At 47.4% G+C, this 71,877-nt stretch overlaps 1 protein-coding gene across 1 annotated transcript; it reads left to right on the forward strand.

Annotated features, from left to right (window-relative positions):
- The first annotated feature begins 6,430 nt into the window (after positions 1–6,430).
- Isx (intestine specific homeobox) lies at positions 6,431–39,283 on the forward strand. The gene is made up of 6 exons (XM_042693042.1): positions 6,431–6,541; positions 8,379–8,499; positions 22,391–22,702; positions 36,174–36,325; positions 38,434–38,550; positions 39,044–39,283. The coding sequence occupies exons 1-6, from the start codon at positions 6,431–6,433 to the stop codon at positions 39,281–39,283; spliced, it is 1,053 nt and encodes a 350-aa protein (XP_042548976.1).
- Positions 39,284–71,877: the final 32,594 nt, after the last annotated feature.

A 71,877-nucleotide genomic window follows, 5' to 3' on the forward strand; every position in this document is an offset into this window, starting at 1 on the left:
GACACAGAGTACTAAAATCAAAAACAGTAATAACAGGGGATATACCAGATTGGAGGGGGGGGGCGTGGAATGAAAGGAAAAAGAAATAACTTCACACAGTACATTAAAAAACAACATTTCAAATAAAAACCTCTTGTTTCCATATCTTGGAGTACATTTCAATTTGCACCATTTTATTTTTTTAATGAAACTTTTTTTTCATTGTGAAAATACTGTACAGAGGGGTTACAATTACATGGGCAAGATAATGAGTACATTTCTTATCAAGCTTTGTAGCCTCCTCCTTTGTTTTCCCTTCCCATCCCTTCCCATCCTCCCTGGCCCTCCCCTCCCCTCCCCACCCAACTTCTTCCCTTGCATCGTTTTATATGATAGAGCTGGTCCTTTTTGAACTCTTCCTTCTAGCTCCAGAATTCCTGGGCTCCAACAGGTTCTGGGAACAAGCCACCAGTGACGGGCACGTTGTTTCAGTAATAGAGAGCTTTACAATTGTTTAAAAATCATTTACATGCGAAGGCATCCCCACAGAGTTGTATGCTGAATTAAAAAAAAAAAACCTCAAGCATTTCTGACCCCACCCTCCCCAACCCCACCTTTGCATAAAAGAGTTCCCGGGCATCCTGCTGCCAATTGCATTTCCATTTCTCAAGAGGAGAAGGAAGAGGGCTAGCTCACACCATCAGCCACACCTGGACCAGAGGATGGTCTTGACCCCAGGTACCAGGGAAAACCAAAGGGGCCAAGGGAATCTCCCGGCCTGTGCAAGCTGACTATGCAGCACACGTGGCTCCGTTTCCAATGAGCCGAAGCCATGACCCACATCACAGCCTCCCAGTAACCAGGCCAGGAGGAGGCCATCCAGGCCTGGGCACTGCAGAGCATGCGTGGTGGGTGGGCAGATGCTCCTCCATTTATTTCCTGTTAGCCTTGTTATGCGATACACTGTGTGTAATTGGTACATGAATCAGGAAACACTCGTGCTATGTTCCATGGGCTCCTCTGCAAACCTTGCTCTATCCCTGGTGCTTCTCCTCCATCTGGCCGACCTGACATTTCTGAGGCCAGCAGAGAAGATATTATACCACAGTCCCTAAATTGGCGAATGACACATTCCTCAGGCGTGGGTAGATCGCAGCGATCCAATCAGCCAAAGACCATCCTCCTCCGTCATTCCAAAAGATCAAGTCTTCCCCCAAAATAAGAAACCACCTGGTGACCCACAGGACAGACAAAATTTCAAGCGTCTACTATGTTCCAGTCTCCATACTCAGCCATCCTCGTATGGATCACATGTAGTCTCAGTCCCTGCTCAGGAAGTACTCAGAGCTCCATTTCACAAACAAGTCTGAGGTTCCAGGGCTGAGGCACTGGACAAGTACTGGGGAGCTGAGTTCAAGTGTGCTCTCTCTCCCCGCTCCCTCCCAGGGGTTCTACCCCTCCCATCCTGGGCCACCCTCTGTGGCAGTGCACAATGCCCACCCACCCCAGCCAAAGTCACCTCAGGTTTCCCTTGGTCACTTCACTACCAACAAGCCCGGCTTCTCACACGCCACTCCCTGCGTAACTCGTCTTTCTGCCCTGAGTGAGGCGCTGCTGGACACTGCCAAAGACCTGGGTTTGTCTTTTAGGGATTGAGACATCGATCCCAAAATGCACACGGAAGCACAAAATACTCCAACGAGCAAAAGTAATCCCGAGCAGAAAGAGCAATGCCAGAGGCGTCACAATATCGGACTTCAAATTACACTACAGAGTCATGGTAACAAAAACAGCCTGGCACGGTTGCCAACATAGACACAAAAACCAGCCGAGCAGCACAGAAGACTCAGAAACAAACCCCCATGACTACAGTCACCAGATCGTTAACAAAGGAGTCAAAAGCACACGCTGAAGAATGGACAACGTCTTCAGCAAAAAGTGTCAGAAGACTGAAACTTGACCCCCTATCTCTCACCCTATATAAAAGTCAATGCCAAGTGGATCAAAGACCTTAATGAATGACATAAAGACTCTGAAAGATATAGGCATACATAATCATTTTCTCCATCAGACCCCAATGTCCCAGGAAATAAAAGCAAGAAGTGACAAAAGGGATCTGCATCAAATTTAAAAGTTTCTGTGCAGAAAAAATAAAATAAAATAAAAAATTAGCAAAATCAAGAGACAACCTATGGAATGGGAGGACATCTTTGCCAGCTCCCAAATGGATAAAAGATTTATATCTAAAATACACAAAGAGCTCAAAATGAAGCCTTGGGTTTGATTCCTCAGTACCACATAAACAGAAAAGGCCAGAAGTGGCGCTGTAGCTCAAGTGGTAGAGTGCTAGCCTTGAGCAAAAGAAGCTCAGGGTAGTGCCCAGGCCCTGAGTTCAAGCCCCAAGACTGGCAAAAAAAAAAAAAAAAAAAATTAAGCAGCAAAAGAACAAGTAATTCAATTAATAAATGAGCTAATAAACTGAGCAGACAGTTCTCAGAAGAGGAAACACAAATGGCTTAATAGATACATGAAGAAATGTTCAACATACTTAGACATGAAGTAAATCAAAACTACACTGAGATTTTCATCTCTTCCCAGTCAAAATGGTATTTGTCAAGTTAACAAACAAGAATAAACACTAGCAAGGATGCAAGAAAAAGGAAATATTATACCCTGCTATGGGAATGTAAATTAGTGCAAACGCTACAGAAATCAATATGAAGGTTCCTCAAAAGAACTGAAAATAGACTTAGCTATGAACTATGACGCCATTGTACCAGTCCTGGTCATAGATCCACTGGAAAGTCAATCAAAAAAAGAAAGAAGAGGGCTGGGAAGGTGGCTCAGTGGTAGAGTGCTTGCCTTGCATGCATGAGGCCCTGGGTTCGATTCCTCAGCATCACATAAGCAGGAAAAGCCGGAAGTGGCACTGTGGCTCAAGTGGTAGCGCACTAGCCTTGAAATGCTAAGGGACAATGCCCAGGCCCAGAGTTCAGGCCCCATGACCAACAAAAGAAAAAGAGAAAGAGAGAGACAGACAGAGAGAGACAGAGACAAAAAGAAAGAGAGAGAGAAAGGAAAGAAGGAAAGAAGGAAGGAAGGAAGGAAGGAAGGAAGGAAGGAAGGAAGGAAGGAAGGAAGGAAGGAAGGAAGGAAGGAAGGAAGGAAGGAAATACAAAAGAGGGGCTGGGAAGGTGGCTCAGTGGTAGAGCGCTTGCCTTGTATGCACGAGGTCCTGGGTTCAATTCCTCAGCACCACATAAGCAAAAAGAAAAAAGCCGGAAGTGGTGCTGTGGCTCAAGTGGTAGAGTGCTAGCCTTGAGCTGAAGAGCTGAGAGACAGCGTTCAGGCCCCACAACCAACCAAAAAAAAAAAAAAAAAGAAATACAAGAGAGACACCTGCATCCTTATGTTCAGCTCTGATCACTATATCCAAAGCCATGGAATCAACTAAAGTGCCCTACCACAAATGAATAGAAAAATAATTTAGATGTGCACATGTGTGTGCGTGTACACACACACACACACACACACACACACACACACTGGAATCATGAGATACTGATACTACTCAGTCATAAAAAATGAAATTATGTCATTTGCTGAAATAAGAGAAATGGAGATGGAATTAGGCCAGATTCCAAAAAGCCAAATATCGAATCTTTTTGCTCATTTGTGAAGTGTAGACTGAAAATGGAGGAGATGATAACGATGCATAAATGTAAGAGAGGGGATCAGTGGTGGGGGAAGGGAAGGGAAGGGCTTCGGAGGGGTGAACAGGATGGAAGGATGTTTCCGTCATATACATGAATAAAGCAGCATGAAATCACCGAAGGATGACTGCAAAAAGGCAGTGAGGAAGGAGGGAGGAAGTGGAACATGATAGAGGTGATACACTTATAAAAATTTAAATTCAAGAAGCCTTGTTTGAGAAACCCACATGTACCAACTCCAGTCCATCTCTAGGCGCCCTAGGCCGCATAACTCGCCCGCCCCATGCCGGGAACATGGGTACCAAACTATCTTGGCCTGTCCTTGAGACTGCTTACATCACACAAGAAGCCCATTCAGGGCTGACGGGCAGACAAGGCTAACTTGATGCCTCTCTCCCGCTCTTTCCCATCCACCCGAGCCCAGCCTGCCACATCCAGCTGTCATGGCTGAATTCCCAGCACGGGAGAAAGTGAATCCAAGCTCTTCACTTGAGCTCTTCACTCACATCACCACGAACTTACTTCTCCCTACAGGAGTTCTTGTGCGATTTCTTCCCTGTCCACACATAACAACTCCTCCACATTATCTAACACCAGTCTCTCCACAGCCTGAGGTTATTGTGTCAGTCATGAATCCATCCATCTGGGACATTCACATCCCAGAATACCATGCACCTGAAATGCAGATTCATTTCCCTTGGGAACACATATCTCACTGAGAATGCAGGATTTCTGAGACAGAGCAAAGCAATTTAAAGTGTGGCTCAAATCACACACAGAGACTTTGACACAGAAAGCTGGCTGTAGCACACTGCTGACCAGATGCACAGTCACAAACAAGTTACTTGATTTCTCTCTACCTCAGTTTCCCTACACCATACACATCTTAATATAACCTCCCAGTTGTAGTAAAGCTAAATCCATGAGTGTCCAGGCAGAGCCTGGCACATGGTAAGTTCTAAAAAAAGAAAAAAGAAAAATCTGCCAGGCACTAGTGGCTCACGCCTGTAATCCTAGCTGCTCAGGAGGCTGAGATCTCAGGATTGTGGTTCAAAGACAGCCTGGGCAGAAAAGTTCTCATGAGACTCTTATCTCCAATTAACCACCTAAAAACATAAAAATAAAAATAAAACACAAAAGTGGAGCTGTGGCTCAAAGTGTTAGAGCTCTAGCCTTGAGCAAAAAGAGGTCAGAGACAGTACCCAGGCCCTGAGTTCAAGCCCCATGACTGACAAACAAACAAACAAAAAAAGCTACTTATTAGTTGCTATGCAGAAGGATTTGACCCTTAACAATTAACAAAGAGAAAAATCAATGAGAATAATGAGTAAGTACCTCCACAGAGAATAATTTAAATATCAAAGTTCTAATAGAGGCCCTCAGGAAAATTTATGAAGCCCTCAAGCATTTTTAGCAAAAAAAAAAAAAAGACCTTCTTTCTAACTGGGCTGTGAAAACCAATCAGACATGACCCTGCTCTTAACAAAGCTTTATGCCATCATGTCAGAAAAATTCCCCACAAAAGGAAACATGTGGTTCATTCTTTGTTCTCTCAAAAACAACAACAGGGCTGGGAAGGTGGCTCAGTGGTAGAGCGCTTGCCTTGCATGCATGAAGCCCTGGGTTCGATTCCTCAGCACCACATAAACAAAAAGAAAAAAGACGGAAGTGGCGTTGTGGCTCAAGTGGTAGAGCGCTAGCCTTGAGCTGAAGAGCTGAGGAACAGTGCCCAGGCCCAGAGTTCAGGCCCCACTACCGGACCCAAGAAACAACAATAACAACAACAACAAAAAGCAATTGGTAGAGAATTTTAAATGTACCAAAATAGTGTTAAATATGGCACACAATGAACCTCCTTTCATCACAGTGTTGTCTGCTTCCGCGACAGGTCAGTCTGCATTTGGACAGATGGATCTGACCTTCACGCAGACCATTCGTGGCTTGTGACACAAATTTGTAGGTATTACGACTGGAAAGGTAGTGCAAACACTACGGGGGGGGGGGGATGGGGGGAGCAAAACTCAAAGCAGTGTCTTCACCTTCCTTCATTTGGATGAATGAATATTAGTTGGGATTGATATGTGTGTGTGGCACCAGGCTCTGTGTTTGAAATGCAAGGGCAAACTAAACCTCCCAAACATTCCAGCCCTCCGGACTTATAAAACAATTGGGGTGGGGAGGGCAGGAGGAAGGGCTCAGACCAGCTTTAGCCCACAGCTTGCTAACTGAGTGAGTGAGGATAGGGGCTTCAGGAAAAGAAAGAAGGAGGCCCGGGGTGGCAGGGACAAAGGTGTCAGAGCAGGTGGGCCTACTTGAAAATGTGGTACTTGAGAAGACTGGGAGGAATGAGCCTGAGATGGTGCAGGGAAAAGCATTCTGGGCAGAAGGAATGTCAAATGCAAAGGCTCCTGTGTGTCTCAGATGTTCCAAGAAACAGCCAGCCAGCGGGCATGTGCAGCGGGAACTGAGTCAGGGTCCAAGTCTGTGGGCCACTGTCCCTTACTTGGATTCATGGCAGGCGGGATAGGCCCTTTCGCAGAACAGCCAGCCTTGGTGGACTGAAATGGGAGAGAGGGAAGCAGGGGACTCGCCGATAATGGCCCATGTGGGACAGAAGTCACTCACTCCAGCAGCGCTAAGGCCCTGTATCAGGGGATTGGAGACCAGGCATAGGTCTGAGCAGCAGCGTTTGCCAGTGGTGGGTGTACAGTGTGAGGAGAGGGAGTCAGGGATCAAGCATGGGGTTGGGTGTGGACCCACTGGAGCCCAGCATGGAATTTGGTGTGAACCAATCAGAGCCCAGCATGAGGTTTGGTGTGGACCAATCAGGGCCCAAACTTGGTGCCCAGGTCAGTGCTGAAACCTAGCACTATAAGGAGGCTGCGACCCAGAAGCCATTGGTCCCTCTAAAGGGATGAGAACACTGAGTCTGCATAGTCACCAGACAGGACTCACACAGCCAGCCAGGGCTGGGACTGTCCTGCCTAGACAGGCCATGCCTTGGGCTGCACACTTGCCGGGCAGGTCATCTCCCCTCTGAATGTCCGCTGTTGGCACTGGGGGAGATGGCCCCAGAGTCCTTGGGCTCTGGCACATTCTAGCTGAGTCTCCAGCCTGGCTCTGCCCCACCACCGATCCTGTGCCCCTGGGGAAAATTGTTTCTCCTCAGGTTCACAGCTCGAACTTTTTCCTCAAAAATCTCTGGGTGACTACTGGTATTTCTAGAAAGTGCTAGCAGTCCCTACGTAAGGAAAGAATTGTATTCTCTTCTTTTTAAAGAAGCCTCCCAGAGAAACGCGGCAAAGCTGCTCTGGGTCCCCCCTGAGGCCCAGGTTCTGTCGTACCCCATTTTACAAAAGCAGTGACAGAAGCTCACAGTAAAACAGAACTTTCCCAAAGTTTCCTGCTCCTCTCCTCTCTGATTTTAGGCAAGTTTTTCTACTGCAAGCATGCCCTGGTTTCTTATTCTGGACAACGGACATTTCTGGCAGACCTGAATACTCCGAAACAGACAAGGTTTTATAGGATTTTTTTTTTTCAATCATCGTCTTCTCTACTACTTATACCATTACAGACTTTCCCAAAGAGGCAAGGCTCCTCGTTAAACATTCATCCAAGGAAGGAGGGTCGCTCTACAAGAAGAAAAAAATGAATGAGTGAGTGGATGAATGGGTGAATGAGTGAGTAAATGAGTAAACGAATAAGTAAATGAGTGAACAAATGAGCAAATGAGGGGATGCATGAATAGGAGAGCAAATGAGTAATTGGCTGAGAGGATGAGTGAGAATATAAGGAAATGAGTGAACAATGACCATATGAGTGAATGGATGAATGAGTGACCAGATGATGAGTGAGTGAATGAGAAAATGAGTGAGTGAATGAATGAATGAATGAATGAGAGTGAAACGTGAGTAGCAACTTAGTAAGTGAATGAGTGCATGCATCAGTGAACAAGTGAATAAGTGAATGAAAGCATGATTGAGGAGGGAGTGAACACAACATCCCCTCAGGGAAAGCTCTGGAAGGCAGAAGGGGCCCTACCAGCATGACATGGCTTTAAGTCCTAGACTTGGGAATGGGGAACCTGTGGGCACAGAAGAAGCTATGCTCAGGTTACCCTAACCACTGCACAGGGGGGCAGACATCTCTCTTCACCCCCAGAGCCATTTGCATCTCAATGGATGGTGATGCTGAGGGAAATGTCAATTGATCGTAATTGGTCCATAAATGGACCCTGTGGCACAAGTTATCTGTCTAAGACCCCAGGGATGCTTTATAATATTCCTAATTTACGGGCTCATTGGAGAAGTCATCATGGACAACAAACCTAATAAATCGTGGGTTAAAAGGACTCCAGACAGCAGCGCGTGGAGCCCTGCACCATGGGGGGGCAGCTGCTGAACTTCAGAGACACCCATAGCAACTGTCACCAGGGAGACGGCTGCAAAAGGGAGTCTGGAGTCAGTGGCGGTGACAGCTGGACACTGACGGGCCAGCAAGCACAGCTTCCCCTCCCCTACCCCGCCCCTAGCCCACGTGTGCTGACCTTACCATCCTCTAGCTCTGCCTGGGTTCAGCCTCCACGAGACATACCCAGGCAGCAGCCATGCTCAGCCCAGCTCACACACCAAGGGATGGAGAATCAGGAGGGTCCAACCTCCTGCTACTCACCCCTGCCCTCTCCAGCACCTTTCCTACAGGGGTGAAAACCAAGACGCAGGGATCTACACATCTGGGCAAGTCCAACAACCAAATTGGGCAGGGGATCCAAGCCTTGGCATCTACCTGCACTCCTGCGCCTGCTCAGGTGAGCACCTGCCCCTTACCTCCCTGGTCTGAGAGCATGCACTGCCCTCCTTGGAGTACTGCTTTCTGGAACCCTGAGGGTGCTCAACTCACCATAGATAGGCAGGGGATTTGAGCGGCCTCATTGCTCAGTGATTCATTCTAGATGGCGAAGCATACCTGTATTCCTGTGCAATTGATCTCACACACACACACACACACACACACACACACACACATCCCCAGGGCATGGTCTCTCCCCACCACAGAGCCACCACAATCAAAGTCCACGTACTCCAGTTGTCCCATGACCCAGGGCCTGACCCCAAGGATGGGGAAGAAGCATTTCCCACACTGACCCTTTTGAAGGCTTCCTTTTTATTATTATTTTTTTTAATGTCAGCCATGGGGCTTGAACTTGGGACCTAAGTGCTATGCTCAAGGCTAGCACTGTACTGCTTTGGGCCATAGCACCACTTCTGATTTTCTGGTGGTTACTTGAAGATAAAAGTCTTGTAGACTTTCCTGCCCACGCTGGCTTGGAGCCGTGATTCTCAGATCTCAGCCTTCTGAGTAGCTAGGATTACAGGTGTGAGCCACCAGCTCCAGACCCCTTTCCTGGGCTTTTCTTGGGCTGCAGTGGGTTCATCCCTTCCACCTGGACCCATCCTTCACTGCTGGCTGGTTTGGGGGCTCACTGTTGCCTTGTCAGTGAACAGAATACTCACACACACACTCACACACACACACACACACACACACACACACACGTGTGCATCACCGTTTTGTCTTAGCACGGGTTCCCAGGTGCCACCACTGCAGTTTGGAACGCTGCGCATGCAAAGCTCTGTGTCCCACATGGGCCCGAGCGGGAGCTTATTGCTTCCCCAACAGCGAAGCTGTTATTATGAAACCCTGGTGCCTAGTCCAGGGTCCAACAGGAAGCCACTGGCCAGGCCCAAGGGAGACCTGCTCCTGTCCCCACCCTCACTAGCTGTTCTGGGTGATACGTGAAGGCTTGAATTCCATATGTAGTATGTATTTGTAGCTCCGCTCATCCTGGAAAACGGTGAAGATGTCGATATAAACACATACAACTCAGCACTTTTTTTTTTAAGCAAGGAGTCTACAAAGACATCATGATGTGGAAAAGAGAAGGCAGCGGCAGTAAGACAAAGTCCAGCACATTCTAAGATCAGAGAAACCAGAATTTTTTTTTATGCTTCATTTCCTGCTAGCCACAGGAGGAGGAAGAGAGACACACAGCCACTTACAAGTGCTCAGTACAACATGAACGACAGAACATGGCTAGCTGACAGAACATGGCTTTTCCTACTTGGTGGTCTGAGGAGAATTTAACTGTGAGTTGTCACCAAAAGAAGCATCGCCAGAGCCTTAGGATGGCCCAAGCCCTTCCTATGAAGGCACTTTGGGGAATGCCTTTTCTCTCTATCTCTTTAAGGATGTGATGTGTTCAGAGAGTCCTTTGAAGTCCTTGCTGCAGTAAGAACTGGCCTGTGGCACAGACATTCCACCACACCAGCTGAGGGAAGCTCCCAGGGCCCTGACAATCAACCAAGCCCCCAACCCCAGTCAAAGAGAAGCCAGAGGCACCTGTGGGAATTCCTGTGTGCATGTCTTCAGGAACGCCTTTAGAAATGACTGTGTAATAATACCCGTGAGCATGTCTTTGGGGATATCGGTGAGGATATGGATGAGATTACTTGTGGGGATTCCTACAAGGGTATTTATGAGAAATCTGTGCAAATGCCTGAGGAGGGCTCTGTGGGACTGTCTAGGAAATACCTTGGGGAACAGCCATAAGAAAAATGGAGACATGTCCTCGACAATGCCCATAGGGATGTCTACCTGTGGGAATGGCTATGAGAATGTAATACCTGTGGGACTAAGTGGGGGACTGTCTGTGGGAATGTGAGGGGAAATGTCTGTGGAATGTACACATTGCTGTCTTGTAGGAATGTCTGGGGATCAAGGGGAGGAATGTCTGTGGGCATGTCTGTTGGAATACGTGTGGGAACACGTGTGGAATGCGTATGAGGATGTCCGTAATGATGTCTGTAGGAATACGTGTGGGATGTGGAATCCCTGGTGAAATACCCCGTGGGAATATCTCTGGAAATCTGTTTGCCTTGAGAAAATTACTAAGGACCAGAGTTTACACTGGGAAACCATGGGATCATTCATCAAGTTCTAAGCCTTAACATGTTTTAGCTTAAGTGCTTTTTGAAGTACAGGTAACTTGTCTCCCAAGAAAGATTTAAAAAACTAACACCTCACCCGTGAGATACCTAAAGTTCTAGATTTTAGCTTATAAACTTATATAAGTAATACATTGGTTGGTAGGCAAGTGCATACAAATGGATTAACTGAAATAGGGTACATGCAATAGGGAAAACTCAAATAGTGTAATTCCATAGAACAGGAAAGTCAAAATTCAGAAAAATGGACACCAGGAAGCAGGTACTAGAAAGGAGTGGGGTGGGGTCAAGGGGAAAGGAGTAGACAAATGAAGAAAAAAGGGGAAAGAATGCAGGCAAGAATCCAGTGTAGGGCTGGGAAGGTGGCTCAGTGGTAGAGCGCTTGCCTTGCAAGCATGAGGCCCTGGGTTCGATTCCTCAGCACCACATAAGCAGTAAAAGCCAGAAGTGGCGCTGTGGCTCAAGTGGTAGAGCGCTAGCCTTGAGCTGAAGAGCTGAGGGACAGCGCCCAGGCCCAGAGTTCAGGCCCCACAACCACCAAAAAAAAAAGAAAGACTCCAATGTATATCCTAGCAAATTAAGAGGGATGGGTGAAAATGTTGAAAGGTGACACAGATTATGATATATTATATTCGTAAACTGCTTTGTTAAATAGCAGCTCCTTTGGTTTTTTTTGGAGTTTTTTTGTTTTTGTTTTTGGATCCCGTCGTGGGGCCTGAACTCTGGGCCTGGGCAACGTCCCTCAGCTCTTCAGCTCAAGGCTAGCGCTCTACCTCTTGAGCCACAGCGCCACTTCCGGCTTTTTTCTTTTTGTTTATGTGGTGCTGAGGAATTGAACCCAGGGCCTCATGCATGCAAGGCAAGCGCTCTACCACTGAGCCACCTTCCCAGCCCCAGCAGCTCCTTTGTACAACTACTTAAAGATAATTTTGTTTAAAGAGGAGAAGAAAAAGAGTCTGAAAGTTAAATAAATACATTTCCAGTGAATCTCCAGATGTCTTGGTAGGAAAATATGGACCTAAGTGACTAAATGAGTAGTTCAATTCCAGGTTGAATAAAAGCCAACTCCATGTTAAAGGACGCTTGCCAAAAATGACAAGCTGTTCATCCTGGACCATTAAAAATAAAAATCCCAGTAATGAGGCCATTCCCAACTCATGACAATAAAACCATGCCATCTCCATAGAGAAGACTTCTAACCTCCTGTTCCCCAAACCAAAGGGCATTCATCTAGCTCATCCAAAAATCTTTCAAGTCATTAAATACCCGTTAAGAGAGCTGGGACTGAAGCACACTGCCCTTATGCTGCGGTTGGCATTGTCACCTGGTTCTTCAGGACAATAATCCTTTTTTTTCCCCAAAAATCATTATCTTTAAGTCATCGTACACATAAGTTGCCATTTAACAAAGCCGGTTATGAATACCATATACCTTGATCAACGTCTCCCCCTTTCCACATCCTCTCCCGTCCCTCCCTTGCCCACCCTTCCCTCACTCTTCTTAATTTTGTAGGATATTCATTGGATTCTTGATGGCATTGTCCCTGCTCTGTCTTCTTCATTTGTCCACCCCTTTCCCTTTGACCCCACCCACCCCTTTCTATTGACCGCTGGGCACTATTTCTTCTCAGCCCAGCCCCGTGCTGTGTTACAGTGCACATTCTGTCTAAGCACCTGTGGCTGGGTGGGGATTAATATCAAGCGCCTGTCGTTCAGACCATAATTGCTTTCTCTCCACGTAATTAGTTTCTCTCCATTGAGTCAAAGGCCAAACTCAGTCACGGCTGTTATAATTCTTCTACCATTCCTGACAGATTTTTGCACAAGTGATATGTCTAAAAAAGGTCAATAGGGTGGAATAAATTCTCTGGAAACCTAGGGGCTTCTCAAACAACACACCAACCTGAGGAGCCCAGACTTATTATTTTAAAAGGGAAAATTAGCAGGTTGTGTATTTTGAAAGTCAAGTAAACCAAGAGAATGGAGGATGGGCCTTTTTACATAGTGAGATCATCTATTCTGGGTCCATCCATGTAAAGTCACATATAGAGAGTCAAAGGAATATAAAATCTGGCTGCTGCTCATGTGAAATGTGGTGAGTCCAAGATGACAACTGTAAACTACACATCAGATCTCAAACAAAGCAAAAAGAGAATGCAAAACTGTCTCATTCATAATCTTATCTTGATTACATCTTAAAAATGGAACCAGGTGCTGGTGGCTCATGCCTGTAATCCTAGCTACTCAGGAGGCTAAGATCTTGGTTCAACGCCAGCCCAGGCAGGAAAGTCCATGAGAATCTTATCTCCAGTTAATCACCAGAAAACCGGAAGTGGTACTGTGGCTCAAAGTGGTAGAGCAGTAGCCTTGAGCAAAAGAGCTCAGGGATAATGCTGGGGCCCCAAGTTCAAGTCCCACAACTGACCAAAAAAAAAAAAGTAGCATTTGGATATTTTGTATATATCACTCAATGTCTCAGTTTATTGTGTGTTGCTGTTACAAAATCCCCAAAGCACAACCAGACACCAGTGGCTCATGCCTATAATCCTAACTATTCAGGAAGCTAAGATCTGAAGATGGCCAGGGCAGAAAATGTCTGTGAGACTCTTATCTTCAATAAACCACTCAGAAAACCAGAAGTGGTGCTGTGGCTCAAGTGGTAGAGCACTAGCCTTGAGCTGAAGGGCTGAGGGACAGTGCCCAGGCCCAGAGTTCAAGATCTGAATTCTGTAATAACAATTGTGCCACCCCCAAACTCTACCTCCCTCCAAGGCAGCTCAGTGCCAGGCACCAGGTAAGGATGGCTGTGCTTTCTGTTTTTCTTCTTGTTGCTTTCTGACATTGTTGATCAAACTAAGCTCCAAAAGGACATTGTCTACATTAACCTAAATCAAAATAAGCTAACAAAGCCAATTCACGTTGCCAGCAGCCCCACTGGGAACAAGTGAAGGAATGAAGGAATATACGCAAGGGGCCTCCTGGCATTTCAAGAGATGCTTATAAAGCTGGGTGTTGGTGACTCACATCTGCTGAGGATCACAGCTCAAAGCCAGCCAAGCACCCCATTCTTCCTGCTGCAACCATGAGTTCATGGTAATTTCTGGGGCTAAGGTAGGAAGGTCATTACCATCTTGTCCCTGGCTCAAAACCACCTTTCTAGGGCTGGGAAGGTGGCTCAGTGGCAGAGTGCTTGCCTAGCATGCATGAGGCCCTGGGTTCGATTCCTCAGCACCACATAGGCAGAAAAGGCCAGAAGTGGCGCTGTGGCTCAAGTGGTAGAATGCTAGTCTTGAGTTGAAGAGTTGAGGGACAGTGCCCAGGCCCAGAGTTCAGGTCCCATGACTGACAAAAAAAAAACACTTTTCTGAATATAATAATAACTAAGATATGCCAAAGTAGAATGCAATATTCAACCCAGATTCCTTCAGACTACTGGCTATAATTTAAAATATATTATCTACTTGTCTATTCTATTCCACAGCACTTCTAGTAGGACTTCAGTCCTGACACTCCAGCCAGCAGAGATTATTATAAACTAACTTGAAACATGCGGTGTAAATAGCACAAGCCAAAGTCTCAGCAGACCACACCCAACCCACCGGAGCGATGATAGTCAAGCCCAGATTCTGTTCACTAAGCCTCAAAACAGGGCTTGTTTCTCTGTTCTGTCTGTGTTCTGTCTCTCCCCCACCCCCAAATCCTGCTTGGAGAGACAAGATTCTATCCCCAAGGAAGGTGTTTACTTAAGGACCTGGCAGACTATAGGAGTACTTTGAGTGTACTCAACAGAATGCAGGATGCGAAAGAATCCACAGCAGCACATGATCTCAGAAAAGCAGCATCTTGGCTTCCCCCAGGAAACATATACAATGCAAGCTGCAAGCGAAAACAGCAAGGTGCCTGGGGGTCCATGGAGAACTCATGATCCTCTCACCAGACCATCGCTAGGTGGCTCACTGTCCCAGATCTCTGGGCCCATGGAACCGAGCTGACGGAACAACAGCCCCTTCCGTTCAGGAAGCCGCATATCAGTGTCCCAGATGCCCACAGAGGGATTGTCCCTGGAAAGTTATTCCAGAGGGAAATTAAAGGCAGAAGACCTTCCCTCTCTATAAACCTCAACTCTCCCCATCTCCAGCCAGCGGGATGATTGGACTGTGATGATGATGCCGGCCAGCAACCCTGGGTGGGCCACTTGTCTCCTGGGGCTCAGGAGACCAAGTCTAGTAGAAACCAGCACCTCCACTTCCTCTAGAGACTAAGCACTGATTGGTAGTGGGCTTAGGAAATAGCCCAGCTATAGATAAATGTGAGTGGGGAAAAAATGAAAGAGAAATCTACTAGGTGACATCTTGGAAATGTTTTCCTCCAGGAGAGAGAGGATGGCTGGGCGCCGGTGGCTCACACCTGTCATCCTAGCTGCTCAGGAGGCTGAGATCTGAGGATGGAGATTCCAAGCCAGCCTGGGCAGGAAAGTCTGTGAGACTATCTCCAATTAACCACCAGAAAACGGAAGTGGGCTATGGCTCAAGTGATAGATGGCTAGCCTTGAGCTGAAGAGCTGAGGGACAGCACCGGGTCCCAGAGTTCAAGCCCCAGAACCAACAACAAAAGATAAAAGATAAAAAGAAAAAGAAGAAAAAGAGATCCTTTCCCTCCAGCCTTCCAATAGGTGTGCATAAGAGCTGGAGCTACAGCAACCACCCAGCTGCCATGAGGAAACAGGCAGGAAAAGGGAACCAATGTGCTGTGTACAGCACTCAACACAGCAGCCCTGTGCTGGGCCCAGCCCAGGTGACTGTTCTCAGGCCTACAAAGAAATGTGGGATGTGAGGGCAATCTGACTGTCACCCACGGTTTGCCAGGGTTGGTTCAGCTGAGCCGGCTGGCTAGGTGGGTCCCCTTCTCCTGTCACCACACCATGTGTGTCCCTCCCAAAGCTGTGCTCAGTCAAAGAGGACGGCCATCCCCGATAGAGGAGTAGCTGTGATCCCCTGACAGGACCTCCAAACAAGCTCCCAAGAAATGTGGCACATCCACCCAGTAGAACCCTGTCACTCACAACCACACAGAGGAACATGGTGACATAGACCAAGCAAAGAAAAACACAGTAGCACGGGATCTCACTGACAGTGGGCTCTAGAACACAGTAACTCACAGGAGCAAAGAGACAGTGACGGTCAGAGGCTACAAGGGAGAGGGGCACTATATATATATATAAAACTATATTAGTAATAACCTATTCTATTCTTTTCTGTGTACATTAGCCAGGACGAAAGACCATGAACTCAGTGCCTTGTGCTCTTGTTCAACTTTTTTTTCCAGTCACTGTTGATGCTCTACCACTTAAGCCATTCCTCTACTTTTTTGCTGATTAATTGGAGATGAGTCTTTCTGATTTGTCCTCCACAGCTGCCTTCAATCCATGATGCTCAGATCTCATCCTCCTGGGTTAGTGCTCAGCTGAATTCTATTCTTCAAAAGCCCTAAGAGTAAGTTTTAAGGATTCTTACCACAAATTTTGGGAAGAAGAGAGGTTGAGGGAGGGAAAGGAGAGGTTGAGGGAAAGAGAGACAGGGAGGGAGAATATGAGGGGTTGGGGTGTGGCATTGTGGTAGAGTGCTTGCTTAGTATGCGCAAGACCCCAGATTCCTGCCCAGTGCTGGTGGCTCACACCTGTAATCCTAGCTACTCAGTAGGCTGAGATCTGAGGATCTCGGTTCAAAGCCAGCTTGGGCAGGAAAGTCCCTATGAGACTCCTATTTTTAATGAAAACCAGAAAACCAGAAGTAGAGCTGTGGCTTAAAGTGGTAGAGCACTAAAAAACATAGGTCCCATGGTTTCCCGTATTTGCAATATCTAGTATATGTATGAGTCAAGCAGAAAAGGCCAGATAAGGTGATGTTAGGAAAGTGAACCCTAAGATATGTATTTAAATGGTTTTTTTTCTTTCATGCATTTGTTTCTAATGCATTTATAAATTTCTTTGTTGCTTTGTATGTCCCTCCCCCACAGTATAACCCCTGCTTTCGCTGTATTTGATGTCAGTATAATTTGTGGAGGGGAAGGGGGAAAACAAGTCGTTTAAATAAGGATACAGGTGGACCCGTTGCAACAATGAGAAGTACAAGTTGTCATGTCGAAAACGAACTTTACAACTTTGTGGGGGGAGGGGAGGATTGGGTGAGGGGGGGGTGGAGGCTGGGAAGGGATGGGAAGGATAAACAAAGGAGGAGGCTACAATGCTTGATAAGAAATATACTCATTATCTTGCCCATGTAATTGTAACCTCTCTGTACAGTTTTTTCACAATTAAAAAAAAAAAAAAAAGTGGTAGAGCACTAACCTTGAGTAAATGAGCTCAAAGACAGTGCCCAGGCCCTGAATTCAAGCCCCACGACTGACAAAAAAAAAAAAAAAAGACCCAGATTCCATCCCTAGCACTGCAACATAAATAAAAGTATGTGAAGTAAAATAAATGTTAGTTAACCCAATATAACCACTCTCTAAGGAATGTATATTCTTTAATATCCTATTATGCACCATAGATATATACAATTTTACCTTAACTTTAAAAAGTAAATCTTAAAGAATATAATGAGCCAACAACCCTGAGGACTGCAAAGCAGCTAAAAAGCACTGGGCCTCAACCTTGATCTTGGATCCAACAACCTATCCCTGCCCCAGTGTAAGCCTCTGCAAGGTGGGAATTCCATCTCATACAGAGCTCAGGCCCAGAGTTCCTCCCACTCAGACCCCAGCACAAGTCACTCACCCCCGTCCTTCTGGGCTCTCCCAGGTTTCCTCTGCCTGCTGCTCAGTAGGTGGTAAGGCCGCTCCAGAGGCTCTACTTGCCTGGGAGTCAATTTCAAACCGCAAAAGCTAAAATACCTTTCCTCCCCAGGTTCTTTTCTCATCCTGCACCCAGCCTGAGTTACTGATGGCATTATGTCTGTTAAAGTAGATACAAATGGAGACCCGACCTAAGGAATCTCAAACAGACAAAACCACTTAGTCTTCATCAGCGGCCTTCTTCTTGTTTGATGGACAGACATAGCAAAACTAAATTTGAGCCATTTCTTGTAAAAAAACAAAAACAAAAACTGCCTGTATTAAAGACAGAACTTAAGCTCCACTGGAAGAAGCACTGAATATACTTATGATGCGAATAGATAAAAGAAGGCCACATGATCACTATAGCCAATCAAATACAGTGGTAAGCACATAAAATATTACTGTGTTAGAGCACTCCCTAAGAGCCTGTCCCTTATGCCCCCTCTCCTGAGCAGAGTCTTAGAACCCCTTCTGGTTTGGAGCTGCCCAGTTCATGAATCGCTCAAACTCTTCAAATTCAGTTGTGCCTCTGTTTATCTTCCAATACCGTGAAGGGAAGTTACATGAATTAAGGTACATTGCCAGTTTGTTATCTGCTTATAGTCAGTCTGGTCTCATGGCCAGCCTGCTCCTCTGGTTAGGGACCTTGTCAGTTTCGATGCAAATGTCTCTCCTGAGTGGGCTTCACTGTCTGACATGGTACTACAGTGGGTAGTTTAAAAGTATTCAGTGATGGAAATGGCGCTGTGGCTAAAGTGGTAGAGCGCTAGCCTTGAGCTGAACAGCTGAGGGACAGCGCCAAGGCCCAGAGTTCAAGACCCACAACCGACATAAAAAAAAGTATTCAGTGATGTAGCTGAGCGCTGGTGGCTCGTGCCTATAAACCTCACTACTCAGGAGACTGAGATCTGAGGATAGAGATTCAAAGCCAGCCTGGGTGGAAAAATCTATAAGATTCTTACCTCCAATGAACCACCAAAAGCTAGAAGTGAAGTTGTGGTTCAAGTAGAGCTCTAGCCTTGAGGAAAAATAAAAAACTAAGGGACCAATGCTCAGGCCCTGAGTTCAAATTTGAGGATTAGCACTAAAGAAAAAAAAGAAAGTATTTGGTAGGTGCATAAATAAGCAGATGGCTCTGTTCTACCTTTCCAGCATTTTCCAGTCAATCTCTAAAGATTGACTCCTGTCAATAAATCAGGAATAGTGCATGCATCTCATTCTTCACCACCCTATTTGAATCCTGCCTCTCAAGTATGCAACAGAAAGAGCTAGACATTTAGAACTCAGCTCTTCTCGTTCCCACCTGTGGAGCTTAAAAACCTCAGCTTAAGCTGGCGCCAGTGGCTCACACCTGTCATCCTAGCTACTCAGGAGGCTGAGATCTGAGGGTCGCGGTTCAAAGCCAGCCCGGGCAAGAAAGTCCGTGAAATTCTTATCTCCAATAAACCACCAGAAAACCGGAAATGGCGCTGTAGCTCAAGTGGAAGAGCACTAGCCTTGAGCTGAAGAGCTGAGGGAGAGCACCCACGCCCAGAGTTAAGGCCCCATGATGGACAAAAAAAAAACCTCAGCTTAAGCTTGTACACTTTAACTACAAATAAATATGCTACATTTAGAAAAACTTAGATACAGTGGTATTGTATATGCTTTTAGTCACAGACATCTATTGCACTGTCTTCAAATTACATTTCCAAATAGACAAATATTTAACTGAATCTTGATTCATTACAATTCAGTTTATAATACAAATCATTCTGATCAAATACATTGCTAACATTCTTATCCATTGTGTCTGATCTTCAGTGCAGAGAAACAATCAATACAACTGTTGTCGTTCTAAAGAAATAATAACAGCAATGAAATAAAAAGGGAAATCATTGAAAATAAATATTCAAAATTATTAACATCTTTTTAAAAAAAAATCTCAGCTTAGTGACTTCCTATGAAATGGGCAAAGATACCTACTTTCACAGGGTTTGTGTGCTTGTGTTTAGATTGGATTTGATGAGACAGCTCAAGAGCAAGTTTGTAAGTGATGATGCCCACCCTCACTGACTCCTTTTCTCAAAGGTTTCATTTACATACACACACACACACACACACACACACACACACACACGTGAAAAGGAGCTTCTCCAATGACAACATTTATTGGGTTCCACTCATCCCTAGTATTGAAATACCTGTGGAATGAACACCTGCATGAATGATAAAAGGCCAGAAAGTCAGAAAGTCAGGGCTGTGGTTCGCCTGGGAAAGACAGCTTGGGAAGAGAGCTAGGATCTGGGTCCGTGCGCACAGCTGAGCTGTTTTCTTTACCTGCGCAGGGACGGGGCTCACCCCCAAGAGGCAAAAAGCAAAGGAAATCAAACAAGATGATGAAAACGGCTGGCGGGACTCAAACACTACTCCACCTCTGCTATTCAGCCCTGCAACAGGTGAGGGCTGGATGCGAGTACTCCAAGTGGGAGGAACATGGCGTTTAGAGTTAGGCTTGGTCTAGAACTTTCTACTAGTCAGCTGCGTAGCCTCATACCCACCCCTCCAGCTCTCTGGTTTCATCTCAATTATAGAATAGTGTTGATGACACTTTAGTGATGTCTTTGGCCTCCCAGTGGGGATTCAAGGGGACAGTGAGGGCTCAGCCACTGCACAACAACCAGCAGGTGAAAAGCACTCTGTTTTCTTTTCTTTTTTCTTTTTAATGTCTGTCATTGAACTCTGGGCCTGGGCACTGTCCCTGAGCTCTTCAGCTCAAGGCTAATGCTCTACCACTTGAGCCACTGTGCCACTTCCAATTTTGTAGTGGTTAATTGGAGATAAGAGTCTCACAGACTTTTCTGCCTGGACTGGCCTTAAACCGCGATCCTCAGATCTCAGCCTCCTGAGTATCTAGGATGACAGATGTGAGCCACCAGTGCCCAGCTTGAAAAAGCATTCCTCATCTCTCTCTGCTGCTGCCTGGGCTCCTGCTGCACTGGAAGTTCCTGTCCTTCTTGGCTACCCACCACACAGGTGAAGCCCTTCTCCACAGCAAACCCTTTGGCTGCCCACCGTTGGAACTGGCTTCTGTGGGGCTCTGGCCCTGACCATGAAGATCACCATGCTGCTTCCACCTGGCCGCCTTTTCTCCTGGCACAGAGGAGAGCCCCACAACCCTGGCATCTGGACAGCACCAAGGGAGTCCCCTGGCCCCAGAATCTGAGCAGAAGTTCTACTGCCCACTTCCTCTCTGACTCACTACAATCCTCTCCTTTGACTGGGGAAGGTTCTTGAACAAAGGCCCTGCTATGTCAGACTGTTGCCCCTGAAATTGTAGAGGCCACTGCAAGTCCTCCTCTCCCAGAGCTAGACCCCAGAGAGCCGGATACAGCCAAAGGCCTCAGCAAACAAAAGCAGGCCTGAGTCCCACCTTCCCCTAGCTCTCCCTGCTGAGGGAGTGGGGACCAGCCTCTCCACCACCTCCCACTCCCACCTCTGTGAGGAAGTCTAGACTTGAACCCACGTTCACATGCAGTCTCTACCAGGACATCTACCCTCACTTTCATATAAACTGGCTCTTTGGTGACAAGTTCCTTGGGAACTGTTTGGGTCCAACATGACATACCATCCCCTGGACTCTGCTAGCCTGGGCCTCAATTTCCCCACCTATACCACAAGGGCTGATACTTACAAGATGAAGAAAAGCATGTAACACTCTCCCATGGCACCCCTGGCTCAGCCTCCAGCCTCTACCTGCCCCATAAATTCACTTAGCTGCAGTAAACACATTTTATTGGGGCTGGCCATTCTGTCCCGCCTTTTCTTCTCCTGTTTCAACCTGGCCAGTTCCCCAGCACCACACCTATCCCCGGCATCCAATGTCCATCTTGAAATCCCTGCTGCCTCCCGCCCCCTGTCTATCCCAACACCTGCATCCCAGGCCTCTGGGAGGAGGGAGTTTTTCTCTTATCACCCATTTACTACCCCCTTGCTCTTTGGTTACACAGTAATTTGGAGCAGAATTCCTGGTAGGACAGACCAATGCCTGTCCACCCCCTCAGCCTGTAGTTTATTGGACAGAGAGAAGGGCTTTCTCTAGTACTGTCTCAGAGACAAGTAAGAGGGAGAGCAAGCAAAAGAGAAGCGGACAGACCTTGGAGGGAAATTTTTAAAAAGACACCCTCAGGCAGGAGGAGAGAGCACTCGACATGTGATCTGAGCCAGAAGAAAGCCAGCGCCAGCCCAGAGACACCAGGGAAAGGCTTGGCAGGACCCAGCCACCCTTCCTCAACCTCCACCTCCAGAAGAGCAGACGCTCAGACACCCTAGAAGAAACTCTCCAGAAACCTGAAGCAGCAGAACTGAAGGAAGTGGGGAAGACAACTTGAACAACCTCTCAAGTCATAGTGCAGCCCAGGACCTGGCTGGGCCCCTCGGACCCACAAGAACAACTTCAGCCTCTGGGAGGTTTGCCAGAGCCAGGAGAAAAGAGCCTCACACCAGAGGGAAGGCTAAGGTAGACCCTCCGGAGGTCCAACTTGATCTTGCCTACTGTGTGCTTTCTTGTCTTCTCCTCTTTCCCCCCCAGGGAGTGACCTAGGAGATCCTGACCTGGGCTGGTTATTTTGACAGCCATGGACCCTGCTCTGGTACACTGAACCCCAGCATGGAGCCTCCTTGGACCTTGGCTGGTGAAGGCTGTGAACAAGAGGCACAAACACAGGACTCAGCAACTCTCCGCCCTGCTTCTGGGAGCTGCTTCCTTGGTCCTATTAGTGTTTTGGAAGTCCATGGAAGTCCCGGCGTCCATAGGATTATGCCTGGATAAGCCAGCAGGGGGCTCTCTAGTCTCCTTCTCCGCGTGCCCTTTGGGTCCCAGGAGCCTCTGGGGAGGGAGCAAGCCACCCTCTGCTGGTGTCACCCCGGGCACACACAGAGACCCGCTCCTTGAAGCAGCCCATGGAGTGTGCCACGGCAGGCCCGGCCCTCCACGGGGCCACGGAGAGAAAGAGCTCAGGCCTCTGTGAGGACCCAAAGAAGCTAGGCCTGTCCTTCTCTATTGAGGCAATCCTCAGAAGGCCTCCGAAGAGGAGGGATACAGTCAGGCCACCAGGAGAAGACGGAGAGGATCCTGGGCACAAGGCAGCCACCAGCTCCGGCCTGGTGAGTCCTCCACAGGACCAGCCCCAAGGTAAGCAACTTCACGCCATTTGTCTTCATCCTGTGGGGCTCAAGCAGAGAGAAGGTGGCTCAGTTCACAGCAACAGAACTGAGAGTGGTAGCAGTCAGATGGATTCTGGGTTCAGGGCTAGCTGTCTGATCAACCTTCCAGTAGGTTGCAAAATGCAGGAACACAAGCCTTGTTCTTGTAACCAGGCCAGGGGTTGCGAATGTGACTTACTGTTCATAAAGATGGCTGCAATGGTGGGCATCATCTTTTCTTTGTAGAACAAATGCTCACAACCACGCCAATAAGAAAATTCATCTACGGGGCTGGGAATGTGGTTCATGCTTACCCAGCATGCACGAAACCCTGGGTTTGATTCCTCAGCAGCACATAAGCAGAAAATGCCAGAAATGGAGCTGTAGCTCAAGTGGTAGAGTGCTAGGCTTGAGCAAAAGAAACTCAGAGACAGTGCTCTGGCCCTGAGTTCAAGCCCCAGGACTGGACAAAAAAAAACAGAAAGAAAAAAGAAAATTCATCTGTGACAGAGAGGTAGAATGTGCTCCAAGATACACGGTGAATAGCCTCACATTCAGGGCCTGGCTCTGGCTATCTCCAAACCCTGCAGTGCTCAGCACATTCTTGGTTGGCACAGTTGTTACTTGATGCCCGCAGTCTAATCTTCTCCCCCAAACCAGTGGCCACCCCAAGCCAAATCCCTAAGTAACAATGGCGAGATACATTTCAGGCCCTGTAGAGCTGACTCTAAAAGACAGGAAAGCCGGCACAGGGCCAGTGAGGTGGGCTGCTGTGGGAGCCTGGGTATGGGTCTCCATTCTGCTCTGATCTGCTGTGTGACCTCAGGAAAGTTCCAGTCCACTCTGGGTTCATCATCAATCCCAGTAAAACATCTGGAGCAAAGGAAGAAAAAATGTTGGTGCTGGTGATAGCTCAAGGGCCACTGAGTTGAGGAGTCCATGAGCCTACAGCAGCTCGTGTGAGGTTCCAGTTCTCTTTCCCCTTCACCCTGGAAAGGAAGTTCAGGGAGCCCAGATAATATTGTCTACCTTACAACAGAGCCCCAGCCTAGCCCAGTCTCCTCCAGAGGGCCTGATATGGCTTGGCTACAGGCCAGGGGCAGACCCAGGAAGGATATCTGTCCCAAAGCTGGGGATCTGAACCTGTCAATGAGAAAGGGCCCCAGCTGAACTTCCACAAGTTCATTAATATCTTCCAGTCAATCGAGGATTCACAGAGCCAATTTCATTGGGTCTCTAGTCTGGGGCTCTCTTGCTATAGCTATGTAAAATCCATGATACCTCCCCTCTGAGCCACAGTACAGGACAGAAAGGGAGAGGACTGGCCTGGTCTCTCCCAGGAAGCACAGCTTCCCATCCTCCAGCCTGATGAGACCCATGGCCAAAAGGAAGCCAGGCTTCCTAGGCCTGTACTGAATATTCTGGTACATCCCATGTGCACTCCTGCCGGCCTCAAATTGGACCCCAGAAAGTGCTGGCCAAATTAGCAGTCGTAATATTGGAGATGCCCTATGGCCCTTATGGCAAGCTAAGTCACACCCATGCTCCTCACTCTCTAAATGAAACACAGGAGAGAAGAGAAATCACCTGCCCAAACTCCCTGAGCCATCCACTCTGGGTTATTCCTGAATGTAGTCTAAGTCTCCATCTCCCACTCTGCTGGAATTCAGCATCCCTGAAGCATGGAGAAGATCCCCATTTATACTTTCAAGATGTCTGGAGGGCAGGAGAGGTAGCAATACACACAAAGCATTACATCACTAGTTCGGTGATTATTTCTGCACTGGTGCTCCATGATGACCAATAGTGCTGGTTATTATCCAGTGGTGGTCATACATTTATTTTAAACTAAATGTATTTGAGCAAAATGAACAAAAAGAAGTCTATCCTGGAAAAATACTAAGCAAATAATAATGGAGACGAAGTACCAAATGTGTCAGCAAGTACAAAGGTGACGACCTGCGGAAATCACAAACAGGCTGGAGTTTGTGTGACTTTCTGGGTGAGGAGTTTGAAGACTCTGTCTCTCTGTCTCTGTCTGTCTCTGTCTCTCTGTATGTCTCTCTGTCTCTCTGTCTCTGTCTCTGTCTCTGTCTGTCTCTGTCTCTGTCTCTCTGTCTCTCTCTCTCGCTCTCTGCCCAGATTGGGCACCGTTGCACAGGAAGACCTCAAGCAGGTCACTTCCCTCTCTGGACCTCAGTTTCCTCATCTGTAACATGAAAGAGCAGAATGAGAACTTCCATAAGGCCCCTTGTAGACCTGACACCCTTCACAGATTCACCTGCAGAGTAATTGTTGTTGGAGGGAGAGCTCCCTGGAGGTCATTGTGCTTGGCAGGGCTTTTCTCCATGCACAAGGGCAGTCGCAATGCCAGGTAGACCGGAGTGCGTCACTGGCATCCCCATCCCTTTCTGCCCCCACAGAAGACCCCATGCATGTTGCTGTTGGCTGATGTCTGCCCCCCTTCCCCATTTTCTATCCCCTTCTCCTGTGCAAAGGCTCTCAGCAACGGTGACGGGACTAGAAATAGCAATATCTTCTACATTCCAATAGTGGCAAAGGAGGAATGAATTCTCATTGGTCTCACTTAACATTGGCAGAAGGTTCCACAAGGGGGCATTGCTTCCTGTCCACCGTCATGCAGGGTGCTTCTAAAAATGCCGCATTTGGCATCTCGCATGCAAGACTGTGACATGAGCTCAAAGACAAGGACAGGAACCTATGCTCTCAAAAGCCTCAACTGGTGATGTTGGCAGTCCAAGGTCACTCTTTGAGGAGGCTGAGGCTCAGTGAAGCCAAGCCACAGAGCCAGCATGCACCAGAGCTGGGGCCAGGCCAAGTATCCAGGCTCCAAGGTTCTTGTAGTATTCCAAGATTGCCTTGTGTCTCACAGTGAGGGGCTGGGCCTCCTCTTCACATCTGCTCATTCCCGTGGAGCATGAGTTGAACCCTCCCAGACTATGGAAGAAGCTCCTCCTAACTGTAAAGGTGAGATCCTGGCTTTCCATCCTTCCTTCCTGAGAGGAGCAAGCTCCCCAAAGCCAGGGGACCCTCCACAGTCAAGGAAGACACAGTCAAAAGGAAGCGTCTATCCTGCAGAGCCAGTCCCTGAAAAGAAAGGAGTCATCTCCTCACCTTTCCCACTGGCGACCCTCTGAAATCATGACCCCAGGGAGAAAGGGGGAAGAAAGGTTGACAGGGACCACCTGTCCATCAGGACCACCTGGCCTGATCTATATAGATTGCCCACCCCCCACATGTCCATAGGCCAGGCATTTGTTTGCCCAATGAAGAGCTGCTGAGGGCTTACACTGGGCCAGGCTGGAGAATGTAGGGGAATAAAACCAGAATCAGTGTCTGACTACCACCACAGCAGGCCTGGCAGTGTCACCTGGGGGCAGTGCTGGCTTCTGTCCAACTTCTCTAGTGCAGTTGGCCAGGGTACAGTGGCATTGTGGGTATTTGGGTGATATCCTATAGCAGAGGTTGGCAAAGTTTTTTTCTACAAAATTCAGAAAGTAGCTGCAAGCTTTGATGGCCAGATGGTCTCTGTCACAATTATCTGACTCTATCATTGGAATCTTAAAAGGCCCCGGTGACTGGGGGGGCCACACCTGTACTCCTAGCTACTCAGGAGGCAAGATCTGAGGATGCCAGTTCAAAGCCACCTGAAGCAGACAAATCCAAGAGTTCTCGTCTCCAAGTACCCAGCATACAGCTGGCTCAAGAGGTAGAGCACCAGCCTTGAGCAGAAAAAGTTAAGCAAAAAAAGTGAAGTCCTACCTTTAAGCCCCACTACTAGCACAAAACAAAAGCATCTATAGACGATTCGATGTGTAAAGCGATAGATGTGTTTGTGTTCCAATAAAGCTTTAGGTTAAAAAAAAAAAATAACAGATACTAGGTTGGACTTGTCCCTCACATGGCAGCTCATCCATTTCCTCCCTAATCCATTGATGGGGCACTCACAGTCCTTCTGTTAGAGGTCCTAGTGGTGCCCAGGCTCATCTCCAGCCCTGAGCCCATATTCTACCTCATGGGGAGTGGAGCTACTCTGGGACCCCCACAGCTTTCCTCCCTTCAAATTCTCCCAGCTTCACCCTTTAGAAGATTTAGCTCTTCCACCCACATTCTCCTTTCCCTCCTCTCTGCCTTCTTCCTCCCCTTCTGTGTTAATTTCTGTGCCTGTCATGACAAGCAAATGTCTTAAAACACAGACACATATTCCCTCAAGGTCTGGAGGCTGGACGTCTGAGATGAAGGCATGGGCAGCATAGGTTCCAGGAAGATTCCAACAGGAACCCTATCCATGCCTTTCTTCAGAATTGCACTGGCTCCTACAAGCCTTGGCCTTCTTTGATCCAGCTCTGCCTCTGTCTTGCACACACAGTCTTTCCCCCTTTACTGGTGTGTGTATGTGTGTGTGTGTGTGTGTTAAAATATTTGGGCTGCAGTCAATAGACTGGCAGGGATAAAGGATGTGCTCCCACAGTGGTTCATGCGCTCGGCTTTTATGGGGTACCAGCTCTTGGTGGAAGCTGAGTTCCTCTGCATGGAACGGCCTCCACATGCTACTTGAGTATCCTCACAATATGGCAGACGGCTTCTCACAAAGTAGACAAGCAAATAGAAAGAGAGAGAGAGCCAGGTGGAAGGTGGATGTCATCTTTTTTATGACCTCACCTCAGAAGTGATAGAGTATCACTTCTACTGCACTGTAGTCATTAGAAAGGAGTTGCCAAGTTGGGTAAAGAATCTAAAGGGAGGGCTGGGAAGGTGGCTCAATGGTAGAGTGCTTACCTTGCATGCATGAGACCCCTGGTTTGATTCCTCAGCACCACATAAGCAGGAAAAAAAAAGCTGGAAGTGGCACTGTGGCTCAAGTGGTAGAACGCTAGCCTTGAGCTGAAGAGCTGAGGGACAGCACCCAGGCCCAGAGTTCAGGCCCAGAACTGGACCAAAAAAAAAAAAAAAGAATCTAAAGGGAGCGATGTAAAACAATTTGCAAATCTATCTTGCAGTTACAACTTAGCAGTACTGAGTCAGGAGCAAGGGGTGGTAAGGAGAACAAAAGATATGTACAACCAGTCTCCTATCTCAAGTTGAGACAAGATAACCATCAAATTAATCTCAAGTGCTAGGCTTGCAGTAACATGATGACATGGTACCCTAAGAGCCTGTTCAAGGAGAGATTTGATCTGTCAGGAAGTTAGTTCAGGGAGAAGGAAGCCACATCTCACACTATAACAAATGCCTGAGACGATCAATTTATTGAGAGAAGCTTTGTTTGGCTCATGGTTTCAGAGGTTTCAGAGTTAGCCCATTGCTTTGGGCCTGTAATGCTACCTCCTGGTCAAGGAAGTGGCATTATCCCCTCTCAGTGACCTGAAGACCTCTCTCTCTCTTCAAAGTTCTACAGCTTCCCTATAACCCTACCATTAAGGGATCAAGTTCCTAACAAATTAGCCTTTGAGGGGCATTCTAGATCTGAAGTATAACAGAAAGCTTTCCAGAGGAGATAAGAATTGATCTACAATCGGTAGGCTGACAAAGGAGAGAGGAGGAAGGCATGACAAGGACCTAGTGGTGGACAAGATGTTCAAGGATACGGGATGAAGCCTGGCACTAACCAAAACCAGGACCAACCCACAGTGGATCTTACCAGAGACATTTTCATTCTGTTTTATATTGAATGAAGAACCACTATGTAGGTTTCAGGTGGGGAAATGTACAATGCGATATTGGTATGAATTCTTTGATTCTTGTTGGTGGAAAAAAATGTCTTAGGTAAACTAAAATGGAGAGGGAAATGAACTACCTTGGAGAAAACCAAGAAGCCGTTTTCCAAACTCACCCATGAAAGGGTACAACCAGAAACAGATTTTAATTGTGCCCTGGTGGCTCATGCCTGTAATCCAAGCTACTCAGGAGGCTGAGATCTCAGAATCTCAGAATCTTGGTTCTAAGCTAGCCCAAGCAAGAAAATCCCTGGGACTCATATCTCCAGTTAATTACCAAAAGTCATAAGTGGAGATGTAGCTCAAGTGGTACAGCACTAGCCTTGAGAAAAAACAAAATGCTCAGGGACAGTGCCCAAGGCCCTGAGTTCAAGCCCCAGTACTGGCATGCGCGCGCGCACACACACACACACACACACACACACACACACACACACACAGGTTTAGAGAACCATGAGAGAGTTGATAACTCCTTCTAGTCTGTCCTGCTCTTTCCCTCTACCTGTGGGCTCAGCTTTCTCACGGCCAGTCAGCATCCTCTAAGTGGCTTCCAATAGCTCTAAGAATGACATCAGTCTCAGCGTCTATCATCAAACACTCTAAAGTCTGAAGTCCAAAAGTCCCAGAAAAGGGACCTATTGGCCAAACTTGAGATATCTGCCTCTAAACCAGTCAGCTGAGGCCAGAGGATTTGACTGGTGACATAGGTGTGTTTGGACACGGTCTGAAGTCTTCTGTTGACTGTCAGGAGGAGAGCACTTTTCCCTTGCAGGGCCCTCACAAGTCTTCATAGGTCATTTGTAGTCTTCCTTTATGGAACGCTCCCATTTCTCTATTAATGCTCCCAAAGAGGTTTTCTCCTTCTAATACTCCTTGTAAAAAGGCAGTTGTTAGTAATTCTTTGCAAGAAAACTTTCTTCCTTCTGTTTTTGGGACAGAGAATGATTTTTGTCCATCCCTAATCTTGGCACCTAGCATGGTCAGAGCTGGCCTTCCTTATTTAGTTTAGTAGAGAGAACAGTTAAACTCATCCTCAGTTTTTGACAGGAAGGGGTAACTAAAAATGGATTCCCCCCACAGAATAAGAACAAGTTCTCTGGCACTTCCTGTGTCATGCCCTGAAATCAACCTGCAGCTCCACCCTCTGCATTGTCCAGTTGTTCCACTGCATTGTTATAGCACAGATTGGAAAGGACCCAAGGTGTATTCAGAGGCGAGGGAACATACATGCACACACATGAACACACAGCAATTGAAATGAGAGCATTATCAAAGCATGTGAAACCAACCTGTGGTTCCCCAACACCATAAGCTACACCCCACCTCACCCCACTGCGTTGGGCCTGGGATGGTACATTATGATTGACCCTCTTCCCAGACCAGAGAACACTGTCCTGGGAGTCATGTTGCCGTGATATAAACACAGCAATCAACCTCAGCCAAGTTAGAACACAGAAGAAATAATAAGCTCCATTGTAAGGCCACCCAGAGAGCTTCAAAGAGTAGGTGCCATTGGAGACATGGTCCCAAGCCAAGAGAGGAACACCAGGCAGCAAGAGTCCTGTGCAGTAGCCACAAGGAACAGAAAAGTATATTACTTTAAAGAAACAACAAAATTGTCTGAGCACCAGTGGCTCACTCCTGTAATCCTAGCTACTCAGGAGGCTGAAGGAGGCTGAGATCTGAGGATCACAGTTCAAAGCCAGCCCAGACAGGAAAGTCTGTGAGACTCTTATCTCCAGTTAACTACCTGAAAACCAATAGTGGTGCTGTGGCTCAAGTGGTAGAGTGCTAGCCTTGACTGAAAAGCTCAGGGACAGTGCCCAGGCCCAGAGTTCAAGCCCCATGATTGACCAAAAAAGTAAAAAAGAAAAAAAAGAAACAACAAAATTCAGTATAGTTAGAGTCTAAGTATCATAAAGCAGAGAAGCCAAAAGACTGAAGCCGATAGACTGAAGGTCGAATGTGCCAAGCTGAGAACTTTGGCCTTTACTTGTATATATCAGCAGTTTTTAAACCATGTTTGGTGTTGATTATCTGTTTGCCAGTTGATAGACATTTGGGTCATTTCTATATTTAGCTGCTGTGAATGGAACTGCTACGAACATTTTTGTACAAGTCTTTATTTGGTGTAAATTCCTAGGAAGGGAATGGTTGAGTGATATGATAAATTTATGTTAAGCGTCTTTCAGGAAAGTTTTCCAAAGTGGCTATGCCTTCTTTCATTCTCTCCAGAAATGTATGAGGGTTACGGTTTTCCTACAACCTTATCCACACTTACTATTATCTCTCTTTTTTTATTATAGCCAATGAGAGGTATCTCATTATGGTTTTGATTTGCAATTTCCCTTATGACTAATGATGTTTCTGTGTGGTTTTTTTGCCTGTTTGTACATGCTATGAATAAGTGCTTTTTGAAAAACCTAAAAATAAATAAATAAATAAAACCATGTCTGTGGAATTTCAGGCTTCTATTGAGATACATGAGCAGAGCTATCCTGGAAGAGGGGTCCTGGGGGTCCCTGACATAAGTCAGAAAAATGCTCTTTTGCCAAAAATAAAAAAGGAACAAGTGGGGAAAGGACCAATACAAGTGAGTGAAGGTGGGGGAGTGTGTGTATTGTATGGAATCCTACATACAACATGTTTGAATGGGAACGATACACAGGGCAGACATGAGCTGCGCCCCAGGTGCTAAGCCTGTGACTGTTGGGAGCAGGATCAGAACACACTGTATTCTAGGAAGATGCTGAACTCTGAGGGAAAGCCACGCACTTTCCCCTCCAACCTCACCCAATGCTGGTGGATCTTCTCTCAGCTCTTCCCTCCATTATTTCACAATGTGACTCCTATCTCCTCTTCTCTTTCCTCCCTATGTGTAAATTTACTTTTTCTTGTTTGCTTACATTAAGGTATGCCTGTTTTGTACCAAAAAACAAAAACAAAACAAAACCCAGAAAATACAGATTTTTTAAAGTACAAGAAAATGTACCACTATTAATAATTCTGATACATGATCAAAATAGATAAAAAATTTTAAGATACTGGCTGGTTTGTTGTAAGCTGAAACACAGCACTTAGATTTATTTTTTTTATTTAAAAGAAAGCCATTCTTTTTGTATTCTCACTATATAAACCACAACAGATCTTGGCGAGAAGGAAACATTTGATTGGTGTGAGCTTTGATCGATCAGTAGTAGATCACCAGACAAAGAACAACAGGGGATTGCAGATTCAGGGGGCTGGGGACCAGGATCTAGGGAATGAAAGGCCACGGGCAGTTTGAGAGAATCTAGAAATGGCCAAGTGGGATTGAAATCACAGAACTGAAGGTTAGGGAAAAGGCTGGTGTTCGAAAGCCGAATGGGAAAAGCCTTGAACACCATGCTAAGATGCTGACTTTCTTCCCGATGGGCATAAGTGAGCTATAGCAAGTGCATGACCTGACTTGAGAGAGCAGGCCAGTACAGGTCAGTCCTGGGGAGACTCTTAGCTTATACCCCACCTTCAATACCTGAGGCATTGTCTCCAACATGCAGGAAGACTGCAAATGTGCTGTGGATCTCCACAGTAAACCCTCTGCCTTCGGAGACAAGGACAGACCCATTTCCAAAGATATCACCCAGTGGCAAAGCCCCCCCTGGAGCCTTGAGCTGAGCAGCCAGGGCCAATTAGCAGACCACAGAGAAGGAGCAATCAGGGGAAGGAGCCGAGCGCAGAGAAACATCGGTTTATAATTAGGTGGCCTAATCACCTGTGTAAATTGTGTATTTCTTATGATCGATGTGCTAAACAGCTCAGGTTTAATTAAGTTCTGCTGACTTGTTCTCTTTGAAGACCCACTGAAGTGTGATTCACAGCTCTCACAATTAACAATGTCGAGAGAAGCAACTGGAAAGGGGTGGCAGCTCCCTGCCACCTTCATCCCCCTCTCCCTGCTCCCTTGGTGCATTGGGTAGGCTGGGTTGGAGGAACCTGCTTCTTGGTTTCTCTGCCAAGAACCTGGTGAGTAGATACTGAGCCTAAAGAAAAGCTAATGGGTTTTCTCAGTCTCAATCCAATACCCACCTTGTCCTCTGTGAGCAGGGGTCTAGAACATCCTGATTCTCCCTGAGGATAGAAAAATCCCACCTTATGCCTAGGACATCTCCATCCAAGAGCTCGTATTTCCAACCTCTTGATGAATGAGCTTCCTCTGGTCCAAAAGTCTACAGCTGAACTGTACCAAAAAAGAAAAAGGGGAAAAAATTGAGAAGGTAGGTTATCTTTTTCAGTTGTCCAAATCACTACCATTTTCTAGAGTATCTTCTCCAGTTTGTGGTTTGGAATGATCCAACCTCTTCTTTCAGTAGAACCCAAGGAGAGTCGATTGGGTAGGAGGAAAGAGGCTCCAGCTGGAGCACAGGCTCCCGCCCTCTTGTAGTCAGCTTCCGCTCTTGACTTATCCTGTCTGACTTGTGACATCTGACAACATGTTAGACCAATGATGTGGAGCTATCTTCTCTGTCCCACAGGCTTGGACTAGACTTGAATTTCATGTTTATTCATTTAGAGCAAACATCAATTAATCACCCCCTCCCCCGTGTCCCCTAATCTAATCCTCACTCCTACCCCACCAGGGGTACTTGGTGCAGTGAGACAGCAGAAGACAAGTCTAGGCTTGCTCATTCGAGAATTCCATAGCCTCCCACCGTGAGTGCCGCATGCCCTGGGAAGAGGCGCTCCCTCATTTTCAGAGAGCATATTTTTGTTATAGGAATGACAAAGAAATCAGGAGAGGCAGCGTTGCCATTTCGAATGCTGGGGGGGGGGGGGGGAGGGGGGGGAATCCCCTGGCCTTCACAAGTGAAGGTGATTTAGGCAGAAGCTTGGTGCCTTTTCTGTTGCTTTTACAATACTATCATGTGGCCTTTGTTCTAGAGCTAGAATTGCATCCTACCTTCATAAATCCGAGGTCAGATAAACAAAGCAAATATTTCTGGATTTGGTCCTACTTCCAACATCCAATGTCATTTGGTTCCAGCCGGAATCTATGAACAACACTGGCTGATTCCTCTATTTGAAAGCTGTCCCTGGGAGGGACAAGTTCAAGGCTCACTTTTCTGTCCTCATCATAGTTAGTCTATCTGACACATAGGCCTAGCCTGAGTGTGCTCGCTCCCTCATTTTCCTCAAGTTTCTCCTTCTCAGCACCTTATTAGCTTCTGCTATTGGACCTCTATCTAGCAGAGGGGGTCCTGGGTTTGTTCCTAGATCCTCTGCTCTTTCTCCCCTACCCCTTTTGTTGTTTGTTTGTTTGTTTTGCCAGTCCTGGGGCTTGAACTCAGGGCCTGGGCACTGTCCCTGAGCTTCTCTTTTGCTTAAGGCTAGCACTCTACTACTTGAGCCACAGCACCACGTTGGCTTTTTCTGTGTATGTGATACTGAGGAGTCGAACCCAGGGCTTCATGCATGCTAGAGAAGCACTCTACCACTAAGCCAAATCCCCAGCCTCCACCTACACTTTCTAAGAGACCTCCTCCATTCCTGTGGCTTCAAAGGCACAAGGCTTTCTCACTACGGCCTCCTCACTGGAATGTATCCCCAAGCTCCCCCTCTGAACTCCAAACTTACAAATGCACTTGCCTGTTCTTTACACTTAAATAGATCATAGGCATCTCAACCTTAACATGTCCAATTAAAACTAATTTCCCCATCTGTCTCTCTCTCATCTCTCTCCTTCCTCTTCCCTCTCTCTCTTTCCTTTCTCGCTCTCATATTCAAGCCAAAGCTGAAGAGTTGCCCCTGATTTCTGTGAGCCAATAGTTAATCCATCAACACAGCCTGGCAGCCTCCCTGCAGAATGAATCACACAACCAACAACCAGAGCCATAGCTTCTCCCAGCAAGCAACTTCAGCAGCAGGACAAGGGAGGTGGTGGCTGATGACTCAAGATTCACATCATTCCACTCCTGCCACCATCAGAGAGATTTAAGTCTCCTTCCTATTCCATTACTAAAAATATAATCAGGGATGGTTTCTGATAGGTCCAGTTCAGGCCAGAACCCTGGAACCAAATCCATTCGCTACATGTTTTGTTATGAGAATACTTTTCAGAAGGAGAGGACTTACTTGTTCACCTTTCCCTCTACCCACCCTCCCAAAAAAAAGAAGGTTCTGGACAGGTGAGTCAAGATATAAGCCTTCCTCACTCAGTTGGGGTAATGACCGCCATGTCCTCTGAGTCACATGCAGACCTGTTTATATCTCTCATACATTCAGCCACAGCTGGAAAGGTCAGGAAAGAGTGTTTGGAGATGGATTACAAGAATGAATTTAGGAGTTGAAGAACCAGTCAAAAATGGAATTTCGGGAAAAAGAGATGATCAATCCGAGATACATGGAGGAGTAGAGGAAAATCAGGGAGACAAGTAAACAGACACACCTGTGGTGTTATGGGCTGCAGAGGTGGGAAGTACCTCAACTTGAATGAGGCCAGGTGCCACGCTGGAAGAGTAGTGAAGGTCAGTCCATCTCCATGGATGCAGAGGCCCAACATGGCACACAGGGTCCTGCTCCCAGAGGAAAACTCCATGAGTGAAACCTTGAAATTCGTAATCATTTTATGTTTGAGTCTGTGTTTTATCAATGAAATCTGATGGCACAACAAACCATATTCCAGGGGCTCAGAATTTGGAGCCTCTCCTCCCAGTCAGGGTGTTCCCCTCACTTCAGCCGCCCTAGAATGGGCCCTTGGCCCTGGTGTTCACAGAGACTGCAGCCCCATTGCAGCTTGGAAAGAGCCAGGCATGGATTCCATGAGGATCGAGATCAGGATAGAGCCAAGGGTCTTCGCTGGGCACCCCTGTCTCAGGGTGGTCAACAAGCCCAGGGGTGGGTCAGTACTTCCTCAGGGATGCTCTCCGTTTTCTCTGAGGGGACCTCAACATTAAATGGCAAATTAAAGACTTCCATGAAGATGGGGAGAGAAAGCGAGAGACAGACAGACAGACAGACAGACAGACAGACAGAGACAGAGAGACAGAGAGAGACAGAGAGACAGAGAGACAGACAGAGAGAGGCAAAAGCTTAGCTTCTTTTTGAACCGGGGGAGGGAGGGAGTGTCTCATGTTTTCCTTTGGCACTGGACAGCCAGCCCTGAGTAGAATTGAGGCTGGACAGGCAGGTTGGAGACAAACTGTCAAGGGCCTGACTGCTGCAGAGCTCAGCCTGCATTGTGTAGGCCAAGGTTTTATTTGCAAAGGGCCAGCTGGTAATTATTTTAGTCTTTATAGCCATATGGTCTCTGTTACAATGACTGAATGCTGCTTTTATCATGCAAAAGAAATCAGAGACAATCCATAAGCCAATGGCTGGAGCCGTGTTCTGATAAAACTTTATTTAAAACAGACAGTGGGTGGGATTGGCCTGCAGACCCTAGTTTGCCATCTCGTACTGTAGCCAAGGAACAAGTTGCCGACACTGGAGAAGCAACAAGGCATAAAGTCAGAGAGAACTTTCTAGAAAGTGAATGGTTCCACTGTCCAGAGTAGATGAGACAGGATCAGCCTAGAGATTGTTTGTTGGGAGAGAGAATAACACAAAGCTCCAAGCCCGGAGAACCAGAAGCCAAGTCTCAGTAGTGGCATTGTGGGCTGGAGAGAGAAAACAAGGTAATATAAGAGTCTCACCAAGGGGCTGACACCAAAGCCACTGAGCCAGCTCAGACCCTATCTCGTGCAGAAGAGAGGAAGAGCAAACGCAGGGTCCGGACCACCTTCACTTCGGAGCAGCTGCAGGAGCTGGAGAAGCTCTTCCACTTCACCCACTACCCCGACATCCACGTCCGCACCCAGCTGGCTGCCAGGATCAATCTGCCAGAAGCTCGTGTCCAGGTACAGAGCCCTCTGCCCAGCCCCAGGACTCCGGGGCCTTGTTAGGTGCTTGTCCCAGGCCTTCTGGGGCAGACAGTGTCCAGCCGCTTTATCTCATGAGTACAGTCATCATGGCCAAATAGTACTTTCCAAGAAATGAGCTCAGGTTATTATAAAATGATTCTGTCGCCAGGCACCCGTGGCTCACGCCTATAATCCTAGCTACCCAAGAGGCTCATGGTTCAAAGCCAGCCTGAGCATAATAGTTCATTAGACTTTTAAAAAAAATTTTATCGTGAAGGTGATGTATAGAGGGGTGACAGTTACATGAATCTGGTAGTGAGCACATTTCCTTTTGAACATGAGACTCTTATCTCCAACCAATCACAAAAAATAATAATAATCCAGAAGTAGCACTGTAGCTCACGTGGTAGAGTGCTAGCCTTGAGTAAAAGAAGCTTGGAGACAGTGCCCAACCCCAGAGTTCAAGCCCATGACTGACAACAACAACAACAAAAAAATCATTCTGTCTCCTTTGGGGTGGAAATGGAATGAGGGAAACATCATCCATTTCCAGCCATCTTTGCCTTTACCCCTTCCCCTCCCCCGCCCATTTACATACAGTCACATTCACAAAACAGGTCATGACCCTCTAGGCCAGGGTCAACAAACTTTTTCTATAAAGAGTCACGTGGTAACGAATTTAAGTTTTATAGTCATGCAGTCACTGGCAAAGCAGCCAATTTCCATTGCCACAGTATCTAAGAGTGGCACAGACAACATGAACATGATGTGTGCCAATAAAACTTTATTTGGGAATGCTGAAATTTGAATTCTGCACAATTTGTATATATTACAAAATATTCATCTTCTTTTGATTCCCCCCCCACACCCCACAACCATTTAAAAATGTAGAAACTACTCAGCTCATAGGTCATTCAAAAAAGATGTGGAAGGGAAGATTTTTTTTCCTAAATGTTGCTACTGGTGACCCTCAAAGTAGACCACATAGACATTCTTGGAAGAAGCTGAGAGTTGGACAGACCCAGGCTCCATGGATACGACCTGGTTTGAATACCAACAGCCTACTTTATTGCTTGTAATGTCTTCACCCCAGAGTGTCTATTGCTTGGTCCATGATTAAAAACACTGAAATACACTGGATGCTGGTAGCTCACATCTGTAATCCTAGCAACTCAGGAGGCTGAGCTCAGAGGGTCACAATTCAAGACAGGAAAGTCTGTGAGATTCTTATTTCCAATTATCCACCAAAAAGCTGGAAAATGGAGCTGTGGCTGAAGTAGTAGAGCACTAGTCTTAAGTAAAAAAGTTTTAGAACAGTACCCACACCATTGAGTTCAAGTCCCAGAACCAGCAAAAAATAAAATAAAGCAATAATCTGTTTTAATAAAAAATCTAAACCATGGCCTAAGTCAACACTCCACTGTTTATATCATTCCAATCTTCTTTCCTTCTGGATGAGGCCCAGCCCTGTCCTAAGACATCTCCTCTTTCCCTCCCTTTGGAATCAGGCCCCAGCTGAGTGTTTAGCACCTGTGTCTATGGTAAAGCCTTGAATTCAACACTGCCTCCATAGAATTACCAAATAGAAATGGCCTCGTGTCAGGGACCACCAGGGCGCTCATGAATGCAGGGAACTGCCAATGTTCTTCCTATAGATGCCAAGTGGCCCACGGGGGTTGCAAATGCATGGCCTGCTGACAGAAAACAGCCCGCAGATGGGCTTTATGTGGTCTGTACCAGATTTTCAAACTTAGACATGAGCAACGATTTTTAAAAGTCCAAGATTTCCACACTGGAAACCGGATGAATCCAAAACACTGGCTTCACATTTCCAGGAGATGCCTGTCAGCTTGAGATTTAGAAGCTGTCCCTTTTCGATCGTGCTCACCCCAGGCCCTCCCCTACCCAAGTATCGCGTGCCCTCCCCCCCAGACCCCGAAGGCACTAAAGGTTGTGACTCTGGGCTTCTCTCCAGATCCCAACAAATCCTACACAAATGTAGCTTTATAAACTATCAAGTGCTTGTAATCTAGGAGGTACCTGGCGGGCGCCTAGAGGAGGAACACCTCTTTTATATGTCTCTGTTCTGCTTCCCCTAACCACAGATCTGGTTCCAGAATCAACGAGCAAAGTGGCGGAAGCAGGAAAAAACCGGCAGCCTTGGTGCTCCACAGCCACTGGGGGAAGGCAGTTTGGCCCTGCCCTCACCGCTGGACATGGCTGCGGTCAGCAAGGTGGGGGATGAAGGGACCTTTGTCTGTAACCGTGCCAAACAGACCCAGATGGGACAAAGACCCCGGGGCTGTGTGTACAGTACCAAAAGCAAGGAAAATCCTCCCCAACTATTAGCTGTCCTGTGGAGCCCTCACGGGCCTTGGGTGGGCACCAGGTAGAGACCGGAGCAGTGAACCAGCCAGATGACCCTGCCCCTCCCTGGGTTTCCCTACCTGCACTGGGGTGGGATTTCTCATTCACCCATTTGTTTGCTACTTCAGAAACAGGGTTTTGAAGAACAAGATGACCACTTCCTATGTGACCATCTGTTCAGATGGGCCTGGGCCACACAGGACAGTCATTATCAAACCCACAACGTCCCAGCAAGGCAAAACAAGCCGGTCCCGCCGGTCACTCTGCATGTCTGAGCCGTGGCGACCGCTGGGAGGCGCCGGGTAAAGCTAGGGTCTCACCTCTCCCCCTGGCTTCTTCTTGTGACAGGACCCCATGCTGACGTCCTCGGCTCTGCCCAGGCTGGCTCCTCCCATTGGGTGTTATCCACCAGCTCAAAGTAGACTGACCTCCACCTGGTTCCCTTCGCGGATCACCCTGGTCCCCCAGCACCCATGGGAGCTGCAGCCCTTCCTGGGCCCTCGGGTCTCACAGACGTGCATTCCTGACCTCTGTGTCCTGCCGCCTTCACACCCCAAGTGGAGCAGTGTCTGTGCCACTTTAACATAGGGACCAGGCACCCTCTCTCCACGTGAGCTGCTCTTCCTCTCCCAGTGACGGCAGGTGGCAGATGATGCCCTGGGCATCAGAAAAAATCACTCCCGCCATCCGGAGATGGTCACGGCCCAGAAAGCTGCCATCAACAGGTCATTGAAAACCAGGGCCACAGGGTGAATCACAACAGAGACAGCACTATCTCTACCAGCAGAAGTGGCCCTCCTGGTCCAGGAGACTATCTGCATGCCGGGCATGGTGGCTCACATCTGTAATTCAAGCTATGCAGGAGGCAGGGGTAGGAGGATCACAGTTTGAGGCCAGCTCTAGACAAGAAGTCAGACTCTATCTGGACAATTAATTAAAGGCAAAAGGGCTGGGTGTGTGGTTCAAGCCGTAAAGCAACTGCTGAAAAAGCAGAAGAACCTGATTACAAAGCCCCAGTACCACCAAAAAGACTGGCTAATGACAGCTCAGGATGGGCTCCAGGATGGGATTCTGTCTTCCTTGAGCTTCCTTTAGCTTGCTGCACGACCTCCAGCTGGTCACTCGCCCCTCTGGACCTCATCTATTATACAAAGTAGTTGCATGGTTGACTTCTGATAACACCTCTCTCCCCGGATCTGAGAGGATGATCTATGGGAAATACTGAGGCAACAAGGAGACTCATGCATTCCTATCAGCATGCATTTAGTGTGCATTTATTGAGCACCTACTGAACACTCCACCCATGGAACTAGATATGAAGCCAAACAACTCAGAGTCTGTCCAGGTTGGTTGGAGGGTGATATTGACCATCACCTGCAAGCCGAATTCAGTGGCTTTGCACTTCACTCATGTCTAACACATTCTTTAAGGCTTTGATCTGACTGGACACTGGTGGCTCACGCCTATAATCCTAGCTACTCAGGATGCTGAGATCTGAGGATTGAAATTCAAAGCCAGCCAGGGCAGGAAAGTCTATGAGACTCTTATTTCCACTAAACTAACAAAAAGGCCAAAAGTGGAGCTGTGGCTCAAGTGGTAGAGTGCTAGCCTTGAGCAAAAGGAGCTCAGAGACAGCACCCAAGCCCTGAGTTCAAAGCCCCAGGACCTACAATAAATAAAGAAATAAAGAAATAGAGTTTTGATGTGAATATCCCAGAGTGGGAGGGGGTGGAATTTTTTTCTTTTAATTTAAAACAATTTACTTGCTGGGCTCTGGTAGCTCCTGCCTATAATCTTAGTTACTTAGGAGGCTGAGATGGGAAGGTAACAGTTCAAAGCCAGCCTATGCTGAAAAGTCTGTGAAATTCTTATCTTTAATTAACCACCCCCCCCCAAAAAAAAAAAAAAACAGAAGCAAAGTGTGGCTCAAAGTGCTAGAGTACTAGCCTTGAGCAGAAAAGCTCAGGGACAGCATCCAGGCCCTGAGTTCAAGCCCCACGACCGACAATAACAACAAAAGAATTCACTATCTAGTTATTCTGGGTTGGGAAGGGATGGTGCCATAGCTGGTAATCAGGAAGAGGAAGATAAGGCTCTTCGTAGGGTCTCTTCCCAGGACATGTGCCAGGGCCCAGCCAGAATGCCAGCCTCTCTCTTCCCTAGAAAGCCATTCAACTCTGAGAGAGTCTGGTGACAAGAACAAGTCTGTGCAAACCGCACACTGAGCCTCCCTCACCCAGCAGGGAAATCAGGAGCCCCTGAGAGGTGAGTGGGTTTTGCAGGACACAAGGCTGGACCCACTACAGAGCACTTGCTTGCTGAACTACCCCTAAGCTAGGCAGTCAAGCTCAGCCTCCATGTCCAAGTCCTCAGTGAGTTCTAGGAATTTTTCTGAACCTCTGCAACCTGCTCGGGGCCCTTGGCCCACCCTGAAGTTGGACCAGGAATTGAGAGGCCAAGCTCTTATTTCTGCATGTCCTCTTATTTGCTATGTGACCTTACTGTTTAAATCTCTGGACCTCAGTCTGCCTGTCCATGAGTTGAAAGCGGTAACATCAGCTCTGCCTTCACAACATACCGCAGAAGCAGACTGCAGTTCAAAGGATGTGGATTTGCTCCTCCAACTTAGAAGTGTGCCGTCTCTCAAAGCCTGTGAGAGCTGTGATTGACAACTTGGATAAAAGGAAAAGGTGAGGCTGAGGGAAGAAAAGCCAGCTAACATCACAGGCGAGTAGCTCAAACTCTGGGCAGAGGGTGTTGTCAGCATTGTGTCGCTGACAATGCCTGAGACAATCAACTTAAAAGAAAGAAAGTTTATTCATTTAGTGCTTTCTGAGCTTTCCATCCAATGTTGCTGGGCCTTGTTGCTTTGGGCCTGTGGTGGCACTGTACATTATGGTTGGAGCATGTGATGGAAGAGGCCTCTTCACCTCATGGTAGCCAGGAAACAAAGCAGAGAAAGACAGGAAGGGGCAGAGCCCCGATGTTCCCTTCAAAGGACCACCCTCAGTGGTCTAACTTCCCTTTCCTGCAGCTTCCTCCACCCCACAATGGCACCCTGGGCCGGCCACCAAACCTTTAACACTTGGCCTTGGAAAACATTTACAATCCAAGCCATGGCACAGGTTCCCATTTTATGGCCCTAGATACCAATGTGCAAAATATAACTTTTAATTGCTGCGTATAACTACACTTACTTTCTACGTTGTTGGCAGAGAATCTGTCCTAGTAGCTTCTAGGTTACTGATTCTTCAGACGCTAACATGGCAATTTGGGGGGAAAAATAAAATTTCAAATGTCACTTTCCAGCCCAGTCTAGCCCAGTCCTCAGTCAGGATTCACTGAGGTGTGCCTCATCCCCAGGACTCGGATCTGCCTTGAACTCCCCACCCTGCCCACGCACTGCCTCCCTCAATCCCTGTTGGTGGGTCACCATCATCCCTCTGCAGCAGCCTCCCCATCCTGGGCATGCGAGCTCCCTAGTTCCTATCTCCCAGGAACAGAGCTAAAGCCAATATATTGCTCTCTAATCTATGGCCACCTTGCCACTCTCCCCACCCCACGCCAAGGCCAGGGAAGTCTGGGGCCCAGCGCAGATCTCACCCACTCCCACTGCTGCCCTCTCAGGGCTGCTCCTCACACCCTGGTGTGCAGCAGAATCAGAGATGAGACAATACATCTTCATCCTCCCAAGGAGAATGGGAGAAGTACAGAGCCCCCTGCCGCGGGGTCCTCACCCTCTTCTCCTGCCGTGTATCCCTCCTCTTGCTCAGAGGCTCCAGTGAGCAAGTATCTTAGCTTGGCTTCTTCAGAGGCTGTTGATTTTGCTGCAGCATTTCTTCCTCCCTAAGGATACTCACCCAAGAACTGTCTTATCCCCTTTACCTTACATCTGTGGGACAGACGAAGCACTGTAGAATGCTTTTCATGACTTTGGGCAAGTGACTGTTAACTTCTCTGGATGACAATAGCGCCTTGCTTCTTGGGGCTAAATAAGTTGGCTCATAAAGGCACTTAATATATGTTAAGAAAGAAGTCGTTTTCCCCAATACCCCTTTTCTGACCCTCCTACCATATTTAAGCAGCTCCTCTGACCCCAAAGTCTTTGTAAAAGGCCAAAGAACTCTCAAGAGAGACTGGGCAAAGTCATGGGTGGCTGTGTTTAACTTTCCCAGGGAAAGGAGTTCATTGCTTTCATTTGCTATTCAAAGAGTTCCGAGGCGAAGCCTTAGGAATCATAAAGAACCCCTGTGAGACCTGGCAGGTTTCCACTCCAGCTGTGAGGACTGGAGATTTCAGAGAAGGACAAGGATAACTTTTGCTTAAGTTGAAATCAAATAAATCTTGTTAGAGTTTCCATATCCCCCTCCCCCCAAAAAAGTGTTGGAGATGTGGCTATCTATCGTCATGACAGTACTAAGAGGTAGAATCTTGAAGAGGAGGCCAGGCTGTGTCTGTTCTCATGATTCAAGGTTGCTCACATGTCATGGCCCACTCTCCCTGGCAGACCTCCCCAAAATTCTCCTGCCCAGAATCTTAATCTAAATGTGAAAGTCCGGTCTCCTCCCCTTCCCTCACCTCAGGTGACAAGCACGGGAATACCTGGAAGCAGGCTACACCTGGCTGAACTTTAACCTGCACAATAGGTTCCCAGAACCAGGCCATTACCATAAACTCTAAAGGCCTCTCCTACTCCTTGCCCACCTAGGGCCCTACTTAGATCCTTCCACCTCTGCTCCCATTGTACCTCGTGCCTCCTGACTCTTCTCAGATCACCGTGGGGTCCCTCTTCAACTTTCCATTAAAGTTGTTCTGGTCTGTTGAGTTTGCTTTCTGCTCTTTCTTTATTCTAATACCCTCATAACTCAGTTTCCTACCTGCATCATGAGCAAACCCATCCCATTACTCATTACCATTCAAGTCTAGCTCTCCCCATCTCTATCCTGTAATGGCACAGCAAGAAGGCCCTCTGCAGATTCCAGGCCCTTCATCGTGGACTTCCTGGCCTCCAGAATTATAACACTGTGCCATGAATTTCTGTGCAATAGAAATTACCCAGTTTGTGGTCTTCTGATATAGCCAAACGGTCTGAGCTTTCCACCCAGAGTTGCTGGGCTCTGTTGCTTTGGCCTTGTGGTGGCACCGTACATCATGGCGGGAGTATGTGATAGAAGAAGGCTGTTCACTCCGTGGTAGCCAGAAAACAAAATGGAGAAAGACAGGAAGTGGTGGTGTCCCAATATCCTTTTCAATAGGCTCCCTGTGATCTAACGTCCCCATCTAACTACTGATATGACTGAACAAACTAAGATAAATATAAAATGAATACGCGGGAAAGTTTTATGTAATTCACTAACAAATGGGTCCTAGGAAGCTGTAACCAACTTCCAAAATAATACACTTATTCAAAGAAGGCCAATGTAATGGTACTGTCCTATAAATCCTAGCACACAGGAGGCTGAGGCAGGAAGATCATGAGTTTGAAGCCAATGTGGGTTACGTAGCAAACCCTATTTCAAAAAAAAACACACACAAAAATAATAAGCAGAAAGGACAGGCAAGTCTGTATACTGAAATAAATTACACATAGAGACAAAGAGAAAGCAACCACCAGGAATTATTGATTTCATCTCCACCGGCTGTGGTACATTTGCATGGCAATGGACAAGAATCATTTGCACTGGTAACAGTTTTCTATTTGCCTGAGTTGAAAAATAGTTCAATGACAATGAAAGAGGAAAATAGCCTAGACAAATGGGCTGATCCCAACTCCTGGTAAAGTGCCAATCCTGGGGATAGAACTGAACGTCTGGACACTATCCCTGGGTTTTTGTGCTCAAGGCTGGCTCTCTCCCACTTTGAGAAATGGCTCCACATCTGCCTTTTTGGTGGTTAATTGCAAATGAGTCTCATAGACTTTCCTGCCCAGCTAGCTTTGAACCTCCATCCTCACATCTCAGGCTCCTGAGTAGCTATGATTACAGGCATGAACCACCAGCTCCCAGCTTACTGCTGGTGATTTTTATCTGCCCATTTCAAATGTCTTTCCAAATTTTTTCAACACAGTAGCTTTTCTCTCTCTGGCTTTGACTTTCCTCATCCATGAATGGGGTGAGAGCAGCCTCAGGAGATGGCGGTGAGGATCATATTAGGTGACAGCTGCTAAGGCTTTGTACTTATTTAAAAAAAACTGGATGGATACAGAAAACTATTATTTATTGCTTTTCAAGGTCCTCTAGAACTTCACTTAAAATCCATATCTGCAAAGTGTTTAAAATATCATAACATTTCTTTCATATCCATTGACATTTTAGAGTTGTTTTTAGAAATGTACAAATGGATATCAAACAAAGGAAAGTATTCTCAATTTCATAGATGATTAAAAACACAGATAAGCCAGGCACTGGTGGCTCACTCTTCTAATCTTAGATATTCAAGAGGCTGAGATCTGAGGGTAAGATTCACAGACAACCCAGGAGACAAATTTGTGTGAGTCTTTTCTCCAACTAACCAGCAAAAATGCAACAACTGGAAATGTGGCTCAAGTGATAGAGTTCTACCCTCAAGCAAGGGGTAGGGTGTTAAAGAGTGTCAAGCAAGAGTCAAAGCCCTGAGTTCTAGCCCTAGTACCTGCATACACACACACACACACACACACACACACACACACACATACACACACACACACACACACACACACTAATGCAATACGTAGTTTTCTACCTTTGAGATTGGCAGATATAATGGTGTGGGTTGAATGAAGCAGGTATTCCCACATAAGAAAGTCTGAATTGGGAAGTCATCTTGGAAGCCATTTATCACTAGCTATTAATATTCTAATGCATGACTCTAATTCTATTTGGGAGAACTTGCCTGATTAATGCCTGTGTGCAGTCTTGTGCCACATAAGGACATTTTGGTCAGCGGCAGATCACATGTACAACATTGGTGCCTTAGCAGTGCTCCTCCTAGTGACATCACAGCTGTCATCTGGCTGAGCCCACTCTGTGGTGTTGACATAGCAACAGAACCACCTGGCAGATTTCTCAGCATGCCTGACTGTTGTAAAGCAACATATGACCATAAATACAACTGTAGATAAGAATGTTCAGCAGAATGGCAGCAGAAACCAGGAACTACCTAATATGGTACCTGGTTGAGCCTACAGTGATGAATTCATCCCACAGGTTTAAAAAAAAAAAAAAAAAAAAGAGGAAAATTGAGACAGCCAGGTACCAGAGGCTCATCCCTGTAATCCCAGCTACCCTGGAGGCTGAATTTGGAAGGAGACCAGTCGGAGCAGAAAAATTCATGATTCTCAGTGAAGGACTGGACAAGGTAGTGCATGCCTATGGTCCTGGCTAGACAGGAAACCTAACAGAGAGAGTGTGAGCCCAGGCTCACACCAATGCACACACACTTCAATCAAGACCTATCTCTAAAAACAACTAGAAGGATCGGGATTAAAGATGTGACTCAAACATGCCACAAGCTTTGGGTTCAAACCTCAGTATGTGAGAGCAGACAGTGACAGAGAGAGAGAGAGAGAGAGAGAGAATTTGAAATCTGTGTCATGGGAGATTTCCACTAGCTATGCTCTTAAATAGAAAGTTGCATAGTATGATTCTATTCAAGTAAGGAAAGTATCAAGGTACATTCCTGTATAAAAACCTCATCCAGCCAGGGAGCCACTGGCTCACTTTTTCATTTTGTCCCATTGCCACTCAAAGATCTCTGCCCTCAGTCCACTGACCTCTGGTAGCACACATGCATACATCCTGTCTGAGATTGAGGGGACACTACTCAGCTCTGAGCAGCTCTTCCTAGGCCTGATATGGTGCCTGCTTGCCAGGCCTGGTTATATTTAAAAGAAGAAGCAGTCACCATTCTATCTATCTATCTATCTATCTATCTATCTATCTATCTATCTATCTATCTATCTGTCTGTCTGTCTGTCTGTCTGTCTGTCTGTCTGTCTGTCTGTCTGTCTGTCTGTCTATTAGTGTGCCTATCTATCTACCTTTGACAGGTACATAACCCTGCTAGCAGGAATCTCCCCTAAAACTAGTTTCCCTCATCTCCAATACACCAGTCAGTCACTTACAAAGCTACCCGACCCTGGGGCCATTCATGGTTGCCCATTCTGGGCAACTGTCCCTTCCAGAGGCTGTCACTGCCATAGATTTGGAAGGACAGAAGGCAGTGTGGTCTCCCCTCAGGTCCAGGACCTAATATTTGGAAGAAATTGCTGGATGAAGGGAAAAGTACACTTTGCACATACATAGGCAAACCTGTGGCATGTGATGGACTGGTGTGAGGATGCATGACTCACACACAGTATCCCTATGTCCAAAGACTCCATCCCTGAGCCCACCCAGCCTCCATGTAGGGCTGTGCCATCAGCTTCCTGTGCCCTCTACTCACTCCAAGTCCTCACTCACTGCCTTCCTCCCTTCCCGGTGCCCTGTGCTGGCACATAGGGCCAGCTGGGATCCAGGACCCCTGGAGTTCTGGCTGTGTCCCTGTCTTGTGTGGTGGTGGCTAATTTGCCCCTTCTCAATGAGTCCATTTTCTCATTGGTAGAAACACACTGACCTCAGGCGGCCTCTGAGATCTTGTCCAGCTCTGAGATTCTAGAACCATCAAGCTGTGGGAAGCCAGGGTTGGTCAGGTTCCCAGGAAACATGGAGCTACAGGACCCTGGTGAGAAATTGGCTCAGGTAGTGACTCCCCATTCCCCAGAAAGAGGGAGAGAATGGATTCCAGAGTAAGGTTTGCCCGGCCCAGGGCATTTGTACAGAGAGGTTACAAATGGAAGTTGTTCTGATCTTTCTCTGGGGTCGTGGCCTGCATAGAGTCTCCCCTGAGGTACTCAAGTTAATCGTCTGGAACTAAATCACAGAGGAAGAGCAGCCAGAGGAGCTGCTGTCAGGATGTGGGAGACACTGCAGAGGTGTCAGAAGTGTCCCCTTGCAAAGGACAGCGAGGGCTCCTTAGGGGATAATCACTAAGAATTACAACAGGACAGACGCATAGGTCAAGCCAAGAGCAAGGCTCTTTGGAGGCCACATTGCCCATCCTGCCAGCCCTGCTGGACCCTTTCAGCAGACAGCGAGTCTGCAGAGAGGCCCCTCAGTCAGCGGACCTTGTGGCCCTTCACCTAGGGTTGCTTAGTCTGGAGCCTGCAGCAGCTCTGCAGAGATCAAGTTCACTGTCAGAGGTTCCGGAGACCCGCATCTCTCCTGCTCCACAAGGTGAGCAAGCAGTTCCTGTCCCCAGCAGGGCAAAGGAATTTAATCTGGTAGATAATATAAATTGACCACCAGTCCAATCCTCGTGCAAGCCTGTTGGCCCATTCTGCTGGCTCTTGAGAGAGTTAACGGGGCCTTTTGACTTCATACATCGATGGAGTTCAGTGAAATCTCTCACAGGGGTTTCTATGAAAGTCATGGCTTTCAGTGTGTGAACTAACCTTTAACAAGTGAGAGGAGTTCATAGAATCGGGATGACCAGCTCATTTAGCATCATAACCAGGACAGCTTCGTGAATGAAAGGTATGGCTAGTTGTCGTCAAACTAGGGCAAGAGACATGAACCAGGACTGTTTCAAACACAGTGAAGGGACCTTGGTCACTCATTCTGTGTGGGGCCAATGAATGGCTGCCATTGAGGCATTTGACACCATTTTTTGTTTTCATAGAAATGTGGGGAGAATATGGGCTGGACAGGTCCACGTGGGTGAATTCAACAAAGGAGAGTAGACACAAGAGACATCCCTAGCCCCTGGGCCTTTGAGCTGCCTCTTCCATCTGAAATACTCTCTTCCCACAGTCCCACATGGCTCCCTCAATCCACCTTCTCCCTTTCCTTGTTCCTACATCGACTTCTCAAGGATGCTTTCCCCAATCACACCTTTAAAATTGAGAGCCCTCCTCCCCACCTCCCGGAAATTCCGCCTCCCTTTCTCTGCTTCCTCATCCCCCAGCTATCTGGTACTCCCTGGGGTGGACTCAACCATATGTTTACAGAATCATTCAATTAATTAATGGATTGCTATCAGACTTTGGAGTTTGGAGGATATCTTGGGTGATTATGCTCAACACTTTTGGATAAAGATACCAAAGCTATGGTGGCAACTTGGGAGGAGAAACAAGAACTGAAAGCAGTAGTGAGTTCATTCAGCTAGCCAGCCATAGTCTTGAGCACCTACTGTGTGCACCTGTTCTGAGGGCCAGGGTGCAACAGTTGAGCAGGTGACCCAATCCCTGCAGAATTAAAATGCAGTAATGAAGCTGGGCACTGGTGGTTCATACTTGTAATTCTAGCTACACAGAAGGCTGAGATCCAAAGGATCATAACTGCAGCCAAGGAGAAAAGTCTGACAGATTCCATCTCGAAACAACTAGCAGAAAGCAGCGCTTGAGCCATAGCTCAAATGGTAGAGAAAATAAGAGTAATTAAGGGGGGAGGAGTCAATCTGATTAAAGTACTCTATATGCATGTACAATTAACATATACACAAAATAAAAGCATATGACAGGAAGATAAAAGGAGGTCCAGGTGCGATGTGGGTACTGGGGAATTGGGGAGGGTGAAGAACACCGCATTTGCGTCACATCTGTGGTGACTATACTGTATGTCCATGGGTGAAAATGGAACAACGGGGCTTACAGGGGTTGGTGCGAGAAGGGAGTGGATGGGAGGAGGGAGAGTGGCAAAGGGGATGAGCCGGATGAAGGTGCTTTGTGTGCACGTGTGCACAGATCAAAATGAAGCCCCTTTGTTCCACTAATGGATGGCAATTAACAAAGTGATTGCTCTTCCTTGCAACCCTAAGTTCAAATGTCTGGTGCTAACCGGGTCCCCTTTGGAAAGTATGGAAAGGCAGGTTTCCGTTCAATACAGAGAACTGGCTGAGCAGGTCCCTACAGGTCCTTTCCCTGGACCTTCCCCAGCTGTTCCTCCCCCCACCCCACTCACCCGAGAGCCCTCTATTCTTCCAACCTCCCATCCTGAGAGCATATTGGAGTTCCTGGCTCACAGCCTTTGCCCTACATCCCATTGGCCAGAAGTGTGGGCACTTCTTTGTCCCTGCTGATTGTAATTCTTGTCTGCACGGAAGTTCTAGATGGCTCTCCTCTCCCCCACCCCCACCCAGGCCCTGCTGTCCTCAATGTCCCCTTTGAGAGAAGAATGTCTTTTACATAATCCAAGCGCTTAGATTATGCTGATGGCTGCTGTGTGTATATGACAAGCATATGATATGGAGCTTAGAAAAGCGATATATTATCCTTACAGAGAGAAATCACAGATAAGTTATATACTATCTGTTATCCTGAGTCTTCCCCCTGTTTCCCACAATCCTGTGGACCTTTGTCATGTGTGTAAGTGGCTAAAGTCCTGATGGGCTGATGTTTCCATTTTCACACCTGTGCAATGACCGATTTCGTAAATGCAAGAGGGGAGGACACTTCCCCAAACTCACATGGCGGGGGTCTCATTTGAATTCAGGTTTGCCGGGTACCAAAGTTTCCAGTCATCTCAAGGACAGTCAGGAGGATATCTTTAGTTTGCCTACATAAATCATGATGGCTCATAACACCTATGTAAGTGTCTACAGGGTGTGTGTGTGTGTGTGTGTGTGAGAGAGAGAGAGAGAGAGAGAGAGAGAGAGAGAGAGATCTCTATACTCTCCCCTTATTCATTGAGTCTATTCTTTCCAGCTTCTTGTCTAGCAAGTGGTTAAGTGTCCAGAACCATATGGGTGAGGAACCAAGGCTGTTCTGTGACTGACCATCTTTCTGTTCCCCTGTACCCATATTGAACCCCAACTTTGGACAACTTCTGCACAGCTGGAGAAAAAAAAACCACTGGGACTCCTAGTCCCAGCTTCTATACTAAATAGATGGGAAATCTTTACAGATATGCTTAGGATCCAGACAGAGAGGCAAGGGCTAGCCAAGGTCCCCAGGAAGTCGAGGGGTGATGGAGGGAGGGAGGTGAGGAACCCATGAGGTCTCCAGTATAATCACTTCCTGTGGCCCAGGCTAGGTAGCAGGTGCTTTGGGAGAAGAAGCCCTCACCTCCCCCACCCATTCCGACCCTGCCTCCCCACCCCCCCACACCAGGGCCCTGACCGCTGTGTGACCCTCTACGGGTGGGGACTTGTTTTCCCTTGGGGAGGAAGGTTACAGCTCAGTTATCTCCAGTGGGCAATAAAGTCATTTCGCAGCAATTAGAATCCTAACCAATGTCAGTCATTTACAGCTCCCAAACAATTACACAGTGGTTCTTATCGCCTAAGAATCCTGACATGTTATATGATGCTATTTGAAGGGGGTCATAAAGAGGACCGGGCTGAGGGGTGGGGAAAAATCTGGGGAGACAAGGAGGACAGATGGCTGCCGACAGCCCTGGAGAGAGATTTTTTTTAAAGCCCCCTCCATCAACTGTGTCAGACTCCTCTCCAGGAACTAAGTAGGACCATAGTGGCCATCCTGACAAGTTTCCACTCCAGAATCACAGAACCCTAGAGCAACATCCAGCCCAGCAATTCCCAAATTAGATACCCCGGACTCTGAGTGGTTGGTGACAAGTCAAGTCAGTAGGTGTTTGGTTAAAAAAAAATGATGCCAGGAATGATCATCTGTGTCACATACAAAAATAGAACAAGGAAACTCGATGAGACCGGTTGGGGAAAGAGGAGGAAGAAGAATGAAAGAGGCGGCTCTGGTCAAGATGCACTCTAGCCACCAAAGGACATGCTAAAGTGAAACACCTGTGAACAACTCTTTGATGTCATTTTTTTTTTAATTTTATTTTATTTTATTTGAGAACATACTGTACAGAGGGGTTACAATTACATGGGCAGGATAATGCATACATTTCTTACCAAGCATTGCAGCCTCCTCCTTTGTTTACCCTTCACCTCCCTTCCCAGCCTCCTCCCTCCCCCCCACCCAATCATACCCCCCCTTCCCCCCCCACATGATGTCATTTTTTTTAAGTGACACCAAGGTGGATCCTGTTGGGAACTTTGTGACCTGTACCTCTGTCTTGGAGATTCTGAGGGCCTCTGAAGAGTGCCCCGGGTTCTAGAAAGGTCTGTGGAACAGGATCTGTGGGAAAGCTTAACCCGGTGACACCTGTAGGCCTTGGACTGTGACCACTGAGCTTTTTGCTCCAATCAGAACTGAGACCAGTCTGATTGTCATGTTGACTCCTGTCTCCATCTGAAGCTGGATCCAGAGGGTGCTGTTACCACGGCAACAGGTGCACCAGGTTAAAATAGGGTCTTTCTCAGCACAGGGAAGCTAGAAGTCTCAGGTACCTTTGGAAGATAAAGGGGTGGCCCTTGTTTCTTTGTCTTTTCTGAGAGCACCTGAAAAGGCAGCAAAAGACAATCTTCTGACAAATCAGAAATGGGGTAATCAATTGAAGGAGCAATGGAGCTCACCTCTAAAGGGAGACTTTCTGCAGGTCCCAATGGGGCACAACTGACCAGTGAAGAAGATACTTTCTGACAATCAAGAGGGCAGGCAAGCCAGATGCCAGTGGCTCATGCCTGGAAACCTAGCTACTCAGGAGGCTGAGATCTGAGGATCGTGGTTCGAAGCTAGCTCTGGCAGGAAAGTCTGTGAGACTCTTATCTCCACTAAACTACCAAAAAAGCTGCAAGTGGAACTGTGACTCAAGTGGTAGAGCACTACCTATGGGCACAAAAGCTCAGGGATAGAGCTCAGGCCCTGAGTTCAAGCCTCAGGACTCACGCACACGCGCGCACGCATGCACACACACACACACACACACACACACACACACACACAAGCAGGTAGTAAGCTCCTTAAAGACACAAGGGTGTAAGCCAGATAAAGACAGGCCCTGTAGGAAAGGAGTATTCAGGTAGAAAGTGCAATCTATATTGCTCAAAGCAGAATTTAAATGTATCAAGCAAGAGTCAAACCAGAGAAATTCCCTATTGTGGTGCTTATAATCTGATGGGGAAAGGAAAGAAATAGGTACAAATCAAAGAAACTAAAAAATACACATCATGTCAGAGAATCAGAAAGCTTTTAAGCACTTGATGTGGGATGATGGCAGAGGATAAAGCCATGGACCTTTCTGCCTGGGCTGGCTTTGAACCTCAACCCACAGACCTTAGCCTCCTAAATAACTAGGATTACAGGTGTGAGTCCAGGGTGCCATATTTTATGGGGATTTTTTTATTTGTGCTTCCTTTATATTTAGAGATATGGACCATTTCTTCATATACTTATTGGCCATTTATACTTTTTTGAAGCACTATCTGTTTGGTTCATTTGCCCATTCGGTAATTGTCTATTTACTAATTGAATTGTTTGTCTTTAGGCTTTAATTTTTGGAGCTCTTTATATGGTCTGGATTTTAATCCTTTCTCTACTGAATAGCTAACAAGAATTCTCTCCCGTTCTGTTGATTGTCTCTTGATTCTGATACTTGTTGCTTCTGATGTGCAGAAGCTCTGTGTGTGTGTGTGTGTGTGTGTGTGCACGCACGCGTGAGGCCTGGGGGTTGAAGTCAAGGCCTGGGTGCTGTCCCTGAGCTCTACCACTTGAACCACCTATGTCTTGCTTTTTGGTTGTTAATTAGAGATAAGAGTCTCAGAGACTTTGAATGACAGTCCTTTAGTCTCAGCCCCCTGAGTAGCTAGGATTACAGGCGTGAGTCACTGTGGTTTGCAAGGGCTTTCCACTTGGACGCAGTCCCATTTGTCAGTTCTTGCTCTTACTTCCTGAGTAATTGGAATCCTTGTTGGAAACTGGTTGTGTACGCTTTTCAGGTTTCTTCTATGTTTTTCCTAGTATTTTCAAAGTTTCAGGTTGTACATCTACTGGACAGTAGAAGTCCCAAGAGACTCTGTCCCTCAATTTCCCATCAAGACCTCAGGAATACCATTATGGTCTACCTCCTGGTGCTGCTAGGAGGATTCTAGATGGCAGGGTGCTGTGTATAGGCTCACCAAGTGAGTGTAGAGTCACTTACCCAATCAGCGTCTTTGTACTGCAGGCTTCTACACAGTAACCAAATATGGACATGGTGGCCTGAGCCTAAACCTGTTGTTAAGGTGATGATGATGATGATGATGATGATGATATAGATCTTGCTAAGAAGCTCATATGACCTCAAATTTATGATCCTTCTGCATCAGGGCTAAGATTATAGGTGTGAACCACTGATTAACCACAAAAGAGCCAGAAGTGAAGGTGCAGTTCAAGTGATAGAACATCAGCCTTGAGCCAAATTGGTAAAAAGATAGCACCCAGACTCTTACATTCAAGCCCCAGTAACAACACACACACACACACACACACACACACACACACACACACACACACACACACACACAATTCCATCTCACTCTAAAGTGGCAATCACCAAGAAAATGAACAACAAATACTAGCAAGCATTGGGGGACAGTTATGTACCATCTGTTATCATTTACATTAGTTCCGCCCCTGTGGAAATCAGTATGGAGTTCTTCAAAAACTAAAAACAGAACTACCACAGGGTCCTGCGATGCCACACTAGAACACAGACCTGAAGGAATGTAAGTCAGGACCACACCCAGCTTATCGCAGCGCTGTTGAAAACAGCCAAGCTATGGAAGCCACCCAGGTGCCCACAGATGAATGGATGAAGTGTGGTATATATACGCTACTGAGTATTATTTGACCATTTAAAAAATGAAATAATGTCATTTGCAGGGAAGTGGGTGGAACTGGAGCTCATCATGTTAAGTGCTATAAGCCAGGTTCAGAGAGACAAGTGTCACTTGTTTTCTATCATAGGCCTAAGAACCAACCAGTATCTTTCTCCCCTCTCTGTGGCTTAACAGAGAGAGGAATGAATTCATTTTCCCTCCTATATTGAAAAGAAACATTTACTTTCATTAAATATATATTTAGCACATTCTATCACATTAAAAAAAAAGAAATTGGAAAAGGATTCAGACCAAAAATCTCATAAAGCAAACAAGGGTGTTATTTAATACCTTTTCATTAACGTTAAGTGCAATCAGTTTATATGAGCATTAAGTCAAGCCTGTGGATTTGACTATTTCCTCATTATACACCCACAACCTATGTGCATGTGTGTGTGTGTGTGTGTGTGTGTGTGTATTTCCATGAACCTCTCTCCAGGATGAAACATTTTATTTCCATGATGAATACAAATAATAATTACACGATGGCGTTAAAAGGCCTTGTAACTCGGTCAACATACTTATTCCTACCCCCACCCTCCCCCCACAGTGACTGCAAACATCTCAAAATATTTTGGATGTGAATAAAGAAGCACATGCACTACAGAATGACAAATGTTTGAGGACTCTGATAGCTGGATTCCAGTGTATTTGGGGTTCTCGGTGATTTCATCAGATTTAAAAAGCACAACTGGAAAAGGGGCTCACAGTGTCGCCAAACCACCAAAGAAACTTCATGGCTCAAATATATGAGTGTAAGTGGAAATGATTAAGGGAAGGGATGCTATGATCCAAAAAGAAATGTACTCACTACCTGACTTAGGTAACTGTAACCCCTCTGTCCATCACCTTTATAATAACAATAAAAACATGTTTAGAAATAAAATATGAGCATGTCACATGCTCCACCCAGGAATGGTTCTGCTCCACCTTAGTTCCTGTCCCCTAGAACTCCAGAAGTCCCTTTACTCACGAGCCCCTCCAGGCTACCTCGGGCTCAGCACCATCCAGGTCTTCTGGCTCACCTCCTCACCACTGGCCTTCATCTTGCTGAAAGCAATTTCACTCTCTGCTGGAATGTTGGCCCATAGCCGCTGGAACCCATCTGCCCACCAGAGTTCCTCTGCCCACTTACAAGAAAAGCTCCCTGCTCTGTAACCCACCTAGGGAGAAGACATTCATAGCCCTTGCTGATAGCAGACATGCATTCCCAAAGCCACGGTTGGGCTACCCCTGCAGCGCCTTCTGAATCAATGAGCCCAGCTTGCAACCCCCAATGCAATCCGCTGTCATCTGGAGACTCTATTCCTTGCCTTTCAGTGAGCTGAAGGCTGGAATTAAAGACTGTCACATCACCGTCAGCTAGTCCTCCTTCAGCCACCTGCCCCCATCAGCACAGCCCTCCAGGAGGGCCCTGGGAGGTTTCCCCCCTCTGATGCTCCACAGAAGCTGAAGAGTCCCACGTTTTGGGTCGTCAGGTGGGGACAACAGCATGGCGATTTGCTGTCCATGTCACCATATCCAGCCTGTTCTCTAGTGTATCGCAAAGCCTCTGAGAAGCTGCAGGGGGGCAGAGTAGACAACCAAGGGGAAGATTCTAGATGCGGGTCCTGTTGGATGGGTTCTAAACAGCAGCAGCCTCACACCCCTCGCTCACGTCTTCTGTCGATGGAAAGAGAGCTGTGGATGAGCCTTCTCTGAGGTCTTGGGTGTCACAGCAAAACCACTCAACACCAGGAGCTGCCTCTGATCTCACTTCCAGGTCCTCACTTCCAGGAGAAGGGCTGAATGTCACCTCTAGGAAGAGCACAAAGAGGAGGGGCAGGGAGTGACAGGCCAGCCCTGCGGCCCTCAGAGTCTACTGGGTGAAAGAACACCGGGGGTAGCACCTTGCTACAATCAGCTACCTCTCCGTGTCATTTTGTGCTGTTGTTTTATGTCATTAATTGTTTTTTAAACAACAGGATCACTCCTGGTCTGCTGCAGTGACTCTAGCAGTGCTCAGATTATATATGTGTGTGCATGCGTGTGCGTGTGCGTGCGTGTGTATGTATACACACGCACGCACACACATATATATAAAGACAGTCGGCTCCTCTCCCCTCCATTGCAGCCATGCCCTAAGCCCAAGGACAGAGCCATTGTTACCTTCCCAGCTGATATCTGGGAGCAGGGAGAGAGGAGCTGGCATTGGGGAGCCCATGGACTTCCTCTGGCCTCTGTCCTCTCAGCCCTGAGACAGAAAAGGGGTGCTGGCAGGGAGAGTTAGAAAATGGCCTTAAAGCAAGGCTCAACCTGTGCCACATGGAAGGTTACCCCCACCTAGCTTCAAGGGCCATGACCCCCCACCCCCATTTCCAGAATCACCCACTGCACCCCTCGCCACAGAAACAGTGCCCCGAAAGCCGGGCGCTGGTGGCTCACGCCTGTCATCCTAGCTACTCAGAAGTCTGAGATCTGAAGATCGCGGTTCAAAGCCAGCCTGGGCAGGAAAGTCCATGAGACTCTTTTTTTTGGGGGGGGGCCCAGTTGTGGGCCTGAACTCTGGGCCTGGGCGCTGTCCCTCAGCTCTTCAGCTGAAGGCTAGCGCTCTACCACTTGAGCCACAGCGCCACTTCTAGCTTTTTCTGTGTGTGTAGTGCTGAGGAATCGAACCCAGGGCCTCATGCATGCAAGGCAAGTGCTCTACCACTGAGCCACCTTCCCAGCCCCGATGAGACTCTTATCTCCAAAAAACCACCAGAAAAATGGAAATGATGTTGTGGCTCAAGTGGTAGAGCACTAGCCTTGAGCTGAAGAGCTCGGGGACAGCGCCCAGACCCAGAGCTCAAGCCCCACTGCCCCAAACCTGGCAATGTGCACAAGATCCAGCCCTGCCAGGATGTCTAGGGAAAAAGGCCAGAGGCCCAGTCTCTGGTGAGCCTTGTCCCACCATCCGACTCCATCCTCACCTCTCCATCCTCGGCTCCCGCAGGCCTCACCTACAACCTCATCTCCTACAGGCCTCACCTCTCCAGCCACACCTGCCTTCTGAACCCTCACTGTCTAGTTCCAGCCACCTGAAGTTACCATTCTTGCATTCAGCCATGCTGTCTTCCACTGCCAATTTTAGGTGGAGACAAGTGGGTGCTCTTTATCATTATAAGGAATAAGGGTAGGTGGGCCCACACATGCTTCATCTGTTTCTCTTTAATGATAACATCTTGCATAACTGCTAGACCCTCACAGCCAAGCTATTACAGGCAAGGAGGTGGTGAAACCCCCTCAAAGCCCAGAAGTGTGGCAAAATGAGTCCTGGCAAAGAAATTCAAGAAAGGGGAGAGGGGAGCAAACGCTGAGGGGTCTGGAGATGTCATGAAGGTCAGGCAGATGTCTAACTGACCCGAGAACTAAAGAGAAAGAGAGACAGAGGCAGACTGACAGACAGATGTGGAGGACGGGCTTTCCAGAGCAGAGGCAGAATGCACCGAGTCCCTGAGGCAGGAAGGGAAGGCCGATGGGAAGGCAGCGATGGCCAGCCCATCCGGGAGGAAGGTTGGGAAATCCCTGGGACCCATCCTTAGGGCTGTCTTTGAATTTGTCACAATGTCGCCAGCCAGGCAGGACAAAGTTGTTTCCTTATCAAGTATGGGATCTCTGAAATTACATTTACAACCCTAAAGCAAAGTTCAGTTTCCACTTCCATATGACCCTCAGGAACAAGAACAAGATGTTCCTTCGCTCAGCCGCTCGCACTGTGTACCTACTATGTGCCCGACGCTATCCTCGTCCTGAAGAGCCAGCAGCAAACAAGACAGGTGCTGTATACCCTGGGCGGCTTCGTACATGGGAGCCAGAGGTAAGTCCTCCCCAAGCGTGTCATTCCTTAATTGCTGTTGTGCCCTGTGCAAAAAGCCCCAAGGGAGCCTTCCTCCTCCCCGTTTTCTGAATGTCTGGCAGACCCACACTCACCTCCATCTGTGACTTAGCACCCATCACAGAAGCCAACAGCTGGCCACAGTTACACATGCACGACCCTTTGGAAATGACAGGGCATTTGAGAGGGTGCCATTCCAGAAGCTTCTCACAAGGGTCTGGGTGGGTCACCAACTTGAACAAACATCAAAGGTGGGAACTTTGCTAATAGATGTTTCTAGAACATGTTCTATTCAACACGCAACTGCCCTGTCGTGCCTGAATAGAGGCTCTATTTTAAAACCACATTCTTGGGTGATTTTCCATGAGCAGGTACGCTCAGAGACTTGCATTTGCAGATAAGATGCGGTGAATCTCTAAGAAAAAACCAGTGTCTGCTGCCTCCCAATCTCCCCCACCCCACCCCACCCCCGCCCCCATGGTCCTGGGGCTTGAACTTGGCCTGGGCACTGTACTACTTGTGCCACAGAGCCACTTCTGGCTTTTTCTGAGTAGTTTATTGGAGAGAAGAGCTCATGGACTTTGCTGCCTGGGCTGGCTTCGAACCGTGATCCTCAGAGCTCAGCCTCCTTGCTTCCCTATCTTATTGGATCCAGAACATTCCTTGCTAGGGACTCACACATCGGCATTTTCCCACACAGGGTTAGGAAAACTCAGTCTTAGGATTAACCTCTCTGGCTGAAGAAGCCAATGAGCCGCAGCCAAGTGATTTCTCTTCCAGCTGGAAAGTGTTCTTGTTACCACGCAGTGACCCCTCAGCTCTCCACACACAAATGCTTGAATGCCTCCAGCCACGAGACACTCATTTCCTGCAGGCCATCCCAGCCCTACTATTGGAGATGGGATTCTATCCGAGCCCTTGCTCACTTGAACAAAGCCTAAAAAATCACCTCCCTAACCCAGGCCTCTATTGATAAGAGTCGTATAAATGGCTACCAGTTATTGCACACCAGCTAGGTGCCTGGCTGGGTGAAGCATTTTTCCCCCATGATCTTGACCCAACCCTTTTGGATTCATTCTCCCCATCAATAAATGATGCATCAATGAAAGCAAAGGCCTTGTTCTCCTCTGGGAGAGCAGGAAGACCAAATGAACAGCCCTCCCACCCCCCCACCCCCCCCCCACACACACAAAATCTGCCCTCTGCAGGGGTAGATAGGACTCAGAGAGGTTAAATAAGCCCCCTGAGGTCATAGAGCTAGGAAATATCCAAGCTGGATCCTGAATCCAGTTCTTTGAGTTTGAGATACTAGAGCCTTGGGTGCCCCAGCACTAAGTTCAGCTATACAAAGTGTGAGGTTTCCCATAAGCAGATGCAGAAACAGGACCAGAGAAGCAGAGGGATTTGCCCAAAGCCACACAGCCAAGTGAAGAGTCAGAACACCAAGGTAGGCATGCTTCTTAAACCTCTTCCCCTTCCCTTTAAGCATCCAGAATGGAACGGAAGCTGAGAAACCGTTCCCCTATCTTGGGGAGCCACCTGAGCCCACAGGGGTTCATCAATTCAGACAAAGGCTACAGAGTAGGAGAAGCCAGGGGCCGCACACCTGCAGGCCTCAAAGCAGGAAGGGTATCAGCCACGCAGGAAATGCCAGGAGGTCTTGAACTTCTGAACTCCTCGTTCACCTCCATCTGAACCCAACGAATTGGCCTCATTACTGATATCACTTTACAGCCGAGATTGTAAATTCTTTCCTAGTCCCACTTTATGGCTCTGGATACAAACATCTGCCTGGGCAGGGCTTGCAGAAGGCCGCCTGCTTACAAAACGGCACTATCTGAGCTCTCTGCCCAAGAAGAGCACCCAGGACCGCTCCTGGGTCCAGGAAGGTGGATGGGATGGCATGCCAGGCCCAGATAGATCCTGCACCCACCCCTGGCCTTGCCAGATACCCAAAGCATGAAGCCCTGAACGCAACAGCGTCTAGATGCTTGCTGGGGATCACAGCATCTACACACACACACACACACACACACTCCAGGACATGTGTGTACTACAGCCTCTGCTTGAGGCAGAAAGAGGTCAGGCAGGAGGTAGAGCAGGAGGAGGAGAGGGAAGAGGAGGAAGGGGAAAGGGGAGGAGGGGGGAGGAGGGGGAGGAAGAGGAGGAGGAGTGTATGACCTTGGGCACACACACGTGGACAAGAATGCAGGTGCACACTGCCTGTTACTCCCTGGTAATGAACTCCCCTGTGAACACGGCAGAGCAGACCTCGGAGGAGTGGTCCAACCTTGTGAATAATCCTCCTTTTTCTTTCATTACTTCCTTTGTGCCCATACTGGGGCTGGAACTCAGGACCTGAGTGCTGTCTCTTAGCTTTTGCACTGAAGGCTGGAGTTTTAGCGCTTGAGGCACACTTCCACTTCTGATTTCTAGTCAAATAGTCTCACAGATTTTCCTGCCCCACAGCCCTCAGATCTCAGCCTCTTGAGTAGCAAGGATTACAGGTGTGAACCACCGGTGCCTGGAAAGAACAATCCTCTTGGAAGATCCTCTTACTCAAAAGGTGTTACACACCACCCTAGCCCTTCTCACTCTTAAAGCTCTTCTTGACCTCTGCCCCTCACATCCATGGATGGGTAGATGTGGAAGAGAGAGCCCCCTCTTCCTTCTCTCAAGAGCCTATGCATATTAGGTCCCTTTTGCCTCTGTGAGGAGTTCTGTCCTGTGGCATGCTGGGAAGGGCAGTGGGCTAAGACTAGCCAGATCAGCATCCAGGGGAATCTCAGGCCAATGGCCAGACGCAAGCCCAAGTCCACCAGCACTGGGCATCAGAGCTACTTGTCCCTCATCTGCTGGTGGTAAATGCCAGCATTTGGGTGACAGTCAGGCCCCACAGGAGTGACGTCCCCCACACCCACACCCTCCCTCACCACCTCCTCTCCATGCTTCCTTCCACTGTAACGTGCTCAAGTCTTTAGTCATGGAGTCTTTGCAATCCCTGACTGATGACATAGCCAAGTCCAACGGGAAGGAAGAGGCTCACAAGAGGACAAGGTCCCAGGAGTGAGGATCAAAGGGCAGACAGACATGCTGATATACATGGCTACAGAAGGAAGGTAGACCATGTGGCAATGGAGTCCAAGTCCCGGCACCAGCGGCTCACACTGATGAGCCTGCTTAGGAGGCTGAGATGAGAAGGCTCAAGGTTCAAGGCCAGCTCAGACAAAAGAAGCTCCCAGAGCCTTTCTTGATTAATAGCTGGACTCCGTGGCTTGTGCCTGTCATCCTAGCTCAAAGAGGCAGGAAGCAAAAGAGTCTTGTCTCCAAGCTCCATGGCAGGTCTGTCTGGGGGGTTGGACGCTGCCTGGTGCAGCACTGAGAAAAAAACATGAGAGAACTTTGCAGACTGGAAGCCACTTTGCGGGGACATGGATCAGGGAAGAGCCCGAGCTCTCAGAAGGATAAGAGAATCTAATTTATGACCCTCGTCCCCTGGGCTAATAGGTGGGAAGGAGGGCACATGCTCACCACCACGCCACGCAGAAGCCATCTCTCCAGTGCAGCCCTCCTCACCTCTTCAGTCTCAGAAGCAAGGAAGAAAGACAGAAGGGGCCTTGGGGTCAAACAGACCTACACTTGTGCCCTGGTTCCACCACTTAAAAGTGGTGCCCTTCTTGTGGGCCTCAGTTTCCCCATCTGTAAGAGGAGAACACTTGCTTACCCAGAGTTAATTTCTGTGTGTGTGAGAGAGAGAGAGAGAGATTAAATTCAGAGCCTCATTCTCTCAGTTGGCTTTTTTGCTCAGGGCTGGCACTCTACCATTTGAACCACGGCTCCACTTTTGGCTTTTTGCTGGTAAATTGGAGATCATTGTTTCACAGACTTTCCTGCCTAGGCTGGCTTTGAACCATAGTCCTCAGACCTCAGCCTCCTGAGTAACAAGGATTACACATGTGACAGAGGCTTATTTGTTTTTTCTTTTGTCAGTTGTGGAGCTTGAACTCAGGGACTGGGTACTGTTCCTGAGCTCTTTTGCTCAAGGCTAGCATTCTACCACTTTGAGCCACAGCTCCACTTCCAGTTTTCTAGTAGTTAGCTGGAGAAAAAAAGTCTCATGGACTTTTTCTGCCTTGGCTAGCTCTGAAATCCATTCCTCAGATCTCAGCCTCCTGGGTAGCTAAGGATTATGGGCATGAGCCACCAGTGCCTGGAAGAGGTTGATTTTTTTTTTGGGGGGGGGGGGTCCGGTCCTGGGGCCTGAACTCTGGGCCTGGGCACTGTCCCTCAGCTCTTCAGCTCAAGGCTAGCGTTCTACCGCTTGAGCCACAGCACCACTTCCAGCTTTTTTCTTTTTTCTTATGTGGTGCTGAGGAATCAAACCCAGGGCCTCATGCATGCAAGGCAAGTGTTCTACCACTGAGCCACCTTCCTAGCCCCAAGGTTGATTTCTTTTAAGAGCCAAATAGGGATGTATTCTGAGCCAAGGATCAGGGGAATACTGAGATAAGGCTCTTCCCCTAATAACGAAGAGACCGAAGAGGCCATGGGGGAAATGACCTCATCTCTCCCAGCCTCCATATCTCAATCTTTAATCGGGGACAATAGAACTTCCCAGGTAGAGCGGTTGTTCCTATGAAATGAGATGTGTAACTAAATACTTCCAGCACATAGCAAGTGTTCTGTTTATAGTAGGAAATGTTACTGTGATTGACAGTTCTCTCCTTACCCCACACACCCACCCAGGAGAGCAAGGACAGCTGTCTCCCTTCTGCAGTAGATACCTACTAAGGGACCCAAGCCCTCCAAGTATTCCACCTCCTACAGCACCCAGTGAGCATTGCCACCATCCCTGGGAACAAAGCCATCTGAACACCAAGAGACATGTTCTTCGACTGACTCATTGTTCAGCCTGGCTGGACGTCAGTATCTCTACATGGAGCTCTTTTAATCTTTCCTCACTAATCAATAACTGCTTACCTTGAAGCAGTTTTAATTAGTTAAGGCCCGCTGAGTGCTCTGCTGATAAACTGTCCTGCTATTAATGTTAAGTGTCTGCCTTGTGCTTGTAGTTTTATTACTACAGTTGTTGGTATAAAATCTTCCTTCGTGGGCTGCACAGCTGGCATTGTTCTATCAGAGGTCTTCACATAGACCAGGCGCTTAGTGGCTCACGTCTATAATCCTAGCTACTCAGGAGACTGAGATCTGAGGATCGGGGTTCAAAGCCAGCCAAGGCAGCAAAAGTTCATGAGACTTTTTCTCTTCAATTAACTACCAGAAGAAAACTGGACATGGTGCTGTAACTCAAAGTGGCAGAGTGCTAGCCTTGAGCACAAGAGCTCAGGGACAGAGCCCAGGCCCTGAATTCAAGCCCTATGACAGACAGAGAGAGAGAAAAAGAGAGAGAGAGAGAGATCCTCACACAAGAACATCTTCAACCTCAGCTTTGTCCTTGAAGGAAGCCTTCTTCCCTGAAACCTCGGGAAAGGGGTGCTTCTGGACATCTAGGGTCCCCCCTGCTGCCTTCAGACAACTGGGCTGCCTGCTTGGGGCCAACCAGGTGCAAAACTCTGAACATGACATATGCAAAGAGGCCTTCTTCAAGGACCAAAGTAATCCCCTAACTTTTGGTTTTCCGTAGTTTCCTGAGCCCTGAAGCAAAGATGGTCTTCCCAGATGAGCCACCAGTGAGACTAGCAAGTGGAGAGAACATTGATTAAGTACCTACTGTGTGTAAGCAAAGGTGCAATGTACGTACAGCTGGGTGGCAACTATCCTTCAGAGCATTGTGTGCTCGGTGACGTGAGAGCAGAGAGATCTGGGCCCCTGCCCAAGTGACAGCATCGGTAAATAGGGAAATGGGGACCCTGACTTGACCTCTGGGGTTCACTCCCTAGCAATCTCCTGAGGGGAGGGCTTCCTAGCCTTGGCCAACTACTCTCCCTCTTTCCACCTCCTTTATCCTAGGTCCCAGACTCAACCTGCCTGCGTGTCTTACCCTGCTTTCAAACTGCTGCCGCCCACCCACCTGCTTGGGTTTCAAACTGGCTGATGGAGAGGCCTAGAGTATGGAACACGGCTTCTCCAGACCAAAGGCCAACTCTAAAAACACGTGTAATCATTACTCCAAAAAGGGAAGTGACAGAGACATAAAGACAGTTTCTTCTTGGTGGAAGAACCAATATCTGGATAATGTGGTTCTGCCATTGGGGTGAAAGGGCAAACGACCTGGGTTCAAATCCTGTATGTGCCTCTTGTGAGCAACTGGGCAGCTCACTCGGCTCTGGTTTTCTTACCTGTAGGATGACCTTCCTGGGAGGAGCTGGCTCCTGGGGGTGTTGGAAGGATCAGGTGAGAAAACGTAGGTCAAGGGCTTGATGTGTTACATGTACACATGGTTCTTTGCTGACTTGGCTAATTGTTTACCACAGCAATTGTCGAATGTCAGGTGCCATTCTGCAATTTTCTTGTCCCACTCACTCTGATGACACTGTGTGGCATTTCCATTTTACTTTGGGGGACCCTTTGACTGTCTCCATTTCACAAATGGAAAACCTGAGGCTGAGAACAATCAGTGGCTTGTCTGACGCCATGTGTGTACAAACTACACTTGATATTTTGAGATAAAGAGAAGGCAGTGTAAAAAGAAATACAGAGAAAATCCTTATGCCAGGGCTGGGAAGGTGGCTTAGTGGTAGAGTGCTTGCCTTGCATGCATGAGGCCCTGGGTTCGATTCTTCAGCACCACATAAGCAAAAAGAAAAAAGCCGGAAGTGGTGCTGTGGCTCAAGTGGTAGAGCGCTAGCCTTGAGCTGAAGAGCTGAGGGACAGTGCCCAGGCCCAGAGTCCAGGCCCCAGGACCAGACCAAAAATAGAAAAAAAGAAAAAAAAGAAAATCCTTATGCCATCTATCCTTACCCCCCCCACACACACACACACACCACCCACCTACCCAATGGTATCCTTCTGCAAAGCCAGAGCACAGTATCACAACTGGGACATTAATTCTGATACCATGTCCAAAACATCCTCATCCACAAAGATCTGCTTGTCATCTTCCCTTCCACCCAGAGCCTCCACTGACACTGAAGAACTTCCTTTGTCCATTCTTCGGTGGCACACCACCTTCGTCCTTCATCTGAGAAGGGCTTTCTTTTTCCCTTCATTCTGGAAGCACATTTTCCTTGGGCATGGGGGGGGGGGGTCTCAAAGGGCATCCCCCAGGAAATATGCCACCACATCGTTCCCCGGTTCCCAAAGCCCCTCCCCAGGCTGCCTTTCCTCTCTCCATCTTCCATGGCCTTCTGTGCTTTAGATCTAATGCCCAGAGTCCCCAGTGATACTTAGCAGGAGATATCAGGGAAAGCGTGTCTCTGCCACATTATAATGAAGAACAGAGTTGAGATTCAACCCTAGGCAATGAAGGCTCGGAGTGCACGGACATAACCAATCAGTTCTACTGCCTCAAGTCATCTGGGTTCATTCAGGTGTCCTCCTCTGGGCACTGTCCTCCTGCTTTGATGGTCCCATCACTGTCAAGTGCTCAGAGGCCGTAGGCTAAAATCTTTTCTTTAAAAAAAAAAAAAAGGCAGCTTAAAGTCCTGTGGGTCCGGCAATGTCGTTTGTAGGTTGTGGCCAGAGACTACTCAGAGGTGCCGCCCTTGCATCCTATTAGCATGTGAGCGAAGTCATTTAAATATTCATGAGACCCACTTACTAAAGGCCAGCCTCTTGTTCTTTCCTTCCATTCATCCATTATTTATTCAATGCTAGTAACTGGGATACAAAATCATAACTGTCTTTTAAATAGTGCTCTTGTTGTATACCAGGTGCTTGGCAAAGCACTTACGTTGTGGACATCCTTTCAAATCTTATCAGCCTCGTCCCTCATTGTAGCCACGGCACAAAAGCAGGATTGTGCAGGCTAGAGCCAGACTCCGAACATGCCACCTGACAGAGCCCCCACCTCTCACCCCCCATCCCCAGGTACCTAGGGGAACGTATTCAGGGTCTTGAAATGCAAGACAGTTCTTGACCAATGGGGGACAAGAGTTTGTGAGCAACTACCCCCCCCTTCTTTCCTTGAGACGATGGCTTTAAAGAAAAAAAATTAGACCAGGCACCAGTGGTTCATGCCTATAGTCCTAGCTACTCAAGAGGCTGAGATCTGAGGATTGTGGTTCAAAGCCAACCCCTGGCAGGAAAGCCTGTGAAACTCTTATCTCTAATTAACCACTAGAAAACCAGAAGTGGCGCTGTGGTTCAAAGTGGTAGAGCACTAACCATGAGTGCAAAAGCTCAGGGACAGCACCCAGGCCCAGAGTTCAAGCCTCATGACTGACAGAAATTAAAAAAAACAATTAGAAGGTAGCTGGGGATTGAATGACTATTTTTCTTCGGTGGTAGTCAAACTCTTACCAGTAAGATAAATTGAATTGGCTGCCCATCTCCCTGTGTTTATTCTCCCTGGCCCTCACTCCACCTTTCTGACACCACATGCCCAAATGAATTCCCCACACATAATCCCAGACTAAAAAGACTCAGTACCAGAAGAGACCTGAAAGCAATCCTGATAGCTAACAGTACAGAACTACAAACAACCTCTAGAATTCAGCAGCAAAACCACACAATTACTCAGACCTTCACCTATAGTTGACCAGGATAAGGTAAAGATGGACAGCAGCATTCTGAGTCAGGAGTGACTGTGGCCTTGGGCTTGTCTATGATCATGGTAATTATAAAAACAGTGCAGGAGGCTGCTGCTGCTAGCTCCTTGAAGACCACAAACGACAGGCTCAGATGAGCCAACTGTGCATTCACAGTGGTTCATGTGCAGCTATACTGTACCTGTGGGATATTTAAGACATCTTCATGGCTGCTCGATAAGCTGCCTGGCAGAATGTGCTGAAAGTGATGTCTGGGATCTAATTGTCAGCGCAGAAGAACTACAAAGGAAACTGAATGCCCCACTGTAGTTTCCTCTGGTCATCACGGACCACAAAGAAATTAGTAGGACCCTGAGACCCAGAATGGAGACAGTCAGGTAAATCCAGATCATTCAACACATGCCAGGTCTGCTGGAATGGCTCCTGGAAGCTGAGACAGGATGCTTCAGAGTTGATGAGGTAGAGGCGAGAACTGCTTGGATAGCACTGAAAAGGAGCAGAGGCTCAGAAGACAGGAGGCTAATCAGATTTGTGAGGCGAAATAGACAAGTTTGCCCTTTTCCCATGGCAGGAAGCAGCATCCTGGGGGACAGGACAGGAGGAAAGGAGAAAAGATCCATCCTTTTGCGATCAAAGGTCAGCCGTCCTCTGCAGGCCTGCAGCAATCTAAGGATTGCTAAGTCCTCTTCCAGTACCCCATGCCTCATCCTGGATTCCCTTAAGATTTATTGTATGGACATATTATTGGGGAATGTGACCCGAATGAATGAAGATGGAATGGGGTCAAATCAGAGAAGGTAAGACCAGCATGCTGCCATAGATCTGGAATATCCGGCATTGGTGGAGACAGTGAAGTAGATTCAGGAGCCACCAGGCATATGGCAGCATCCGATCTTGAAAGACTGAGTGTATGAATTCACTGCAGGGAAGAGCAAGGCTGGGTGATGATTAGTGTACACTTTTAGCCTTTGATCTGCGCTCTGCTTTGCAGGGAAACATAGCTCTAGGTAGCAACATGACCTAACTTCATGACCTAACTGAGACCCATTAAGATAAGATGCTCATTCACTCTTACCGGGGCAGGAAGAGACCCTCTGAGAAGTCACCTGAGGGAGAGAAGAGGACAAGCCACATTTGCAAGCAGGAATGAGGCCACCAGGCCACACTCTGGCCTTTCTTACCACTGGATTTTTGCACAAGGCTAGGGAGATAACAAAGTCCTCCACCATACCTGATTCTACAGGCCCTTTGCATTTTAAATTCCACTGCTCACGGACAGACTTGTCACCTGTCATCAGAGCAGAATCCATTATTATTATCAATAGTGGCGATGGGTAATTAAACAACAAATGCACTAATCTCATTAAGCCACTTTTTAAATTAATTTATTTTAATGCATGTAATTACTTAATATGATAATGCTCTCTTTCATCCAAAGACAGCCTGCAGGTTTTCTCCAAGCTCTGTGTATTATTATTAATGGATTTTCACACGTGGAGAAGAAGGGAATTTAGGAAATGGTTCAAAGTCACAGAATGGCCTTAGCCCATGAGAATCTCTATTGTCTCCGCTGTCTCTGACCCCTGCCCACTGCAGATACCAACTCTTCCTGGCTCCCTTGCCTTTGCATCTGCTAGTCTCCATACATGGAAAGCCCTGACCCTTTGTCGGCATGGGTATTGATTCTGCCCATCCGTTGAGACTCAACTCAGGGGTCATCTCCTGCAGCATGCCCTTCCAGGCCCCTCCCAGCTGGGCCACATAGGTTTCCTAAGGAACACTTCATAGCACATCTCAGACAAGCAGGAAAAACGCTGAGTTGTAACCATGGCATCAACCACCACTAACATGCAACTCCTACCCTGCCCCGAGCATCTACTCTACACCAGCCTTTTTTCCATTCCGATCGCAATGACAGTCACTCCTAATGCCCACCCCAACGTGTCATGTTCAAACCATTTCCCATTTCTTTTGGAAGAAGGAGAAACAGAAACTTTGAGGAGCTGGGTAAATTACCACCCAAAACCTGGGATCCAAACTGGTATTTGAATCAGATGGTCCCAAAGCATGCATTAACTCAACCAAACTACTATGCCAGATTCCCTTACTTTCTTTGACTTCTGCCTGGCACAAGGGCAGTTCACTGGGGGCTTCTGGAATGAATGCCTGCTCTAATGTTCCCTTAAACAAGTTTGGATCTCATAGCAAGAGGACCAAAAAGCTCCTGTGGCTGGAAGAGGAGAGACAAGGACAACCCTAGAAGGATTCTACTATGATGCTAGTCTTTCTTGGTAAGATTTAAGGACTTCAAACTTTTTCAGTGTTGTTGGTGGCATCACATTTTATTCCAAGGCTCAAACCCTCAAATAAACAAAATAATCCCATTAGTTGTTGGAAATGGTAATCACGCTATTGAGTATGAATTTTATTGTGATGATAACTGTAAAGCCCAGAGATAATAAATAAAAAGTCCCTGAATGTAATAAGGAGAACATCTTATTGCCGATCCGCCATCTAGCATCCCTGTTGTATTCACCGCTAAAATTTGTAATAATGCTCTTGACAATAACTTTTACGGCTATACCTGTAAAACACAAGGGTAAGAAATAATCTTTTGTCAGCTGGAAAGTGGTGATAATAACTCAAATGCATCTGCGGGAAGCCTGATGTCTGAATCCATGTGCCTACCATCTCCATTGGAGGGATGCACACAGGAAATGGTGCGGCCATTTATAGCCCTTTCCTAGTGTTCTCATGACAAAGGGAAAGTGCCTCCCAAATGAAGTGATGGAAGGATTGTGTCTGCCTTGTGACCTACATGAGACTTGGTCTTCTAATCTGCTATGTGGGATGATAGCAGGATGACCTTAAGTTCTACTTGGGTTTACTCTCCTGGCTCAGGACACCATGTGTGATGGAAATGATAGCTCATGGCTTGCAAACAAGATAGGCATTAACACTATCCACATGGAAGATTCAAGTATCTGGCTATGGAAGAGGAGGGAGGTTCCTCAATAGGCTCTGCAGCTAGCAGATGCACACGGTCAGGGCCAGAAAGCTGGCTCTTTCCTGTATTTCTTGTCTCTGCTTCCTGTCTACCATGATCTGAACTGTTCCACCCTGCCCTGCCCTCCCCACCAAGATGGACTGGCATCTCTGAATCTATGAGCCCAAGTGAATCATTCCACCTTTTGTTGGTGTGTGCCAATCCTGAGATTTGAACTCAGGGCCTGGGTGCTGTCCCTGAGCTTTTTTTTTTTTTTTTTTTTTTTTTTTTTTGACGGTCCTGGAGCTTGAATTCTGGGCTGGGCACTGACTCTAAGCTTCTTTGCTCAAAGCTAGCACTCTCCCACTTGAACCACAGCACTACTTCCAGCTTTTTGTGAGTCGTTTATTGGAGATAAGAGTCTCATGGACTTTCCTGCCCGGGCTGGCTTTGAACTACAATCCTCAGATCTCAGCCTCCTAAGCAGCTAGGATTACATGTGGGAGCCACTAGTGCCCATCATCACTGAGCTTTTTTTTCAAGGCTAGTGCTCTACCAATTGAACCACAGCCCCATTTCCAGTTTTTTGGGGTGGTTAATTGGAGATAAGAGTCTCGGGGATTTTCCTGTACAGCCTGGCTTCAATCCACAATCCTTAGATCTCAGCCTCCTAAGTAACTAGGAATACAGACATGAGCCCCTGGCACTTGGCTGTGTTCTTCCTTTTAAGTTGCCTAGGTCAGGCATTCTGTCACAGTCTTGAGACAGTAACAAATATGTCAACTTGTAAAAAAGCAAGGGCAAAGCCAAGCCATTCAACTCATGACACAGGAATGAAAGGGAGAGAAAGGGAAAAACCACTGTGAATGTTGCATACATAATTAAAAATTGTAGGCCAGGCACTGGTGGCTCACATCTGTGATCCTAGTTACTCAGGAGGCTAAGATCTGAGAATCATAGTTCAAAGCCAGCCTGGACAGGAAAGTCCATGAAACTCTTACCTCCAATTAACGATCAGAAAACCAGAAGTGGTGCTGTGGCTCAAAGTTGTAGAGTACTAGCCTTGAGCATAAAAGCTCAGGGACAGAAACCAGGCCATAAGTTCAAGCCCCACAACCAACATAAAAAAAAAGAAGAAGAAAAGTAAAAAAGATTGTAATAACACTCTTGATAATAACTTTTATTGCTATATCCAGAACTATCCTGAGAAAGGGGTCCCAAGCAAACTCCCAGAGGAAATGACATTGAGCTTGAGAAACAAAGGATGCATTTGACGTATGAGGAGAATGAGGAGGTACTGGAGAGGGGGAGGGAAGAGACTTCGGGCAGAGGGAACAGTATGCACACAGAATGGCTTTGCTCTCATTGGCCCCTGTGAAAGTCTCTCTAGAAACTACTTTGCATAATTCTTCCCTGGCCCAAAAGGGAGGCTGGAGCCAGACAGAATTGCTCAGGTGGCCCAATCCAGGAACTGCTTTGTTCCACTAAATCTAATTCAGTGTTATCAGCCCCAAACTGCACCAAAGAGCTTTCATTGGGGGGGGAGGTCCGGTCGTGGGGCCTGAACTCTGGGCCTGGGCGCTGTCCCTCAGCTCTTCAGCTCAAGGCTAGTGCTCTACCACTTGAGCCACGGTGCCACTTCCGGCTTTTTTCTTTTTGCTTATGTGGTGCTGAGGAATCGAACCCAGGGCCTCATGCATGCAAGGCAAGCACTCTACACTGAGCCACCTTCCCAGCCCCAAGAGATTTTTTTTTTTAATGAAAAGTTTACCATGAATATAGAGTCTCGGCATGCGCAGAACAATGATTCACATTTCACACCTTCTGTTCCTCACTTAACTTATTTTTGACATTATTGCTATACTGTTGACAGCCAAATATTTTCACATCGCTGGATTCTGAGGCAGGCAGCTTCCATGACTCCTCCCACCTG

Source organism: Dipodomys spectabilis, unplaced genomic scaffold (genome assembly GCF_019054845.1).
Source record: "Dipodomys spectabilis isolate Male_0828 unplaced genomic scaffold, ASM1905484v1 ptg000163l, whole genome shotgun sequence".
Classification (NCBI taxonomy): domain Eukaryota; kingdom Metazoa; phylum Chordata; class Mammalia; order Rodentia; family Heteromyidae; genus Dipodomys; species Dipodomys spectabilis.

What these genes read in the sequence shown, in the direction of transcription:
- Isx (XM_042693042.1), top strand. Translation starts at nt 6,431, where the DNA reads ATGGGGTTGGGTGTGGACCCACTGGAGCCCAGCATGGAATTTGGTGTG. An exon ending in TGCCAGAAGCTCGTGTCCAG is followed by an intron (nt 36,326 to 38,433) that starts GTACAGAGCCCT and finishes CCCTAACCACAG; the next exon opens with ATCTGGTTCCAGAATCAACG. An exon ending in CCTCACCGCTGGACATGGCT is followed by an intron (nt 38,551 to 39,043) that starts GCGGTCAGCAAG and finishes TTCTTGTGACAG; the next exon opens with GACCCCATGCTGACGTCCTC.